At 39.2% G+C, this 72,089-nt stretch overlaps 1 protein-coding gene, 3 non-coding genes and 1 pseudogene across 4 annotated transcripts; 1 reads left to right on the top strand and 4 right to left on the bottom strand.

Annotated features, from left to right (window-relative positions):
• Positions 1-33,037: 33,037 nt before the first annotated feature.
• On the top strand, positions 33,038-33,141 carry LOC138381225 (small nucleolar RNA U13). Its single transcript, XR_011233135.1, has one exon. It is a non-coding gene; the product is annotated as a small nucleolar RNA U13 (small nucleolar RNA).
• Positions 33,142-35,032: 1,891 nt separating this feature from the next.
• On the bottom strand, positions 35,033-52,974 carry TMX1 (thioredoxin related transmembrane protein 1). Its single transcript, XM_069464883.1, has 8 exons — positions 52,796-52,974; positions 49,938-50,053; positions 48,562-48,607; positions 46,363-46,491; positions 44,381-44,426; positions 44,179-44,280; positions 43,991-44,057; positions 35,033-36,677 (listed from the first exon to the last, which is right to left on the bottom strand). Exons 1-8 carry the CDS (start codon positions 52,945-52,947, stop codon positions 36,499-36,501), a joined length of 837 nt encoding a protein of 278 aa, XP_069320984.1. The 5' UTR covers positions 52,948-52,974; the 3' UTR covers positions 35,033-36,498.
• LOC138381140 (small nucleolar RNA SNORA70) lies at positions 49,685-49,823 on the bottom strand. Its single transcript, XR_011233069.1, has one exon. It is a non-coding gene; the product is annotated as a small nucleolar RNA SNORA70 (small nucleolar RNA).
• A 2,252-nt stretch (positions 52,975-55,226) lies between the features above and the next one.
• On the bottom strand, positions 55,227-55,329 carry LOC138381043 (U6 spliceosomal RNA). Its single transcript, XR_011232994.1, has one exon. It is a non-coding gene; the product is annotated as a U6 spliceosomal RNA (small nuclear RNA).
• A 5,789-nt stretch (positions 55,330-61,118) lies between these two features.
• Positions 61,119-65,748, bottom strand: LOC138398413 (antizyme inhibitor 2-like; annotated as a pseudogene).
• Between the last annotated feature and the right edge of the window lie 6,341 nt (positions 65,749-72,089).

Below are 72,089 nucleotides of genomic sequence, written 5' to 3'. Positions count from 1 at the left end.
CCTACCCTGAAGCAGGAAGGAGCTGTGAGTATTCAAGGAAATCAAAGTCCAGCCCAGCTCATGTCAATCAAGCAGGGTAAATGAAAAGGAAAGTGACTTGAGATGACGGTGAGAGTTGGGTAATGGGCAGATCACATGAGCCTTGTAGCCCTTGTTAGTTTTTTTTTTTTTTTTCCATTTTACCCCAAATGCCCTCAGAGCTCTGAACAGGGGGTACAGCATGACATAATTTCCATTTTAAGAAAGCCATCCCGGCTACCATATGAAGAATGGATTGGTGGGGGTTAGCATAGAGATTAAGAGAAACTGTTGTAACAGCCCAGGCAAGAGGTAGCAGTGACCTAGACCAGGGTGGCTGCAGGAGTAAAGGCTTGAAGTAAATAGACTGAAACCCATATGGAAGTAAACTCCTAGTGGGGTGAACACAAGGAGTGATGTATGTGTCAGGGAGAACTCCCGGTTTCTGGCATGAGCAACTTCCCCATTTTGTGCACTGGGGAGGTGAGAGGAAGGGGCCAGACTGAGGAAGCAGAAGAAGGGTTCCCTGTGGAGACACGTGAGTGAAGCTGCCCAACAGCAACTGGAGATACGGGTCTGAAGCTCTGCAGAGTGGAGTAGGCAAGAGATGCGAATGTGAGGGTCATCTACTTACCACTGGCATTGGGCCATGCACACAGGACAAGGAGGAGAATGTGGGTTTGGAGAATGTGAGCAACAAAGGTTCTTGGGAGCCAAGAGGGAGCTGGTCAGAAGTCTAACGAGTTTAAGAAAAAATAATTATTGACATCCCTTGATCCGACCCCAGACCTACATGAGAATACACCTGCTCCCAGCATTCCCCCAAACCATAGTTCAAAACCATAGCATCACTGTGCCTAGCTCCACATCACAAGTTAACTTCATTTTCAACTTTTACTAAAAGTTTCAGCTCCCACTCGATTATTTTTCAAAAAAGAATGACATTTTTATCACTTCACAAATTTTACTATCCAAGCAATCCTGGGTAGAGGAATGCTTCCCAAATACCAAACTGTGACAAAGTACTCACTAGTCCATGGCAAAATAAGAAAACTGGAACCCTGGAAGATATATATGTGAACATCAGGTGGCCAACTGTCATTTCCCGGGAAAGAGGCTCCATTATTCTGAAATAATGTCAGTCTTTTAGTATTAAAATGTCCTCTCTTTTACGAAATAATGGTGATAGGAGATATTTTTTAAAGTTCTTACTTGGCAAAATAAAAGATCAATAATCTTATGTAAGACTCTTATTTTTTTCTTATTTTTTTTAATTGTACCAGTCTATGCAATCCAAAACCAGGGATGTACAAGAAGAGAGAACAATGAAGCATCACTGAGAAGCCAAGTGCCAGCTCTCAGCGAGGCTCACTCTCTAGCTAAACCACCCCCTCCCAGACAGATTCTCCGAAGTGCCCAGGATTCACACTGGTGCCTCTGCAGACATTGCTAAATGCCATGGACATTTGGAGTTGTTTCCAGACAGTCGAAACCACAAATGTCAGGGTGCACTTTATTGGCAAAACTGAGTCATTGTGCACAAGGCAAGGAAATTCCTAAAGTCTAAGAACTGTAAACAGGGCCCCATGTAGCTGTTTTCTCTCTTGTACTCCTCACCATATTTAGATCCTGATTCAAACAAATCAACTGCAAAAAGATTGTCCTGTCAATTGGAGACATTTGAATATGGTCTGTGTAATGCTTGCTATTAAGCAGTTATTGTTAATTTCTTTAGCTGTATTAATGGCATTGTATTAAGAAAATACTATTTTCTAAATATGTGTACTGGAGTATTTGATGTGAAATTTATGATATTTGAGATTGCTCTAAAATACTTAGCAAAGATAAAAATAGATAAACCAAATACAGCAAGCTATTGAGCATTGTTAATTCTTGATAATGATGATGAAAATACATTTTACTGTCTCTCTACTTTTATGCATGTCTAAAATTCCTCACAATAAGAAGCTGGAGGGGAGAGAGAGAGAGAGGGAGAGGGGAAGAGAGAAAGGCAGGCAGGCAACATCCTTATTATCATTTCATAATAACTTTAAACAGAAGGAAGGAAGGTGGATTAAGAGGTGGGAGCAATTTCCACTAATATTTTTGTGAACACCCACTTTGGGTTAATCCCGGGGATGTGAATGTACATGAAGGAACACAGCAAATGTCAGGCAGCTGCTACTACTACCACTGTATAGATGAGGAAAAGGAGACTCAGGTTAATCTACATTTCCATATGGAAGATAGAAAGAGAACAAATTGGGCAATTGGAGCTATTTGGCTGCTAAAGAAATTCACCTCTGAGCAATTAAAAACAAAAACACTTACATGAATCCCCCCAAGACTATGCAGACCAGGCAGACTGAGCAGGCTGTGTCCAGATTGGGACAGCTGCTTCTTCTAAGCCCTTTTCTTGACTGGACCTGGCAACAGGGGCAGCTCCCAGCCGCCCTGACTAGGTCCCCTTCATTTCCCTGCCATTGAGATAAAGGAATATGAATTCTAGCCTGGGGTATATGAACAGGAAAGGCAGACCTTCCATTGTCACACTCAAAAAAGGGCCAGATGAAAAGCACGTACTGTCCCATGGAAAGTGGTTGAGAGCCTCTTTCCTGGACACACGGAGCACATGAACCCTCTACTGTGCAGAGAGGGCAGCACTTTCCCATGGCTCTTCCCCGCATGTCTTCTATCCTACACATCCAGGCTTCCCTGTCTTAAACACCACTTTCTTCAGAGTTCATCCCTGCTCCAAAACAGTCAGTGGCTTCAGGAAGTCCACGCCTAAACACAGCATGGTGGGTCAAAGGGCAGGCTCAGAGCCAGACCACGAAGGGTCAAATCCCAGCCATTTTGGAGCTGGATGGCCTGGGACTAGTTCTTAACCCTTCTCTGCTTCAACTTCCTCCTTCTCTCTAAAAAATGAAGGCACTCATGGGGCTGTTGAGGATGGAATGAGTTAGTTCAAGCAAAGCACTCAATAATAGTGTTATTCTTCCTGTAACCCATCCTTATTTGGTTTCACTCCAGGTAACTTATTTTATTATTGATCCCAAAATGCAGGTAGAGGCCCACACCCCTTCAATTCTTGCCTTTGCCTGAAGCGCTTCAGCATGTTCTCTCTCCACTGTTTCTACAAATCCTCCCCATCTGTCAGGGCCTAGTTGAAGCCCTGACTTCTCTCCCCAGCTCAGACTGCTGAAATCTCCCAAACCTCCTTCTGACTTATGCAGAATTTAACAATATCTACACTACCTGAACATTTTTTAGAAATGAGTTAGTGAGTTATGGTCTAATTAGGAAATAGGCAGCACCCCCAAAAGGCGAAGAGACTATTTACAGAGGAGTGGGCAGGGCTAAGGGAACCCCAAAGGGATGGCCAGGCACTGGGGGACCAGCAACAGGGGAAGCAGTTATCTCCCAGGTCTGAAGGGACAAGGGAGGCAGCAGTTACTAGAAACCAGTAAGAGCTATAGGAGAGGCCAGCTGAGCTATGGCCTTAAAGTAGAGAAACACAGCTACTGCTAAACCATGGGGAAAGAAGGTGCATAAATATCCCAACCTCTATGTCTTCCATGCTCCACAGTCTCTTGCAGGTGATTCCCATTGGCTGAACCCACCTGGAGGCCAGAGCCCAGGGAGAGGTCAGTCCCCCTGGGAGACACAGAAAAGGGTGGGGAATGGATCTGGAGGGGCGATCGGAGATGAACTACTATGGACAAGTTTGTAACAAACTAATCTTGTATTCATTCTTGTGGGCCTCTGCAAGAGTCAGTATGATGAATGGAAGAAACATAGACTTAGAAATCAGAGACCCGAATCAAAACCCTGTCATCTACCAGCTATATGACCTTAAGAAAATAACTTAATTTCCCTGAGTCTCTGATTCTCAGATTCCTTTATTGTTGAGATGAGAGTAATCACACTAGCAAATTCCTTAGGTTGTTATGAGAATTAAATTAGAAAAGTTCTTCCTTATTACTCTCTTCCCAGCTACTTATAATTCCTTTAAGACTGAGGCTCTAGCTCAGATCATGAAAAAAATAGTAGGAATGTGCATGTTTGTTGATGGACGAAAAATTTCTGTGAATTCAAAGTTATTCCAGGAAACGTAAGGACTTCGTGGTCTTTGACTTAGCTGGCTTGTCTAATGAGAAAAGCAGAAAGATATCTAAGGACTTACAGACCTTTAGAGCCTTGCAAATCTAAGTGTGGTCCAGTAGGATCAATATCACCCAGAAGAAATGCAGAGTCCTGGACTCCATACCCGCCACCACCAGAGTCTGCATTTTAACAAGATCTCCAGGTGATATGCACACGCATTAAAGCTCAAAAATCCATGCATTAGAACTAAAGGGAACACCAGAGACCATCTAGATTCTGGTTAAGCCACCTCACTTTATAGCTGAGGAAACTGATGTCCAAAACTATGTAAATTGTCCAAAGACACTGTGGCAGATACTACCTACTGACTGATCCTGTAGGCATGTCCAACTCTTCCACCTTGCTACTTTCCACTGCACAAGGTGAAAAAACTAAGTATCTTCCCAGTCTCTCTTCAGCTAGGAGTGGCTAAAGGACAGTCCTGACCAGGCATCTGCTGGGAGGATTTCTTGAAAATCTTTCTTAGTAAAGTGGGGCAGACATGGAGGCACCAACCTTCCCTGTTTGTCTTGCCTGAAAGGAAACATGGAGTCTAGAGCTGGGATGGGCATCTTGTGGCAATAAAGCCATGAGCATGAGGATAAAATGGCCATACGATGAGGGCCATAGAAAGGAAAGACACAGGGAACCTGGTCCTGGATGACATCATTCAACTGAAACTGAATCAGGCCAGCAACTTCCTACTTTTCAGCCTTCTTGTTATAGAATATAAATAAATAGACACATATATCTCTTTGGGTAAGACACCACTGGTCAAATTTTCTGTTCCTTGAAGCCAAACCTATACCACATAACATCACACAGCTAGCAAGTGGCTAAGCCAACATTAGATATCAGGGCCCCAGAGATTTGTCCTATGCCTTCCTCATTCATTAAGAGAAATCTTCCAGACTAGATTTTTATAAGCACAGATGGAATCAAGGACAAGTGTTAAGGTGAGAATGCACCTGGGCATGGGAAGAGAGGTGTTATACAAACTCTATTATAAAGTTGAAAATGGTATCTTGAGAGCAGATAACCAGGGTCAGTCTGGAAGCTCTGCATGTGTATGTCTGTCCCACCAATCAAAAGGTTGAGACACTGAGGAGACGTGAGTGTAGAGAGAAGATTGATTTTCATTTCATCAGACAATCTCCACTGGCCATTTGTGAACCATGCAGAACTTGATATATAAAATTTAAATAAATAAATGTGAGGCACAATTCTTGTTCAGTGATGCTGCCACCAAGTGTCATGTTGATTCATCAATGCCTACAGATTCTATTATATTAATATGGATTTACTGAGTTATAAAAAATACATGTTTATCTAACCAAGGGTTGCTGTTCCCACACTTACTTTAAAAAGCGGTGGGGGGGGGGGGGGAGGCTAGAAATCATTAAGTCAGAGAAATTACAAGAGAAAATGAAAGTGATGGCACATACAGAAACTAGAAAAACTATCCCCTTCCAGAAGGTGACAGCCCACTGGAGGAAACGCCACCTGTGGCTGAGCCCAGGGAAGACTGTGAATAGGCATGGCTGTCAGGACCAGGCACAGGGTGGTCCTGGTGGAACAGGACAGACTCGTCTCCTCCCCCTGCACAGTAAGGCTTTTGAAGAACGGAGGAGCATCTCATCCAGGCTCCTGCCAAAACGATTCTATCATTTTTCAAGGGAGGAGAATATGAGTTATCAGACAGGGAGCACTCACAATAATTTCTTGTAAAACTATCTTTTACAAGGCAACTTTTAATCCTTCTTGCAGCCTTGTGAAGTTGGCTCTGCCCCCCATTTTGCAGATGGGGAAATTCGAAAACTTCCTCAAGATCACATAACAAGTAGGAAACAAAACAAATCTTTGTAACCTCATTGTGATACTCTCCCTTATGCTGCCCGACTTCAGCCACCCCAGCCGGGTCCCAACATGCCCTTATTCCACGACCATTCTTGACACTTATTTCTGGTCTCAGTTTAAAAGTTGCTTATTTAAGAAATCTCTGCCTCATGCCCTACCCCAGGCTGGGTGTCCTTTTATGAGCTCCCATAGTCCCGTAGCTCTTAGCACTTACATCTGTCATTAACTAATCAATTGATTGATTGATAGGTTAATTAAATGAGTTAGATAATGACTTGTTTACTCTCTGATATTGGCACCGAGGGGTGGCTTGGTGTTATGTTGTGTGGGCAGGAGCATCTTTGACCACTTTCCAATCTCTATCAGCTCTTTCTCACCGTCCACCCCAAATAAACAGTTAATGTGAGAGGAGACAAGTCATTTTGCAGTATCACCTTCAAGACAAGTCTCTATGCCACTCCCCTTCTCTCTTACAACCTGACTGAAATCCCAAGCCCTTCTCATGTAGAAACTTTAGAACAATTTTTTAACATTTTTCACTCTGACTAACACAGAAAGCTCCATGAAGGCATGGACCAAGTCTTGTTCACCCTTGAATCCCAGCACCAAACGCAGTACTCAGCACATGGTAAGCAACCAAGTATTTGAGTGAATGAATGAATGAATGTCTTAGGACTCCCAAGCTGGTGCTCTTCCACTAGACTTCTCTGTCTCCTCCAAGATGGAAGCCTACAGAAACTACCGCTTTGGACATTCTCTTCTTCAGATCTTCGATGCACACAGCCTCAGTGGGGTCAGGTGCTTGGAAAAGCACAGCCCCCGACAGACAAGTTTTGGTTATGGATTTAGCCTGGATGCTTAGTGCCACACTCTACCCTTTCAGGGGATGCCTTCCTTTGACTAGGGGGAAATGCTGAAGTGCTGGAGGTAGCAGGATTGAGCAGGAGCTTCCCAGCTGCTGAGACTGAGGGAGACTGGCTCTGGGACCCGGGTTATACTGGTCCCTGCATCACATCTCTAAGGAAACAAAAAGAGGCCCAGGGCTGTCCTCTAAGGCATTCTCAGAAAATAAGAAGGGGATGACCCAGATCCAACAGAATTAACACAGGAAGGACAGAATGTCCTTCTCTTCATCCAAGCTCTCAGTATTTGGAATACCAAAGCCCTTTGCGGGCCCTTTCTGAAAATCACTTGGAGATGTTGCTTTAAAAAAGCCAATTCAAGGACTGCACCCCAGACCTACTGAATCAGAACCTCTAGGGTGATCCAAGGAATCTGTGTTTTTAAAAAAATGCTAATGCTTGCTACTCTGAGACTTCTTAACTCTCAAGTCAAGTCACCTCTTCACCTAGGTTGTTCAGAGGCTGAGCATCAATTTGGGCCAGGCCAGGTCTGTGAAGTAGAGGAACCTCATGGAACCCAATAAGAATCCATCCAACCTGGCCGTTTTACATTTTCAAATGAAAGCACAACAATCACTACCAGTGGCCAGTGGCCTGGATAGCTGTCCCCACAGCCTCCCCCAATCTCATTCTTATCACAGTCAGGACATCTGTAACCCTGCCAGAAGGAGAAGGAAACGCAAGGGCTGGGACCTGGTTTTTGTCACTTAAAAACAAAGTTCAAAGTGCCAGATAAAACCTGGATGGCACAGGAATGCAGTGGTGTTTCTTTGTTTATTTTGAGGAAGAGCAGGGACATTTTAGCAGCCAAATACCCAAACCAAGAGGAAATCACAGAGCCATTTCCCAAGTGTCTTGTTGCTCACGAATCTCCCTCTCAAGTTGTCGCTGGGTGTAGCCACAGCCTTCTGCTGAGGGAAAATACTCTCCAGAGTGGCCACTGTCTGGGAGGGGCCGAAGGCCAGGTCACAATGGACCCAAAATGCTCACCAGGGTGCATGGACTCTTCCATTCTTTAAAATATGGACACTTTTAAGAAGTAGATGACAACCAGAATCCCTCTTCGCAATATCCCCAAAAAGCACATATTACTCAAGATTTTTCATATAATTTTTGGGGCACACAGCCTCCCTGGAGCCATTCATAGAACTCTGCCTATGAGTTCCAGATTGAGAACTACCATAAACATGAGGGAGAATTAAAAGTCTGAAATATCTAGAATTTTTCCCATGTCTGAGGAAAGTTAAGTTAGGGATGGATAAGAAAACAAATTTGTACATGTTCTTTTTACTCATGTCCCATTTGTTAATAGAAATTTGGCAGAAATGTACATATACGCAATATTTAAGTTTCTGGTACTTTTATTAATCTGAAGTAATTTTGTTATTTTAGGGACATTAATAATTGATTATATGCTGCTTTGGGTTGTGAGTAAAAATAAAGGAAAAAATAATAAGGATTATATAGAATTTAATATGCTTATAAAATAATCATGCTTGGTAAATTTAAAGATATAATCTTGGAGACAATTAAATATTTACTAGTCAATTTTACTTTCAAAAATCGTATATATGTTGTAGGGTGTTGAAACTGCTAGACTTTTTAAAAATCTAGGTTTAGTTTTTGCTGTTTTACAAGAAGCACCTCCAAATTGCAAACTCTTTAAATAAAGAACTATACCTTTATTTTCTCAAATCCTTTGTCCATCTTATGCTCCTATGTCGGAAAGGAGGACAGGTTCTCAAGACTTGTTCTACTCCTCCATTCTTCGGACACTTGTCCTATCTCCTGTTTGTTAGAGTCATTAGGACAAGTAGTATCACAGGCATACAAGACACTCCTTCTCTCATGGTGCCTGGTCAACTATGTGCCAACTCAGTACTGAATCTCAAAAGAACAGGCCCACCAGCAAAGGAGGCCTAGGGTCTGTGTTCCTTTTCCTGTAATAACGGTAGTGGCTCCCTAAATGTTGCAAGCTCACATCTGTAATTGATTCCCATTGATTCCAAGTCACATACTATGTGCCACCCCAAGAAAGGGCAAACATTGTCCTTCAAACTATATGACACAATGCCTTAACCGTAGTCCTCCACAGTCATGCAAGCCTCTGGTTGCTTTGATATTTCTTTCATCCATACAAGATGTGCCAGCAGTTTCTGGTTGTGATGGCCAACCCTTTTGTGGATCTTACTAACAGTTTATTCTACTTGAGGGATGGCTCTTCCTATCATAGGTTCCAGAAAGCACTTTGGTTGTTACTTTGTGAAAACTATGTGGTATTGTGTTCATTCCTCCAACCATACATACCTGCTTCACTAATATCAAATTAAAGTCCCACTGCTCTATTTCTGTGCCTTTCTGCTCACATGATAATTTTTCATTTCAATATCAAATCCATAGTGTAATCTTTTTCATGACCTTCTAAATGCAGTTAAATTCAACACCTACATTACCAACAATGCTCTTAATTCAATTGAAGTGATGACAGTATGAACTGCTATGACTAAGTTTTGACATTAACAACTACATCTCCACTGAGCCTGACCAACACCATCAAGTGATCCCCAGAGATGTTGGGATGTGGAAAATGTGCATTCTAAAATCAAATAAATATGGTTCCCACACAATAACTCTGTCCTCCTGTCTCAATGTTCTAGCAGACCAGCAGTCATGACTAAAATGAAGAGGAAAATAATTCCAAATAAGAATAGGATAATGGTAAAATTATAGTCCTCTCACTTACTATAATGTTCTGACTCATTTCCATTACTCTGTCTTAAAGTGAGGGACTCAAACCTATCTTTCTTCCCTGTTCACCTACAGTAGGTCATGTTATTTCACTATGATCTTAATGACAATATCACACTACATCTCTTTTTCCTCCTTCAATTTTCTCTTTTTCTCCTCTAATAACCTAGAAGTGAAAGCCAGTGACCAATTCTTATTTCATCTATCAATGCTAGTCCCATGACTTATGATAAAATTCCTTCCTTTTGTGTTTATCGTGATTCCCCACAACAACTTCATTGAATAGGAGAGAGGGCAAGAGACTATGAATTTGCAGATGATGAAACTGAGAAAAGAACATGTTGGTGGGGAAACCAATACCAGCATTCAGTCCCCCAAACCTGTGTTTAATCTTCTCTGATTTCAAGACCCCTGTGGGAAGAGCCATCCCACAAACAGAATAAACTGTTACTGAGGTTCCCCAAAAGAATCTCTCATCACAAGCCAACCTTCAGGGTGGAAAGGATTTATTGTGGATTCCTAAAAGTTGAAGGCTGCTTAGATACATTCAATCTAGTAAATACTCATATAAAGATTGTCCACAGCACACGCTGGGCAGGGTACTGCTGGAGATTCAAGGATGACAGTCCTGGCCCTGCCCTCCAGTGACTCATGATCTAGAACTGTTCTGAATCTGGGGCCGGGGAAAGAGGTGGGGAGAGGGCCCTTCATCTTGTGAATCAGATGACATTTATAGGCCCCAGAAAATTGTTCTAGAGCCCCATACCCACACAGGATTCTGAAAATCATTTCTTGGGGTTTGCACAGTTCCTGGACCATAGAAGAGTAGCTCATGTCTGAGTTCCATAACATCTAACCACAAAGCTCACACAGATGAGCTTTTTCTCAAGGTTAGTCCTACCCAAGTACAAAGAGACCAAGCAGGTCAAATAGTGTTAGGAGGAAGCAATAGCCTGCCCTTTGAGTTCAGGTTTTCTGGATTAACAGCTGCTAAAGAAATTCTTTAATCTTCTCCCTGAGACTTGTTTTGAGGCCTTCCTTCCTGGCCGGGGTTTATGGTGAGTATTCTCCAGAATGCACAGCCAGCCAGGGTACTACTGCAGTAATCCAAGGGCCTCCTCGCTGGGCTTGTTCACAGTATTCCCCGGCCCCCTTCACACCCCACCCTGTGCTCAACTTGTCTCTTTACGGCCCCTGGGCAAGACCTGCTGGAGCCTCATGTTACCATCTGACCCTTCAGCAAAGAGGGCTCCTCCTAAAGCAGTTAAGGGACCCTGCTCAGCCAGGAAACTCTGGCCCGGCTATGGCTGCAAGGAGTTTCTGGCATTTGTGAATGGGCTGGTGGGTGGGGATGTCCAGTCTTTTACTGCTCTGGAAAAGCAACCCAATTTTTCATTTTAAGTCAGGTTGTTGAAGTGTCACTGAATTGCTGGGGGCTGACATCTGGGATCAGAGTCTTGTCTTGGTGGAGCCAGAGTCTCTGTATCACTTAAGGACACAGACATCTGGCTTCTTTCCCACATTAACTTGCGAATATGAATATGGAGCTTTTTATTATATTCCCACATCCTCTTCTAGAAAAGCAGACAGAGTTGCAGTTATGTTCTTGTGTTTGTTGTCATTCTTTTCTGGATAGTAGCATTTCAAGGGACACTGCAGGGGAAGCTCAGATGTGGCCTCGTTTGGAATACTACTACTACAACTAATATATAGTGCTTTTTAGTTAAAATAGCTTTCACCTTTATTATTATTTTAACTTAATCTTCATCTGATCTAAAGAATTCTCATGGTACATATGGTGTTACCAGTTGGGGTCCCAGTGGGGATCAGATGGCACATGCAAAGAGTTTAATTGAAAATTATTTAAAGAAGGGACAATTTACCGAGACAGATCAGTCAGAGTCCAATCGAAAAAACAGAAACTATACCAATTATTTTAATAAAGCAAATTAAATACAAAGAATTAGTTTAAAAGGGTGGGAGATCTTTCTATGGTATCTAAAGTAGTCAAATTCATGGAGACAAAGTAGAATGGCAGTTACCAGGGGCTGGGGGATGGAAAATGAGGAGTTATTTAACGAGTATAAACTTTCAGTTTTACAAGATAAAAGAGTTCTGGAGATTAGTGGCACAACAATGTGAATATACTTAACACTACTAAACTGTGCACTTAAAAATGGTTAAGATGGTAAATTTTATGTTATGTGTTTTCCACCACAATAAAAAGAAAAAAGAAAAGGGCAGGAGATCTGAATATGTGAAAGGAACACTTAAAAGTAACCCAGAAAAATAACTGTGAAAAAACAGGATAGCACTACAGGCCAGAGAACAAAGAGAAGAGCTCTGGGTGTTATAACCCAAAGCTCAGAGCGGGGGCTGCAGATCTGGGACTCAGAGCTCGGAAAAAGAGGTGCTTTCACAGTGCTTGAGAGCAAGCATGATGAGAACCGTTGTGGGAGAGACAGAAAAACACACAAAAAACCGTGAGGCTGGACCCCACCGCTGCTGCAGGGGGAAGGGCTGCTGCTGAGGGACCCCAACAGGAACAGGTCCCCTTCTCCTCCAGCCTACAGCACCTTGCACTGGCACACCTGGCAGGAAGCTGCTGACCACGATGTCATTTGCAAAGTCCCAGCCCCAGTACCAAAGAGCAGGCTATTGAAGAGTGGTTAGGAGCTGAGCATACTGGCTTCCTAATAGGCACAAAAGGTGTGAGCAGGGTCAAGAGACTGGCAAAACAACCAGCAACCGGGAACAGCAGGAAGCAGTGACTACCCCAAGCCTAAGGGGCAAGAGGAAGGGATGATAGTACAGGAACCCTGTCATGGCCAGCAGGGCCGGGGCTGTGGGAAGCGGCTGCCTGGCAGAAGCTGTGGCCACTTGCCTAAACCCTGGCCAAGCAAGGAGGGAACAAGGCAGGGGTGGGGGAATAAGCCCCTGACCTCTCCCTCCTCCCACCGCCTGGTCTCCTGAAACTGCCACAGCTTGGCCAAAGAAAACAGGAAGTCAGAGGACATTATGTTTAACATTTATTTAATAAAAACAGAACCTACTATTAATATATACATTTATCTACATCTTCATCTCTCCTCCTAAGGATAGCAATGACAACAATAACAAAATTGAAATCCTTCTAAGTTAATATACATCATCTCATTCTTTCTCAAAGGCCTAGCAATAACTTGGCAAGAACAAAATCTGCTTTTATGTTAAGCATTAAAATTTGGTAATTTTTGTTGAATTTACTGAATGTTTAATATGCCATTAAAATACTTGTAATTGATTTCTACAAATACTGGAAATGTAAAAGGTCAATTAAATGTATATCACCTGCTTCTCTTGCCAATTGTTGAGAAATTGCTTTGGCTTCAGGTTCTCCTCTAAAATGGGAATGATAATAGCACACATCCTACAGCATTGTAGTGAGGATGAAATGAAAAAAAAAAATAGGTGAAAGCACCCTGGAAAAGATGGGTTTTATTTTCTGTTACCTTCAGCTCTCCCTAGATCTGAGGGTTCTTTAATGTACCACCATCATCATCGACACCATCATACCACTACCACCATCACCAACAATACCACAATCACCATCATAACCACCACTACCATTAACACAATCACTGTCATCATCGCCATCATTATTATCACCATCTTCCTCATCACTACCATCATCATGATCACCATCATCATGACCACCATCATTGTCACCACCTGTCATCATTAACATCGTTATCTTTTCTCCATGTCCTAAATTTTCTTTCCCTTGAGACCTTCAAAATTTTATGGAGCAAACAATCCTCTTGAGGGAAATGGGAGATGGTATTTAGAGTCAGGAGAGCTGTGTTGGAAGGTTGGCTTTACCATTGATTAACTGTAACCTGAGTTTCCTAGTTTTCTCACCTGTGAAACAGGAATACCTACCTACCTCTGTCGATTCTTCTCCCTTTGCCCCTCCAAATCCATTCTCTGCCCTTTACTATGCTATTCTGTGTCCTGTAAGGATGACCTTTACAGACTGAATCACCTGGGCTCCCTTGTATGTGCATATGTTTGTATGAATATTGATAGAGGGATGGAAATATACATACCAAGCTTAACACACTGACTGCCACACTAGAAAAAAAATTTTTTTTTCCTTAGGGCTACAGTGCTTTATTACAAAAATAGAATAAAAACTTCAAAAACAAAATGATCCTTTCTAGTTTAATGAAAAATTTGTTATTTTTGATTGTTTTCTGTGCATGAATTATATGCAACTTGAAAAATAGTTCACGCGGTTCCCAAGGTGAAGAGACGTGTGAGTTACATATGCTTCATGAGGCTCTGGGCTCAAAACCAGCAAGAGTTAAATATAACTCACGTGGTAGTTAATCTGATTTAAGAGAGCAGAGGTGATGACAGTAGAAATATTAGGTAAGAAAAAAAAGAATAGAGCAAAATGAGAACAATTTATATCTAAAAATATTATGCAGAGTAAAACAAATGATACAAAGTCATATCTATGTATGATATCGTTTGTGTGAAATTCTAGAAAATATAAACTAATCTATAGTGACAGAAAGCAGACCAGTGGCTGCCTGGCACCAAAATTGGAAGAAAAGATTGACCATAGTAGGGTATGTGGGAACTTTTTGGGGTGACAAAAATATCTTGATTATGGTAGTGGTTACAACATGGACATATTTGTAAAGACTCAACTACTTGTACAACTGTACCTAAGTGAGTGTAGTTCATTATATGTAAATTATACCTCAATAAAGTTGATTTTTTTTCTTTTTGCTTTCAAAATATTAAGAGAGTAGAAACGTTTTTGTTACATGAACAGCTTTTACAATACTTAAATCAGGGCTATTAGTGTGTCCATCCCCCAGGTAGTGTTCATTGTACCTGTTAGGTAGGTTTTTACCCCTCCCTCCTCCCCCCTGCCCCCTAAAGTTGATTTTTAAAGTATTCATGGCATAATATAAATGGAAGATATATATCATAGAATTCTAGCAGTGATATTACTGTGAATCTGTGAAACCTGAATGTGCACACAGGACTAGAAGGTGACATTGACCAATGAACACATCAGCTTGGTCCACAGATGCCTGCTATTTTAAAAGCAACAAACAAAGAAGAAGTGAGCTGAAGAAGGCTTCTGAGACAGGGCCTACCCAGCAATGCCAAGCTTGTTGATGAGGTTGCCCTTTATAGAAATAGGTATGGCAGTATTGAGAGGAACAAGAGGAAACAAAGAAAACTGTCTACTGGACCAGGGTGGGGGTCTTGTTTTTACAATAAAAAGAGCTTTATGCAATGGATCCAAGTTATAATGAGGCTTAAAGGGAGAAAGAGTGGTCTCAATGCCATTGTGGTCAAATAAGTTTGCTAATCTTCCCAAATTTCAATTTCTCACTTTATAAACTAAAAATAATAATATTAGCCTTCTAATGCCATTTCTTCAAGACCCCAGTTGCTACTGAGAAATACTTCCAAAGATGGAGAAGAAACATCTATTGATCCAAACATAAAATGTGTTTGGCTCATCAGTCCTGTGCTAATGGTTCGGGAAATTTAAAACAACACAATTAGCTCCCTGGATTTACGGATCTAAGCAGAGCCCATTCTCTTTATGCCCAGTGTCTCTCACACTGTGCCCCAGAAGCATCTTCAGAACTTTTTAAAAGTACAGGTTTCTGAACCCAACCCTTGGAGTTTACGACTCAGGGTCTGGAGAGCTGTGTAAGCTCTACAGGCGACTCATACAATCAGCTACTGTTGAGAACCATGCTGTTAGGCACTCACCTTGATATTCTCATGCAGTCAAGCATTCCAACACAGTCTTCCCAAAGCACACTTTCCATTTCTCACATCAAAGTTTTGTGATATTCTTCCTGCACTATCCCCAATGCCATGGCCTCAAGATTTTAAAGAATCGCAAAGCAACTTCCATTCCCAGCTGAGCTTGGACACACCTGAAATAGGTAAGGAGACAGAGCACTTGAATAGTATAGAACATCCTTCCGTGTTTCCACTAAAAGGGCTTAATTTGAAACACCATTATTTGGTATCTCCTTTTCTACTTCCTAAGCATTGGTGCTTGAGTTAGTTAACAAACAGTTCCTGAGAAGCAGTGTTAACACCTTGATGTAATAAAGCTACAAGGAACTGAAACAACTTCCTGACCTATTTTTGACAGCCCCAGATATACCTGCCTTGAGATCCAGGCTTCACAAGAACATAGAAGTTCAGCTTTTCATTCATTCCTTCAAAAAAAAAAATTTTATTATCTGCCTCCCATGTACAGCACCTCTATTCCAGGTGCTGGAGACACAGCAGCAAGTGAAACAGACAAGGCTTATGCTCTTGGCTTACAGTCCAGTTAGAAAAGACAAGTAAACAACAATACCACCACAAAGAGAGTGTCAGATTATCATAATTTTAATGCAAGAAATTAAAAATATGTTGTTAAAAAGAGTGAAGGGCAGAGTCACAGAAGGACAAACACTGCATGATTCTACTATTTGTATGAAGTCAAACACACAGACGCAGAGAGTAGAGTGGTGTTGGCCAGGCGTAAGGGCAGAGGGAAGTGGGGAGTTGCTGTTCAATAAGTATAAAGTTTCGGTTATGGAGGACGAATAAGTTCTGGAGGTCTGCAGTACAACATTGTGCCTACCGTAAACAATACTGTATGTAAACGATACTGTATGTAAACAATTTAAAGGGTAGATCTCATGTTAACTATTCTTACCACAATGAAAAAAATTTTTGAATAAAATAAATAAAAAGTGAAGTGCAGGATGGAGGACATGAGAGTAGGCCGTGAGATGATGGGTAGTCAGAGTCCTGCCTGAGGAGGTGACATCTGAGCTGAGACTCTAGGAGAAGAAAGAACCAGCATGCAGAGAGCCCAGGTCTGGCAGGAAGTAGAAGACACTCCGAAGGGATTATGTACAAAAGTGCAGAGAGAGCTTAATGTAACTAGCTACCCAGGGCTACCAAAGATGGGGGAGCCATGAGGACATCCAGTCTGCAGAGGCAAAGGGAGGAGTTGTCTGTCACCAAAGATGCAGAGGTGGTCACCAAAGATGCAGAGGGCCCCTGATAGGAGCTGTAGCCTTTGGTAAAGGGATGCAGCCAATCCCAAGGTGACTAGCCAGGAAAGAACAGGGGAGTAAATATGCTGAATAAATATCTCCTCCCTCTCTCTCTAATCTCCTGCTGGTGCTTCCCATTGGCGATTCCAACAGGAAGCCAGGAAGCAAGAGTGTCCACTGATGCAATTCATAGCATCAGCCTACTGGCACACAGAGCAAGGTGAGAAAGGGTGGAAACTGGGTCTGGAAGAGCAAGTGGAAGGCATCAGCATAAACAGCATGTGCCAAAGTTTCAGATGGGAAACAGCATAGCTTGTATAAGGAACAGATGGGTCATTGTGCTGGAGCTTCTTGGACAAGCTACAGGATGCAGGCAGAGATGAAGACAGGACCCAGATCATGTGAGGCCTTGTGCGCCACAGTGAGGTGCTGGTATTTCCTTCTGTGCCCAATGGGAAGCCTTTAGAAGGCTGGGATGGGAGATATGATCAGATTCTCACACTGTTAAAGACCATTCTGCCTGCTGTGCAAGTGTGCACTGCAGTAGCAGTGAGGGTGCAGGGAGGAAGCAAACAGTACAGCAGGAGTGCAATTAACTTACTCTGGAACTTCAATGTGCAGGAAAACTAGACTTCTACTTCATCTAGAGCTAATCTATTCTTGCTTGCTAACTTCTCCATACTACAGAGAAACAAAAGGGGCAAGGGATAACCTTTAGATCAATACAATAATGTAAATCTTTCTTTTAGGTAAAACACTCAGCCTCCTTGGTTAAACATGCTTTAGTCTTTAGATTTCAGCACCACCCTTGTGCTCAGGACACTGTGGGGGGAAGACAAGTGTACATGACCTTGTGAATTTGAGTCCTCAAAACAATGCAGGGTCCTCTAGTTCCTCTGGCTCTCCAGCAATGTCTCTTTTTCCCCTTGTCATTAGCCCTCAATAACTGAAGCCGCAGCCGGTGTGCATCTTGGTCTATCCCTCTTCTCAGCTCAATGGGACCCCAGTGACTTCTTTTTTTTACCTTTTTTTTTTATTATTATTTCAGCATATTGTGGGGGTACAAAAGTTTAGGTTACGTATATTGCCCTTTCCCCCCTCGCCTCCCCGAGTCAGAGCTTCAAACGTGTCCATACCCTAGACAGTGCACATCGCACTCATTATGTATGTATACACCCCTCCCCTTCCCCACCCACATCTGCCCAGCACCCAATCAATGTTATTACTAAATGTGCTCTTAGGTGATGATCAGTGAAACCAATTTGATGGTAAGCACACGTGGTGCTTATTTTTCCATTCTTGGGATACTTCACTTAGTAGAATGGGTTCTAACTCTATCCAGGAAAATATAAGAGGTGCTATATCATCATTGTCTTTCATAGCTGAGTAGTACTCCATGGTATACATATACCACATTTTATTAATCCACTCATGTATTGCTGGGCACTTGGGTTGTTTCCACATCTTTGCAACCGTGAATTGTGCTGCTATAAACATTCGGGTGCAGATGTCTTTTTTATAGAATGTCTTTTGTTCTTTTGGGTAGATGCCCAGTAATGCGATTGCTGGATCAAATGGTAGGTCTACTTGTATCTGTTTAAGGTATCTCCATATTGCTTTCCACAGAGGTTGCACTAGTTTGCAGTCCCACCAGCAGTGTATGTTTCTGTCTCTCCGCATCCATGCCAACATTTATTGTTATGGGACTTTTTGATAAAGGCCATTCTCACTGGAGTTAAGTGATATCTCATTGTGGTTTTGATTTGCATTTCCCTGATGATTAGAGATGTTGAGCATTTTTTCATATGTTTTTTGGCCATTCTTCTGTCTTCTTTTGAAATATTTCTGTTCACGTCCTTTGCCCACTTTTTGATAGGGTTGTTTGATTGTTTCTTGCTGATTTTCCTGAGTTCTAAATAGATTCTAGTTATCAGTCCTTTATCGGATGTGTAGCATGTGAAAATTTTTTCCCATTCTGTAGGTTGTCTATTTACCCTTGTGACAGTTTCTTTGGCTGTGCAGAGCCTTTTAATTTAATCAGATCCCATTTATTTATTTTTGTTGTTGCTGTGATTGCCTTTGGCGTCTTCCTCATAAATTCTTTGCCTAAGCCAATGTCTATAGGAGTCTTTCCCACATTTTCTTCTAGAATTCTAATAGTTTCACTCCTAAGATTTAAGTCTGTTATCCACTGTGATTTGATTTTTGTGAGAGGTGAAAGGTGTGGGTCCTGTTTCAGTCTTCTACATGTGGCTATCCAGTTTTCCCAGCACCATTTATTGAATAAGGATTCTTTTCCCCAGAATATGTTTTTGTCTGCTTTGTCAAAGATCAGATGGCTATATGAGGATGGTTTTATATCTGGATTCTTGATTCTGTTCCACTGGTCTGTGTCCCTGTTCTTGTGCCAATACCAAGCTGTTTTAATAACCACAGCCTTGTAGTATAGTCTAAAGTCTGGTAAATTAATACCTCCCATTTTGTTCTTATTGCTTAAAATTGCTTTTGCTAAACGGGGTCTTCTCTGGTTCCATATAAAGCATAAAATTATTTTTTCTATATCTGTGAAAAATGATGTTGGTAATTTAATAGGGATTACATTTTCAGTCTAAATGCATCTTTGCAGGTTAGATGAGTTTCCTGGAGACAGCAGATACTTGGCTTGTATTTTTTTATCCATTGGGCCAGCCTATGTCTCTTGAGTGGGGAGTTCAAGCCATTCACATTTATTGAGAGAACGGATAGGTGGGGCAGATTTGTGTTCATCATGTTGGGTAGAACTTCATTGCTATGTTTTCTCTCTTGAGCCATTGTGGCCTTTGAGCTTTAGCTTTTGAGTAGTTTTACATTCGTGAGTGTTTCTTGTGCTGGTCCATGTGCAACTCTGTTTTGAGTACTTCTTGGAGGGCTGGTTTTGTCTTGGTGAATTCCCTCAGTCTTTGTTTATCTGAGAATGTCTTAATTTCTCCTTCGTATACAAAACTTAGCTTTGCTGGGTACAGGATTCTAGGCTGGCCAGTATTCTGTTTCAGAAGAGTGAGGATGGGGCTCCAGTCTCTTCTTGCTTGTAAGGTTTCAGTCGAGATATCTGGCATTATTCGGATGGGCTTTCCTTTGTATGTTACTTGTTTATTTCGCCTTACAGCTCAAAGAAGGGCCTCATTAGTGGATATTTTGGTCAGTTTGATGACTGCATGATGTGGTATCTTCCTATTTGCAATGAATCTCCCAGGGGTCCTTTGGGCTTCTTGTACCTGTATATCTAGATTTTTAGCAAGGCCTGGGAAGTTTTCCTCAATTATATCTTCAAATAGCTTATCCAACCCTTGTGTATTTCCTTCTTCACCCTCAGGAATGCCCATAACGCTCACGTTAGGCTTCTTCACATAATCCCACATTTCTTGCAGACCCTGGTCTTTTCTCTTATTTCTTTGCTCTATCTCTGTGACTGACTTATTTAATTGGAAGGTGTTATCTTTGATCTCTGAGATTCTTTCTTCTGTTTGATCTACCCTGCTCTTGAGACTTTCCACTGTGTTTCGTAGTTCCCTGAATAAATTTTTCATTTCCAGGAGTTCGGTTTGATTTTTCTTTAATATTTCAATTTCTTTAGTGAATTTTTCTTCCAAGTCCTGTATTTTTTTTGTGTGTGTGTGTGGTTTCTTTGTGTTGGTTATCCATTTTTTCTTGAATATCGTTCAGTTTTCTGATGATCCATGTTTGAAATTCTTCTTCTGTCATTTTGGTGTTCTGAGTTTGGTTAATGTCCATTGCTAGAGAACTGGTGTTTCTCTTTGAGGGTGTGCTTTCCATTTGATTCTTCATACTTCCAAAGTTCTTTCACTGACTCCTTCCCATCTGGATCGGCTGCTGCTTCTTGCCTTTAGATTTTCATTTGGATGATGACACACCCTGTTTAGTCTCTGAGCCACTAGGTGGTGTTTGTGGGTGAAATTTGACCACACCCTATATGATGAGTGAGTAGATGCAGTAAAAGGGTGTGCAGAATGACCTCCCTGTCAGTAGGTGGCGCTTGCTGGGAAGGGCGTGCTGCAGTGTTATTTTTGGGTCCTGTAACCAGCTCTGGTTCCTCTGGAGAGACACTCTAGTGCCTCACTTGGTGGGTGGGGCCCTGAGACTTCCAGGTGTGTCCTTATTCTGCACCTCAGGGGGGGCAGGTCAGGGAGTGAGTCCGGCAGAGCTGGGTTGGTGAGCCTGCCCTCAAGCTCCACAAATGCTGTTAGCAGGGGTCAATGGTCTGTTCTTTGCCTCTCGGCAAAGCTGTTAGGGAGGGGCTGGAATGGTCCCTCTCAGCAGGAAAGTCTGCGTGTGGGATTGGGGCTGTCTGAGATCTGCGGTCTAGAGCAGGCCTTGCTCCTTTCCACCCTCCCCTATTCCGCAGTTTCATCAGGGCCTCTGTCAGCAGGCAGGACCTCAAGCCAGCAGATCTACCCTGGCTGTCATGCAGGCCAGGAGGCTCCTTGCCCAAGATCCCGAACGGCCTTCCTGTGAGAGGAGGGTTATCCGCAGGCACGCTGATCTGCCCCTGAAGGCACACACAATAGGGTCGTTCACAAATAACCCTTCTGTGCCCCAGGGCAGTGCTATTGAGGCCTGGGTGTACGGGATCTGGTCTGCAGGCCTGTCCCCGGGGCCGTGGAGATCATTCCCTGCCCCTTCCAGGGAGAGGAGTGCTGGTCTCAAGTCTGCCCCAGCTGGATCGGTGTCTCTCTGCCTCAGGATTTGCCCCGCTTTCCTGGAGTCACCAGGCAAGCAGCACCTGGGAGGGCAGGTGGGTAGGGAGCTCACAATCTGAGTACCCCTCAGTCTGCTGTAGGTCCCCCAAAGGAGAGGTCCCATTCCCTGCAGATGCCTCAGGGTGGTGGCTAAATTGTCTCTGGCAGTGGCCGGTAGGCAAAGGGGGAGGGGAGAATGAAGCAATATGGCGCCTGCCGATCCACTCGGTCTGCGGACCAGGAGGTGCCCCGTCTGCAAGAGGCTCATGGCTCACTGGTGGTGGCTGTCTCTGGGCTGGTGTGGGCAGGTCTCTCCACTCAGGAGCCCACCCACAGTCTAAAGCGCAAGGGAGGAGAAATGTAACTGCTCCACCTACCCTTATTGATGGTCTCCAAGCCTCCCGGGGGCCTTTCTCCTTCCAATTCTCCTCCGTAGCTTCTTCATGTGGAGTCTCCTGTAGTTTCAGGCACCGTCCTTTCCAACCCTCGTCTGATCTATGTTCATGTGCCTGACCATTTTTTTCACTTTCTTCTAAAATCTGTCTTTCTTTCAGAGACACTCTGGCTGGTGGTTTTTCTCGTCCACCATCTTGATTCCTCTCCCCTGGTGACTTCTTGTTTGATGCCTCATTCATCTCAGCTCTCCTGGCATCTCAAGCCCCTGAGTACAGGGGCTCAACAGGACCATGTTGGCCTGCTGGCTCTCAACTCTGCATTCATATCTTGGGAGAACAAAGGAAGGCTTGGGGAAACAAATTAGACCATCACTATCCCTGACCACATCTCTGGATTTATATCATGTGGTCACCCTCCAGGTTGGCCGAGAGGAGGCTGAGAGGTAGCCCTTATAGAGCTACCAAGTGACTTCTTCCCAGTGTCCCAGACTGGAAGCCAGGAAGAAGCCCCTCTGCCCTCTGTGTTCTTCTAGGTATTTAATAAACTTCCCTTTCTCTACTCTGCAGCCCAGAGGGAAGATCAGAATACCTTAGTGATCATCTACCTGCTCTGCCTGTCTCCCTCCCATCTTCCTCCTGCAAAAATCTTTCAGGCAGGAGAACAGCCTTTATTATCACAGTGCTCGTCTTCTAAACTCCAGCCTTATCACTGAGCATAATGGAGAACAAACATTCTATATATTATGGGAGAAATTTATAATCTAATCTTTCAGGCCTAGTCCTTGCTATGTAAATGGGAACTAAAAACATTTATAAAATCCTTTCTCTCCCTACCAAGACTAGCTTTCAAGCCTACTGTCTTTCTGCAGAACTCTATTTTTGAATGCCAGAAGCCAAATCTTAACTCTTCCTTTTGATTTGCATTCTTTTATCCTGCCTTGGGGGCAGATCTATTCAGAAAAAAGAGTGCACATTAAATTGTTCCAAACCATGGCCATCAATACCTGTTAGGAAGCTATCCTAACATTCTGGGTGACAGATAACCATAGCATGCTAACTGGTGAAAGAGGAGAACAGGAGAGAGAAGGAAAAGGAGGCAAGTTTAGGAAATATTTTGGAGGCAAAACTAATAGAATTGGCTGATGGATTACATGGTAGAAGTGAAGAAAGCAGAGAAACCAAAAATGACTCCTCAGTGAGTAACAGACAGATGGTGGGGTCCATTTTACTAGAATGGGGAATCCTGAGGAAGAAACGGGGTGGGGGAGGTGGGAGGAAATCAAGGATTGTGTTTTGAACTTTACAGATTTGAAATTCCAATGAGACATTGAGTGGTAATGTTAAATAGGCCAGTCAGAAGAGAGGTAAGAGATGAGGATAAAAATCTGGGAATGAGCAGCATAGAGATGGTGCCTAAAGCCCAACCTACAGTACATATGAAGAAAGGCTCAGCCCCAGCACAGAACATACCAGGTTGAAAGCCTCTACTGGCCAACCCATGTCAGGACAAAGGAGAAAAACTCCTAACCCAATCCCAAACCTATATCAAGGCAAGCTCTCGGATTTAGCATAACATTTAAGATCCGGAATCAGGCACCACAAACCCATCTTGAATTTAGCAAAGCCACAGAAGAGAGAGAAAATGTGCATGTTGAAACTAGGTCATCAATTATTGTATAGGCTTTTATTCCAGAGAAATGTTACAAGCACCTATTTGGGACCAGTCATTATGGAGAAAACTACTGGTGAAGCAGGAAACCAACAAGAAACAAAGCATTCGTTAACAGCTTTGACTTTTTCTATCAACACAGGATCTTGCCTGCAGTGGCTCACACCTGTAATCCTAGTACTCTAGGAGGCCAAGGTGGGCAGATTGCCTCAGGAGTTGGACACCAGGCTGAGCAAAAGCAAGACCCCATCTCTACTAAAAATAGAAAAAGTAGCAAGACACATGTGTGTGCCTGTAGTCCCAGCTACTGGGGAGGCTGAGGCAAGAGGATTGTTTGAGCCCAAGAGTTTGAGGTTGCAGTGAGTTATGATGACACCACTACACTCTACCCAGGGCAATCGAGCAAGACTCTGTCTCCCTCCTCCCCCCAAAAAAATAAAAAAATAAAAAACACAGGGTCTTGTGATACATCAGCTTTTCAGCTCAGAAAGAAGCCACCTGGTGGGTGGGCTCTCTATTCAAACTGACCCTCTCACATTCTTATTGGGTAGGAATAGGGAGAAAAGAACCCTCTCTACCTTTATTGTGGGAAAAGGTGGGGCGTGGGGGGACGGTGAGGATAATTGGAGAGTGAAAGGACTAATACCATTTCCAAGGAAATAGCCCCACCTGGTGAAACAAATTTACATCTGGGTTGGGAAAGGGAGGGAGGTAAGATTTGAGTTCTTTTTCAGAAATTATTACTACTTAACAACTATAACATTCTTGCGCCCTCTAGAGGTCAAAGGTATGAATAACATGCCTGTAAAAGAAAAAAATCATTATAATAGATACTACAGCTTCATTTTTTGGCACACCTTTTTTCTTCAACACTTTAAGTCAGTATTAAAATAGAGGGACAAAATAAAGGCAAGAAGTTAAAATTCCTCTGGCACTTTCCATATACTCTGAAATTCTAGCCCAAGAATTGGGGGTTAGCAAAAATTGCTCTGTTAGCAAAGCCAGATCGATAGCAGTAATCAAATACTTAAGACAAGCCTTATGAGATGGGAAAAGGGTATAATACTGTATTGGCCTTCACTAATCTATTTCTCTAAACATCTAGTTGCTCTTTAGGATGGTGTTTCTCCTAACATCGATGTAAATTCATTCTGGAAGAACAATGTCTGGACTTTGTCTCAGGTTTTCTGAATTTTAATGAGGACGTTACTGTTGCCAGGCAACTTTGCACTCTGGATGTAGGTGTACATGAAAATTAAATTACTTCATAATTCTAATGAATGTACTCTGGCAGTAATTATGGCATTACAATTTGTCTACCTAGATCCAGCAGCTGAATTAAGGAAACAAGTCCAGAAGCCAAAGACAATAAACTTTAATAAAGCCAGTGCTCATGAGGCCATTCTTCAAGGTTTCAATACAGTGGTTCCAAAGTAGCACTGAGACTAATTTTAAAAAGCTTCATTTCAGCCTAATGATTTTACAATAGAACAGACACTGATAACATCTAGACAGAAGGAGTAATGTCTCATAGCCATGGGTTCAACTTGGGTAACAGTGTTTTATAAATACATAGCCAGAAGGTAAATTTCTCTAGCTTTCAAGACTAGTGCTGCAATAATTACCTATTCTTTCAGAAGAACAAACGCCAACCCAGAACATTATATGTGGCCACAGGCAATAAACAGATATTATAAGACAAAGCACACCATAACAAAGTACAAAAGGAACATAAAGGAAACTTTAAAGGTGATTCCATGCAATTTAATATATGACAAAAGTGGCATCTCAAATCATTGGGGCAAAAATGTACTTTTTAATAAAGGGGACCAGGACAACTGGGCAGCCATTTGGAAGAAAAGATAAAATTAGATCTATATTCCATGCAATGTAAAAGAATAAACATTTTTTATGTATCAGAGATCTAAGTGCAAAAAAAAAAACTATATATACAAGTACTAGAAGAAAATATGAGTAAATTCATCTCCAGTCTCAGTATAGAGACTAAGGCTTACAAATACAGAGGCAATAAAAGATTGATAATTTGACCACACAAAAATAAAATATAATGCATGGCAAAAGGAAAAAGAAAACATACCATAAGCAAAGTCAAAAGACAACTGACAAACTGGGAGAAAATACTTGTAGCAGACATATCCCTAATATGTAAACAGCTTTTGAATATCAAAGGAGAAAGAACCAAAAACCCAGTATGAACAGACAACTCAACCAAAAATACATAAAATAGCCTTTAAATATATGAAAAAAGCTATAGTAAGGAAAATGCAAATTAGAACTCTTGAGATAGCATTTCTTATCTATCAGATCGGCCAAAACTGAAAAGTATGACAATACATTCTGTCGGCAAGATAGTGGGGAAATATAATATCCTTTTACATTGCTGGTAGGAATGAAGACTGGCACAACTCTTCTGAAAGGAAATTTGACAACATTTAATAAAACTATAGATGTACTTGGCTTTTCCCCGAGCAAAAGGAATCTAAAGATAAACCTCCAACAATACAAAATTAATATGCACAAGGTTATTCACTGCAACATTGCTTGTAATCACAAAATATTGGAAGCAAAGGAGATGCTCAATGCCCATACAAATGAGAGTGGTTGAATAAACTATGATGTATCCACACAATGGAATAGTATGCAGCTATAAAAAAGAATGAAGATCTCTATGAACTTATATAGAGTGATTTCCAGGACATATTAAAAAGTGAAATGCAAAAGTATCTATAGCAAGCATCTTTCATGTAAGATAGGTGATATTTTATATATTGTATATATGTGTACCCAGCCATTGTTAACAAGAAGTTACATGGCTGGATACTTTCTGGACAAGCTACACACACACACACACACACACACACACACATCCTCTTTTATATATATGTGTGTGTGTGTATGCATGTGTATTCATTTGTACAAAAAAATCCCAAAAGAATAAACCATAGATTAATGAGATTGGTTGCCTATAAAAGTGAGTGGGAAGAGAGCAGAAACAGGGTGGTAGTGAAGGGGGAACAAGACTTTTCTAAGTATACTTTTTAAAATAACTCTAACTCTGGAAATCATACAGTGTTTCACCAACCCCCCACATAAAGAAATGATTGATTTTTTTAAGGGAGATGTTTCCCGTGTGGAATGTTGGATAGAAAATATTTGGTTTATTTATGCAAAGAACAAAAAAGCAGAGGAGACTAAAATAAACACAATGAAAGGATCTGATTGTACATTTAATTTGTTAATTAAAATAAATTCAGCCCTATTGCTACTTAATTGTTTTTTTATTTTATTTTGTTTTGTTTTTTGAGACAGGGTCTTGCTCTGTCACCCAGGCTGGAGTGTTCATAGCTCACTGCAGCCTCAAACTCCTGGGCTCAAGTGATCCTCCTGCCTCAGTCACAGGAGTTGCTAGGACTACAGGCGTGAGACACTGCGACTGGCTCTGGTGATCACAAGTTTTAAATGCTGCTGTTCATCTATTGTCTTATCACATGATTGAACAAATGATCATGCAACAAGAACAGAAAAACCTAACAATTAAAGATGTTGAAACAATCATCTGGGAAACTTGACACATGATCATGAGACCATAGATAGCAGTGAAGATCTGGGTTGATCACATCCCCAGTAGCGCATACTCCAGCTCAGGCCAAAGAATGACAATAATGGGGTGAAAAGGGAAAACTGTTTCTTCTATTCTCACAACACTTCTGACACCAAATGTATGGGAGTTTTCCACACTGAGCAATTCTCCTGTTCTCTGTGGACACCAACTGGTGTCCTACAATGTCATTCAGACACTAACTCCCCAGATGTAGTGTGGACTCGCAGGTTAAGGGCTCAGTCCCACAGAGGTGCCTTCCCCAAGTCACTGTCCACTTCAGATGCCAATCACAAGTCAGGACATCCTACACTTCTGATAGCTATAAATCTGGGCTTCTCATGAACCCCTGCTCAGGCTCAATAATTTGCTAGACTGGTTTACAGAACACAGGAAAATGGTTTGTTTACTACTTCTGGTTTATCCTCAAGGTATTCAAACTGGGACTCAGGTACCGCCAAACAGAAAAGATGCAGAGTGCAAAGTATGTGGGAAAGGACGCAGTTTCCATGCACTTTCTGAGCATGCCACCCTCCCAGCACGTGTTCACCAACCCAGACGCTCTCCAAACTACTTTGCTTAGGGTTTTTGTGGACATTCCATTATATAGGCATGATTGATTAAATCATTGGCCATTGGTGCTTGAACTCAATCTCCAGCCCATCTCCCCTCCTGAGAGGACAGCCAGTTCCAGTTTTCTAATCACAAGGTTAATTCCTCTGTAACCAGCCCCTATCCTGAAGCTGTCTAGGGGCTTTTAGCCACTACTCATCTCATCAATATATAAAATGACACTCTTATTCCTCACTCCAGAGATCCCAAGTGTCTGAGAAGCTCTCGTATCAGGAACTGTGAATAAGATCATATATTAAAATGAGAGATGCTCCTATTACCACTATCATTAAGGAAATTACAAGGATATTAGGAACTCTGTGTCAAAAAGAATCAAAGGGCTGGGTGAAATGAGCTTACCGATTTTCCTTATATCTCTGCGTGGGAATCAACTTGTATAAAGCATTAAAAAATGGCAGGGGCCGGGCGCGGTGGCTCACGCCTGTAATCCTAGCATTCTGGGAGGCTGAGGCAGGAGGATCACTTGAGCTTAGGAGTTCAAGACCAGCCTGAGCAAGAGCAAGACCCCATCTCTACTAAAAATAGAAAAAAATTAGCCGGGGTGGTAGCACGAGCCTGTAAGCCCAGCTACTCAGGAGGCTGAGGCAGGAGGATTGCTTGAGCCCAGGAGTTTGAGATTGTGGTGAGCTAGGCTGGCGCCATGGCACTCTAGCCCAGGCAACAGAGTGAGACTCTGTCTCAAAAAAAAAAAAAAAAAATAGAAAAAAATAGAAAAATTAGCAGGGTGTGGTGGCGTGCACCTGTAGTCCCTGCTACTTGGAAGGCTGAGGCAGGAGGATCACTTGAACCCAGGATTTTGAGGTTGCAGTGAGCTATGATGACACCACTGTACTCTAGCCAGGGTAACAGAGTGAGACCCTATCTCAAAAAGAAAGAAAGAAAAAAAAAGAATACTGCAGGCATGAGGGGCACAGTAATACAAACTGTCACCTGATAGATCTCTTATCCAACAGCCCTTTTTAATCAAAGACTTAGGTTCTATTTAACTTTACAGTAGTATAACCAATAACTCCACTCAAAGAAAACTTTATTGATTGTGAAGAGATACAAATTCTTACTTTCTATCTGCCTTTCATGAGCTGCCTAGTGAGGAAACTTCAGTTTACTCATCTCTTATTAGATGAATGGTTTCCAGACTTCTAAATGTTATAGTCCAGTAAAATTCTCCAAATTTTAGATACTCACAAGAGTTGTCAACTTTTAAGTTTACTAAGGTCATTTTGTAAACTCTACTAGCATTTTTCATTTTAAAACATTAAGAAGTAGAAGGAGATAATCTCAGAATAAAGGACAGCCCTAAAGATTAATGAAATATGCACCACACTGTCCTGTTTTTGTGCACTATAATTTCTCTGAAATCTCATATCCAAGGATGAAGAAAAGTAACACATCATTTTATGCAGCTTGCATACCCTCAGATCAAAAATCAGCCTTAAAACTGAGGCCATTTAACAACTTCAACTCATATAAAAACATTGAACTAAAAATGCTTATATGCAATATATTACTAAAAGTTACCAAGTAATTTGGCTTCTCCAGCAATACGGTATCAAAGTATTGACAAAGACCTTGAAAATCATATTTTAAAAAGTAATCACATTCTTGACAGGTTTGCAAAATAACACTTTAAAAATGGTTCAAGTTATAATGCAAGTTACAGACTATTAAGCAGTAGGGTTATTCAACTGGAATCCACTGTCATAAACATTAGACTAAGAATCATTCCAGATGACACAAACATACCTCATCCTTTCCTTCCTCCTCCCCAAAGGGAACAAAATGGCAAAGTAATTCCTCTTACCACCTTCAAACTTATATTGCTACCATTCTCAGAAGACTCTAGTTACTGTCTAAAATGATACATAAGAACGTGCTCACTAAACATGAAATCCAAATATAAAAGGAGTAAAGCAGCCAAACTAGGCTCTTTTAGGCTCAAAGCCTGATTTCACACACTATTTTTTGTTTCTAGGATTTCATCTCTAATTCTTACAGAACGTAACATTAGTATAATAAATTATGCACAAGATCCCAACAAGGAAAATTATACTCATTTAACCTCTCATTACCCAATATGTTTGGAGTACATATTTGCCTTAGCCCACAAACTAGTTTTAACCACATATATAAATTCTTTTTTACCTGACCTTGGAATATCACAGAGAGAGAAGTAAACCATGGCTCGAAGTGAGAACTTTCAGATAATGAAATATACCTGGAACCAAGCTGGGTTAAGTTAAATCAAGACACCATTGTTCACAAACTCCAGAGAGGTGACAGCCATGCTCATATTTTAATTTCAACTGAAAAGCCTTACTCAAAATGGTTAGGGAATAAGAAAAATTATCTCAAATAAGATGTCCAGAGGGAAAGTGTTTTATGTCAGGGCTCTAGCTTTGCTTTTCTGAGATTCTCTTGGCTCTGCCCTCCTGTTTTTCATCATCTTCAGGCTGTGGGATGACTACAAAATTCTGTGCATCATATCCAGATAATACCAAACTCCAGAAGAAAGAACTGTCTCTTCTCTGAGTCTCATTTTTTAAGGGATGAGACACTCCCAGAAGCTCCCAACATCTCACTGGCTGACACTGGACCACATGTCCATTGACCATGTCAATTGCTGGACTGGATTAGCACGTGTCTAAATAATCAAAACCCAATCCTAGCAGGGAAGGGTGAGTCAGCTGCCTCTGTAGAGTATAAATGCAGAGAAAGATGGATGAAGGACTTAAAATCTGGCTTCTGCTGTGAAGGATGGGATGATGTTACTACAGTGACACAACACAACTGTATTAACTATGACACTCAAGGGCAGGACAGCCTTTCTTTTCCTGCTCTACCATCTCAGTAGAAAGAGGATGTGAGTTAGTGCCTAAGGACCTGCTTTGTTTTACACATGTGAAAATCAATGCCTAGAAGTCTCCCCCACAACACTACAGTTTGCCTCAAACTAACAAGTCTCAGGCCTCAAGGAGGTGACAATCAGGTTTTGGAAACAAGTATGAAAGTAGTGATTATCTTGTTAAAGGTAGAGAAGAAACCTCAGAAATCATTTTACACATAAATTGAGGACAAGAGATGTATGATCATTTGCTCAATGGCTTCCACCTAATTAGCATAATAAATGCAAGAGAAGAAATATTACAAGACAAAATGTGATTTAACTACCAGAGAATGATAAAATGCATACTATAGTTTGGAAAAAAAAAAATGACTGTGGGCCAGAAAGGACTTACAGAATTTGATCTAACTCTTGAACCAACAGACAGAGTGTGAGGAATGTTCAAGGAACAGCTGATTTGTTAAAGTGGTGTAGGGAATATTAATTGGGGCGGGAGGTAATATAGTTAAGGGCAATTAAAATTTCCATCCAAGAAATATATACTTGATTGTGTAGAAGAAGAGAGACATCTAAAGTTTGGAGAGTTTCTTAGAAATATGTCAAGTCATCCTAAGGACTTAAGCTAATATACTCCAATCTACTCATAACCGTATTTCTAACATGCTTTATTAAAAATACTAAAACTGGGAAGGTTTGAAAAAACACATTGTTTTTCTTCAAAGTATACTTTCACTAAACTTAAATCCATAACTCTCTTAATTAAATTTAAAAGAAGTTTTAGGTAAGTCAAACTTCTATTTGGTCAATTTACTTCTTGTATTTTCATTAGTCAGGTTTTCATTTTCAGGATACAACCAGTCTGAGCTGCGATACCACTATGAAAATAGGCTTATAAGTAATGTCACACACAGCCAAGTGAATACAAAGGAGATACAAGCTGATTTCTTTTTTAAAATTTTTTTTAGAGAGTCTTGCTCTGTCACCCAGGCTGGAGCACAGCGGTGTGATCACAGCTCACTGCCGCCTCAAACTGATGGGCTCAAGCGATCCTCCTGGCTCAGCCTCCCAAGTAGCTGGGACGACAGGCACACGCCACCATACTCAGCTAATTTTTTAAAGTTTTTGTAGAGAAGGGGTCTCACCACGTTGTCCAGGCTAGTCTCAAACTCCTGGGCTCAAGCAATCTTCTCACCTTAGCCTCCCAAATTGCTGGGATACAGGAGTAAGTCAGTCACTGCACCCCACCCAAGTTGACTTCATTAATAGCCAAAATATTATCATCATTTGTAATTAATGAATCAAAATAAGCAATTATTTCAAAAGAGTGACATAAGCAACATGACAAAATAGGAAGCTCCTGACTAACCTTCCTTCCACAGACACATGGAATAAACACCTACACCCAGATACATTCTAAGAGAAAGCCAGAATCTGGTTGAAATCCTACACACCGGACTACTGAGAAAATACCCACATCAAAATGGGTAGGAAGGCTGGGTGCCAACATTGATCTGGGCAATGATTTCTTCTACAGGACTCCAAAAGTAAACCACTCAATAGCAAGAAAATAAATAACCCTATTTAAAAATGGGCAAAGGATCTGAACAGACATTTCTCAGAAGAGATTTGAATGGCCAACAGACATGTGAAGAAATTTTTAACATCTCTAATCATCAGGGAAACGCAAGTTAAAACCACAATGAGATAACACCTCATACCTGCTATAATGGCCATTATAAAATAGATGAATGACAAGAAGTATTGGCGAGGATATGAAGGAAACCTTTGTAAGTAGTTAGTAGTTATGTAGATTAATACAGCATTTTGGAAGACTATGGAGTTTCCTCAAAAAATAAAAATAGAATTGCCATATGATCCAGCAATCCCACTTCCAATTATATATCCTAAGGCACTGAAACCAATCTGCACTCCAGTGTTCATCTCAGCATTACTCACAATAGCCAAGATAGGGAAACAACCTAAGTATCCTTCAGTGGATGAATAAAGAAAATGTTGTGTGTACACACAGTGGAATACCACACAGCCTTAAATGGGAAATTCTGTCACTTGCAAGAAAATAGATGGAATTGGAGGACATTATGCTAAGTGAAATAAGCCAGGCACAGAAAGATAAATACTGTATGACCTCACTTATGTGTAGTATCTAAAAAAGTCAATCTCATAGAAACAGAGAGTTAGAAAGGTGGTTACTAGTGGCTGGTAGGTAAGGAGAATGAGGAGGAAAGGGAAGATGTTGATCAAACAAAATTTCAGTTAGAGGAGTTTTAGTGGTCTATTGCACGGCATTGTGACCAAAGTTAGTAATGACATATTGTATATTTCAAAATTGCTAGATTATCAACATTTTCAGCACCAAAAAAAACCCCTACATCCTTTTGTAGTTCATAAGTATGATGATTGGGTTTTCACACACATGTGTGAGACATGCCTCTCACAAACCTTGTTACAAGGTCAGCACATTACTCATCTGACGGGAAGAAAAAAAAAGAAATGATAACCTAGTGAGATAAGGGATATGTTAATTAGATTGACTAAATCTTTTTGTAAATATAGATGAAAATATAACACTGCATTCCATAAATATACACAATTATCTGTCAGTTAAAAATAAATGAGGGAATAATTTAGACCTGTTCAAGTATATAATTTGACCTTGCTACTTACATATTATCAAGATTCCAGCGTAAATTTGTTTCAAATAAATACAAGTTGCAAGATACGCAATATCAACAGATTCAAATCTGCAAAGATGTTCAATTTAAAAAATACTTGTAGACTCACAATCACTAAGGCCACTAATTAAAATTCTAATTCAATTATCTTAATAAAAGACATCAAAAGTAATTTAAGAACTCTACCTTAAATTGACTCGGGATAAATTAGAATATCCTAGTTAACCCTAAAATTTGAGTAGAGATCTTATATTCAAAAATGTTGATCTTATCGTCATTAAGTCCAGAACTGTAAATTTGTACATAGGGTTGAATAAGGACACAACTGACTTGAGAGAAAATTGCTTTCAAAAGCATCATTTACTGCAATAACTTTCTTTCTGCAGTAAGCAACATCACAAGTCTGCAAATATTGAATAATTATAGTATTTCTGAATAGCATGGATTTCTATATTTTGATAGGAGTGACATTTTAAGACCAAATATGCTGAATTTTCAGCACTCATACTGAAAAACAGGACAAAAATGGGGCAGAAGTGGATTCAAATTCTACCATAGCTCTAAGCCTGTTCACCTGAAAGATGTATAATGCTTACCTGTCTTAAGTGATAGTTGTTAGGATTAAATGAACAAAGGAAAACAACTTAGTAAAGCTATAGTAGGTACCCAGTGAGTGGCAGCTATTAGATATACTCAGGAATCTTTATTTCAGTTTTTTTCAGTCTTGCTGATAGATCATTATGTATTTAGGCAATATGTGGTAGAACACTACATTTTCACTAGAGACCAGAATTTACAACTTTAGTGGTAGAGCTGAATGATTACGGACGGTGGGTGGGCTATAATTCTCCAGGATGTTACTGGTACTGCACTTTAATCCTTCCTAAACGGTTTGTGATTCCGTACCATTTCTGTAAGCCTGTCATCAACAGAAAATTATTCAGATACCTATAGTGACAATCTTTTTTTTTTTACTAGTGTCTTGCTCTGTTGCCCAAGCTAGAGTGCAGTAGCGTCATCATAGCTCATTGTAACCTCAAATTTCGGGGCTCAAGAGATCCCCCTGCGTCAGCCTTCTTGGTAGCTGGGACTACAGGTGCATACCACCATGCCCACCTAATTTTTCTATTTTTTGTAGAGATGAGGTCTTGCTGTGTTTGTCAAGCTGGTCTCCAACGCCTGGTCTCAAGCAATCGTCCCACCTCAGCCTCCCAAAGTGCTAAGATTACAGGCATGAGCCACTGCTCCCAGCCTACAGTGACAATCTTTAAGAAACCGTGAGATTGTATGTTTCCTGAAATATCAAAACCCTATCTGTGCAGCCTACTTTTAACTTTCCATAATACCTCTAATTACAGCCTACTTTTAACTTTCCATTATACATCTAATTAAAAACTTGACAATGTCACATATAACACTAAAAAATAGAATGCTTGATTAATGAGCATTATTTTCCTCCATCAACTCAAGTAACAGAAAGACTTTTGATTACATATATAGTGACAAACAACTATTCACCTGAACATTGCTAAATACAAAGCAATAAAGCATACTTTCAAATAAGCAACTAGAAATCATACCGGTCTCTAGCTTTAGTGAAGTACTTAGAAAAGTTTATTTTGTGCTTAGAATATTATTCTAAGGCATCACAAATTACACATCCAAACTCTTCAATGGCAGAATATTTAATATTCTAAAGGAGAGACCTTTAAAGAAAACTGTAATACACTATGATACCATAAGTCTAATAGATTTACATAGCAACAGAGCCTTGAAAAAGGGAGACATTACAGAAATCATCTATTACAAAATGGTCAGTGGATCATTGTGAGCATTTACAATTTTTCCTGTTCTTGTGCCTAATACAGTCCTCCACGGCACTCCTACCCTGGCTGTAAGGTGAAAACTATGTGTTCTAACTCTTAAAGTAGTGAAAATACACGAAATGTTCCATCCTGCTGATTTCCACCTGTGAATTACCACACAATATTAGCAGTCAAGAAAGAACAGTGAAATATGAAGTTTGTCTCTTTAAAAGATAAAAATGTTATGATTTTTAAATATCAAGCATACAGACAATATCAATTAAGAACTTTCTATATATGAGGACAAAGATACATTTAAACTTAGACGATGCTTTTTCCTGAGTAGAATGCAAACTTTATTTTGTATCAAATTAAGTTGCCGTGAATTTTCAAAATGTAAAATACCAAGGTTTTTCCACATCAAATAAAAATCAGAAATGTTCACTGCACATCCAAAAAAAAAAAAAAGAAAAGTTCAAGTAGAAGTTCAATAAGAATGATATAAAATCTGAAGTGAATGGCTACTTCCTAATTTCAAATTATCAATAGATAGCTCAGTTTGATGGATCTCTCTGTAAACTTCAGTTTGAAACAAGAAGTACTATTACCAAAACATGAAAACCATTTCCAGGAAATTATCATCCATTTTGAAAAATTAAAAATGTAACCCATGGCAAATAAGAAACATATAAACCATAAACCATACACTGAACAAAAAAAGCCAACCTTTACAGGAATCAAGAGGATACCATGAACTTATAAAAAGGTCCAAAATCAATAGCATATCCAATACTATCATGTGCAGAAAACTGTAATTAAAGTAGTTTTTATTAGTTGCATAATCTAAAAATGAGGAAATTTTGGATTGTATCTCTAAAAAGACCAGAGTTGTCAATGAAATACACATTTCTTGAGATAATGGGCAAAGTTCCCATTTATGGGAAATATGTTCTTTTTTTCACACAGTGAAACCAAGAAAAATTATATCAAATGAGAAATCTTTTTCTCTAAAGTAATCTTCTTAAATACCCCAATAATGCAGTACTTGGGAAATGTATATTTTTAAAATTCAGACTTGGAATAGGTTATTATTAAACAAATATACACAAATCTTATTGCTTGGCACCAGATTTTTCAAAAATTAAAAAACTGTTTAAACCACCATACCGTTCTTAAATCATATTTCAAATTATACCTAGTGCTTTCATTTTCTGAATATAGACTGTTCAATTTAATGACAATCTAGACAGAACCCTGCAACATACAAGCAAGTCACAGTTTACTTCAAACCAAAAGAAATGATCAATCTTGTTTTTGTCAAAATCATAATATTAAGATATCTATAAAAATTAACTAGGATTTATCTGTGGCCAAAGATTGACCCAGAGAGCGTTGTCTTATGGCATTCTGTGGCAAGTCTTTACTTGTTTCTTCTTTGCTTTCAGCTTCCTCTTCTGAAATATCTCCTTCATTGGCCTCTTGTTCCTCCTCCACTTTTTTCAAAGGTTGAGAAGATTCTGGTAATATTTTTTCTTAAAGACAAAGACCAAAAATATGTTTTTGCTGATGTATTAGATTTAGAGTAAAATTAAGATACAATAGTGACTCATATGCCTATAAACTGCTTTGGCATTTATTTATCATGTTTGGGTTTCCAAAAGGAAGATGTTATTAAAAACAAGACCAAAAAAAAAAACCCCAGTGGATATTATAAAAATAAAATTTGGTTTGGAAGAGCCATATTACTTACCAAATTCATTCAAATTACCTATTTATAAACCGAATTGAAATTAATGCTGTGAATATATAAGAAAATAGTGCATTGGAGAGAACTATCTTATATTAATTTGCTATTAATTTCTTGGTCAATAAGTACACTAAAACATCAATACTATCTTTGTTTCAGTTTCCAAGGGAACAAGAATCACAAATTTACAGTTTAAGATTATACTCCTGTCCACATTTTTTTCTGCTCTCATAAATGTGCTTTCCCTCCCCCTCCCCATCTATATGATTTTATTAAGGTCTAATTACAAACAATAAAATGTACAAATCTTAATGTACAGTTAAAGGAATATATAAGTATGTATACACATATACACTCTATTTTTTTATACAGCCAGTTGCTAGTTAACTTAAGCTTAGAGCACACCACAGTGAAAATTGGGCCAAAGAGCTTTACTCTATTTAGTGATCTCAGACTACCCCTAATTCTAGGCAATCCAGAATACAGGGGGGACAAGGGAACACAGGTTAGGATGGAGTTAATAAAGTAGAACAAACTATGGGGGAAAATTATCAGGAGTGGACAACTGGACAATCTGTTGTTCAGTCTGCCTGGTACCCCCTCTTTCTTTTGGATTAACAGCACCTTTCCTATGCCACATCTCCTGTGGTTCTAGTGAATACTACAGTTTACAGCAGTGGCTCTCTACCAAGATAAGTTTGACCCGCAAGGAACACTTAGCGATGAGTGGAGATATTTTTGGTTGTCATACCTGAGGCAGGCAATACCACCAGCAACTAGCAGAATGCTGCTGAATATCGAATAGTGTACAAAAGACAGTCCATCACCATTAAGAATTATCTGGCCAAAAACATCAATAGCGTCGAGGTTGAGAAACCCTGATTTACAGTGACTGTTCCAAGAAGTGAGCCCTTTACATAAATGGAGTACACCAGAATTTCTCCAAAATAGTGGGTACAGGAAGAAAATGGATTTCCTTCTTACACTACGATTGTGAGCTATGGCTTTCTATAATCATCTCACGCTGAATGGAAAGAGCCAAGCTGAGAATGGAAAAAATAAAGATATGGAGAACTGAGCAATTCAGAAACATAGAGCATCTTAATATCATTTGAGCCCCAAGATTACAGTCAGCTCTGCCCTCAGACTTACTTCCTACACGATCTATAAATTCCTATTTTGCTTAAAGGTAGACTGAGTTAGGTTTCTTTCCCTACCAACTCAAAATCTAAGCCAAACACATATCCAGGAAAACAACTCAAATCATGTGACCTGCTACAGAAGGGACAATATCACATTAAAGTCTGAATTAATATCTATCAGTTGTATCACTAAAGGAAAACAAATTATGTATTATATCCATAGTGAATATTTACTGAGTGTTTATTAGTAATATACGTTACCAGAATAATATGAGAATTATTATTACATACATTACAATTATTATTACATACATATTATTATTACATACATACATAAATACATATCTATCTTAAAAAAATCACAGTAATTCAATAAGGCAAGTATAATTATTTCCATTTCACAGAGAAGGAAACATGTTCAGGGGTTAGGAAATGTCTGTCATACTGCTTTATTAAGTGGTAGTACTAGGATCCCCAATCAGATCTCTCTAGACAAAGACCATGCTGCCTTCTGCTGAAATCATTTGGGAAGGCATTCAGAAAGCCCATTACTTTATGCCTTTCAATCAATCTCTTCAAATTAACAGATATTTAAAGGTACAGATTTCTCTAGGGATTTTATTGTGGATCATAACACAGGAGAGACAAACTTAAGTAGCTTGACATAAATTTGTCAGTTCATTTTTAAAAATTAATTTCCAAGAAATGAATTTCCTTGTACCTTGTTGAAAGAGGTAGAGTGTCACCTCTGCCATTTACTTAGGTTCTACTGTTAGGAAGTTTCTAAAATTGTGCCTATTCATTGTTTCTACCCTTTTCGTTTGAGAATACTTATCCCCTTATGCATACACCAGTTATACATTTCACAACATATTCCATAGAAGGAAGCTTGTCAGAGCCAGAGTCAGTATTCTTTTAAGAAATTTATATGGTCAACACCAAAAGACAGCTTCATGGTCCAGGGGCTATAGATTTTCCTATAGGTTGGTAACCACCTTCTCAAAGACAATGGTTCTCAGAAGAGTAAGAATGGGGTCCCAGTCTCTTCTAGCTTGTAAGGTTTCAGTTGAGAAATCAGACGTTATTCAGATGAGCTTTCCTTTGTATGTTACTTATTTCTTTCACCTTACAGCTCAAGGAAGGGCCTCGTTAGTGGATATTTTGGTCAGTCTGATGACTGCATGATGTGGTGTCTTCTTATTTGCAATGAGTCTCTCAGGGGTCCTTTGGGCTTCTTGTACCTGTATATCTAGATTTTTAGCAAGGCCTGGGAAGTTTTCCTCAATTATATCTTCAAATAGCTTATCCAACCCTTATGTATTATCTTCTTCACCCTCAGGAATGCCCATAACTCTCACGTTAGGCTTCTTCACATAATCCCACATTTCTTGCAGACTTTGGTCTTTTCTCTTATTTCTTTGCTCTATCTCTGTGACTGACTTATTTAATTGGAAGGTGTTATCTTCAATCTCTGAGATTCTTTCTTCTGTTTGATCTACCCTGCTCTTGAGGCTTTCCACTGTGTTTCATAGTTCCCTGAATAAATTTTTCATTTCCAGGAGTTCGGTTTGATTTTTCTTTAATATTTCGATGTCTTTAGTGAATTTTTCTTCGAAGTCCTGGATTTTTTTTTTTTGTGGTTTCTTTGTGTTGGTTATCCATTTTTTCTTGCATATCGTTGAGTTTTCTAACAATCCATGTTTGAAATTCTTCTGTCATTTTAGTGTTCTGAATTTGGTTAATGTCCATTGCTAGAGAGCTGGTGTTCCTCTTTGGGGGTGTGTTTTCCTTTCTATTCTTCATACTTCCAAAGTTCTTTCGCTGAGTCCTTCCCATCTGGATCAATGGCTGCTTTCCACCTTTCAGTTTTCATTTGGATAACACACCGTGTGCAGGCTCTGTTCCAGTAGATGCTGTAGGGGCAGGCAGTTCACAGCTGCTGCCTAACAGCCTGGATGTGTGTGCTTCTATGCTGGCTTCCTCTGTCACTAGGGGGAACCGCTTATGTGTTGTTCAGGGTTCTTCTACCACAGTTGGGGGACTGCTCCTGGTGGGAGGGGTTACTTGGGGAGTCTGTTTTGGCCTCTTGCCAGGGTTTTTGTTCCCTGGCTGCAGATCCCACTGTTGGCAGCCAACTAGAGGCAAGAGTCCAGCCCCAGGGTTTTGATCCAACAAGATGATCAGATCCAGACTGATGAGTAAAGTCACCAGGCTGTCAGCTTTTAATCTATGCCAGGGCCCTGTGGATTCACAGTAGTTGTAGAGAGAGAGTGGTTTTACTTGTCTCTCCCTACCTCTAGAGGTGGCACCTACCACTTTTGGTGCAAAAGATGCTGGTGAGGGGGAGGGGCTAGTGCCAAAGTCCACCCAGTGCCCCAGCGCCCCTGTTCCTGCAAGTCCTGCAGGTGATAGCCTCCCCCACCCCAGTGCCTGAAAGACCCGGGCACTAGTCTCTCACGACTGGGGAATCACTCAGAGTTCACACATCAAAATGGGTCTGGCTAGTTGACCGTAGGTCATGTAAGGATGGAACTCATCGTGAGAGTCCCCGGGCTGGGGGAAGGGAGCCGCCCGACACCGTATCACACCGCAGCAGCTGGGTTGTGGACCCTGAAAATGGCGACCACCAGCTGGCGGAGTGCTAGCACTGGGGGCGACTGTTCAGGGTTTCTCAGGTGCTGGGTCAGGGGGCTAAGTCGTCAGGATGCCCCCTTGTCTCTTTTATGTCGCTCTCCCACAATCTCAGGCCTGTCCAGCAGGAGCTCTTTGTGATCCACCCTGAGTGGGCCTATTAGCCCGCGGTGGTTTCTGGGTTAGAGTCCCCTATTTAGTGTTTGCCTCCTTCGATCTGTACCCGCTGAGTGGTAGAGGCAATTTACCTGTCTCCTAACTGCTTCTCGTGGCAGCCCAGACCAGTCCCTCCCCGACCCAGTGCAGTCCTGGCACGGAGCTCAGGGAGTTCAAGATGCTTCCCGCTAATGTCTCCTCTCCACAGAGCCCCACGTCTCCTGCGGTGATTTTGCACCGACTTCAGGCAGATCCCTGTCTGAGTGGGTGTGGAGGCCAGTGGGCGAGCAAGATGTTCTCCTGTGGGACTGATTCCACCTCACTTGCTGGTGAGGCGGGCGCAGCCATTCCATGCTCTACTCTCTATTGTTTGTCTCACACTCTCCAGATTTTTGCGATCTTATCTCCCGTGCACCTTTTCTTTTTCTTGCTTTTTGTGTCCCATGCTGAATTCTCCGTGGATTCACAATGCTGTTCTTGCAGGGGAGCAATCCACTCACGTGTGGCAGGTAGAGATCTATGCCTCCCTCTCTATGGGTCTGGGAGCAGGAATCCAGGAGGTTACCTCCACTCCGCCATCTTTTTGTCTCGACAATGGTTCTCAAAGAGTAGTCTTCATATCAGCAACAACAACTTCACCTGGGAATTTGTTATAAATGCCCCACCAGAGAACTTCTGCATCCAAAACCCAGGATGGGGATCAGCAATCTATTTCAACACAGTCTCTAGGTAAGTCCGATATACTCTCAAGTTTGCTTTAAGCAGTAAGACAACTCAGATTCTAACACCTACATCCTCACATAGAGAAATCACTCTACACAAACTCCCAAAGTAAACACTTGGCAGACAACTTTGACAGAGAAGAGAATCAGGCAGTAATGATTCAGTCTACACACTGCATGATTCAGTATGAATTTTGGTACATTTATGGGATCCAAGGCCAGTTGTACATTGATCACCCTAAAGAATTTCTGACAGCCACAGGATTTAGGTGAGAATGAACACAGACTAGGTAACCAAGAAAATCAAACATAATACAGATGCTCCTCAACTTACGATGGGATTACCTCCTGATAAATCCATCATAAAGTGAAAATATCCTAAGTCAAAAACACATGTAATACACCTAACCTATCCTAATACAACTCAAATGCATTTAAAACACCTAACCTAACCTAATCTGCCCAACATCATGAGAATATCGTATGGCATTATCAGTAGTCCCAGAAAAGATCAAAATTCAAACTTTGAAGTATGGTTTCTAATGAATGCACATTGCTTTTGAACCACTGTAAAGTCAAAAAATGTTAGGTTGGGCTGGGCATGGTGGCTCACACCTGTAATACAAGCACTTTGGGAGGCTGAGGCATGGGGATCGCTTGAGGCTAGGAGTTTGAGACCAGCCTGGGCAACATAGCAAGACCCCATCACTAAAAAAAAAAAAAAAAAAAAAAATTTAGCCAGACGTGGTAGTGCGCACCTGTAGTCCTAGCTACTCAGGAGGCTGAGGTGGGAAGATCATTTGAGCCCCGGAATTCAAGGCTTCAGTGAGCAATGATTATGCCACTGCACTACTGCTGGGGTGACAGCGAGACCCTACCTCTAAAAAATAAATATTTAAAAAAATTTTTAAAAATTGCAAGTTGAACCATTATAGGTAAGGGACCTTCTATGTAGGTATTTTTATATACCTATCTGTTGTATTTACTAAATCAAATATTACATTGTATATTTGATTTAAAAGTTGGTGAATGAACATTTTATAGTTATTTCACCTCTAAAACCTTAAACCGAGACCATTCTTCTAAATGAAGTATTACAAGAATGGAAAAACAAACATCACATGTACTCACTATTAAACTGGAACTAATCAATCAACACTCATATGCACATATGGAAGTAAAACTCAACGGAAATCAAGCAGGTGGGAGGGGGCAGAGGGGTTGGGTAAATTCACAGCTAACAGGTACAATGCACAGTATGTGGGTGATGGGCCTACTTATAACATTGATTCAAACTGTACAAAAGCAATACTTGTAACCAAAATGTTTGCACCCTGTAATATTCTGAAATAAAATAATTAAAATAAAAATAAAAAAACCCAAAAAAACCTTAAACCCAACAATAAATTTGTCTTTTAAGTAATCTGTCCTTACATTTTCTTCCTATAGGTCAGTAGCCCTTGGTGGATAAAATGATTCCCTCCCTCATGCATGTCCTTTTTGGTATCAATACAACTGTACAGAAAATGAAAAGATGACCTATCTGTCATGCAGGGGACAATGTACAATATAAATGCAATCTCCACTGATTTCATTTAAAAATTTTGATCTCAATAAACCCAAAATCAAAAAAGGCAGCATAACAGAATAAATATCAAGCCACCAGTCTAATTTAGTTCTACCCTCAGCTCTGTCACCTCTGTGTGACTGTGGGGAAATACTTCATTTCTCTGAACCTTACTTTCCTGAACTACAAAATCAGAGCAACTATCACTCATGGAGACTACTACAGAGTTGCCTGCTGAAAAACAAACAGGATAACAGAAAGGTAAGTAAAAGTTCTTTAATAACTAGAAATATGCACAATTATCAAGATTAAAAATAAATGATCGGTAGATAATTATATGATTACAACAAAGAGCAGGAAATGCTTCTAATTATATAAACTCACTTTGTAGTACAGTTCAGTGTCAATGCCAACCCTAAGTCAGCTACGGGAATTGCTTTTTCCAATATGCTACCACAGGACACTAAGAACTGGCCAGCAATCAAAGAATAATCTTCAAATGCGGTCACTATAATGAATGATTTCTAGAGTGGAATAGATTCAATTTATTAAAATTTTGACTCACATGGTTAAATGGCTCCATAAATAACATGAAATTTTCAAATGAACCGATTATCAGGTCAATATTAAATACCTACATGCTATATGCAATGTTAAAATTCTCCATGTTATAAGAATCAAGAAGATAACAATGTTCCAAATTCCACTGGGCTACCATCCTCCCATAAAATATATCTCCTCCCCTTTCCCTTATGCCATTGCTGATATAGACCACCACCCAACATTTACTAACCTGAGCTGGAAGGGCAACCTGTTAAATGTGTGATTGTGTTTAGAAATGAATGGGATTATGAAAATTAACATTTTAAAATAAACTTACTTGAAGGATATGGCTGTGGTCTGCGCCTTTTTGAAGGACAAAGGCAATCTGCCACAAATATCATACACTGCAAAAGTAAACATTGTAAGAAATATTAACATAGAATATGATACAGCTAGTGCAACTATATTAAATTATCACATTTAAAAATATTTTTCTTGCTAGTACTCTGAAAATGTAGTACTTACGAGTCCTAATAACAGTCCTGAGAGGAGAGTTACTAAAGCAAAAACTGCATATGATCCCCAAACTGGTAATCCAAGGTCTTCAATAAAATAGTTATGGCAAGTCTAAAATCAAAAGAAAAAAAAACTGCTCATTTGAAAAAAAAAAAAAAAAAAGCAACAGCGTTAAAAATGATTAAGATAGAAATAATTTTTTAGTCCATACCCTGATCAACATAGATAGCTGGAAAAGTGCTGACATACTACTCATCCTAAAATAAAAAAGAGATCATTGAAAAACTGAGTAACATACACAGCTTTGTCTATATCTATATATTCTATTTTCTACTCTATAATTTCCCTAACATGACAGATTTTATTGCTGGTGTTAATCAAGACTAATGATATATCATAGATTTCATGACTGTAATAAGGCTTGTTCACAAAAAGTAACTGCTTCTTGAATTGTTACTACCATGTGACATCTTTATAAATACTTGACAGTTTTTCTCCTATTGCTCTGACATTAACATTTCATTTTTCATCTGATGATTTCTCCAATGTACTGAGTAGAAGGTTACAAGCTCTATGAAGCCAGTTAGAAACAACAAATTTTATTCACCCTTAAAATCCTCCAAAGAATTACTAAAGGGATCCTGAAGGAAGAACTGGGAACACTTGTTTAGCTGATTCTTCCCACTTAAGAATTACCCCTCTTTTTTATTAATAGTTTGATATCTTTTAAAGCTATATAAAATAAATACATAGGAAATAAGTGCTAAGTTATCAAATAAGTAAAATAAGTTACCAAATAAGTAAAAATAATTATTATTTTACACAATTAAATCCAGGTAGTTTAGATGGGCAGTTTGGAAAAAAAAAACATGCTTCAGAAATAAGAAGGGTTTGTGAGTTCTCAACCATTTCCTCTCTAGCAAGAAGTGTTGCTGGCGTTCTCAAGGGACAAAGCCAAAGCTACTGCAGGATGTCCTGATCCAATTCCCATCACCGGGGTGATGAACCTGCTGAGCTGACGGTGGGAATGACCCCTATTCAGTCTACCAATAAAAATGGTACAGACTGTTGCCTGAGGATTCAACACAGACTTATGAGCAACCACCTTCTGCTAGAGAAGGATAAGATTCATTTATGAGACAAGATTCAAAGAACAAAAATGAGTTACATTTTCAGTTCAGCACAGAAAGATACTTTAATCATGGTGCTTCTGTCTTTAAAAAGTCAAGTGAGAACAGGAATAAAGAACCGAAATATAAAGAAATGCATAGCCTCACTGTAATCTGCATTAATTTAACTATTTCAGGAACATTGGGTTGGGCATGGTGGTGGTATGGGGTGAGTTCTGACAGCTAAAAGATAATTCAGAGGTTTTCTAGGAGAGGCTTGGAAGGGAAAGACATTAAAGATAAATTTCTACTTCAAAATGCTGCTTAAAGCTGATCTTTCCTCCACTCCCAGAATCCCAACTCTCCACCCTCCAAGGGCAAGTGTGATGGTGGACAGGAGGAGACAGCTTAGCCACACCAAGATGAGTCCATAGTGACCTCAGCAAAACTATTTCCAGAGTTCTCTCAAATGACCAGTGAGGCAATGCACCCCAACAGTGTCACAGGAAACTGTTTTTTTCTAATCCTTAACATTCCATAGCTAATTGCTATGGAGAAATGTATCCACCCTCTAGCTGTCTATAAAGCTCCATGGTTAATCATGCTATTAGGGTCACTGTTCATCTACACTGTTCACATAAGAAGTTATTGGACAGGTGGACTAGCCAACCAAACATAATTCAATCATCTTACAACAAGAATTAAGATCTAAAAGTGGCATGAGTAAATGTTTGAGCCTTCTCATTCAAATTATTACACTCAAGTGATAGCTTTACCTATACCTTGGTCATACTCTTAGGGGGATTTAGTTTTTGATAATATATATGACCAAATCCACAAAGCTAAAATATTCCTTAAAACGGCATTCAACTTAATTCTACAGAATGCTTCCTTCTAGCTTAACAAGCATGAAAACATCTATTTGTCTTAGAAGATAAGGTCAAACTAAAAATATCAAACACATAATAAATCAGAATACACCTTAAGAGCCCAAGAAACAATTCAGTATGAATGCTTTATTTACATGAAATTATCTGTTCCAATTAATTCTGAAATAGGTAAGACAAAAATCCCTCATACTTACAGAACAGAACCTGGACCAAACCATGATGAAACAGGTTCAATACTCTTCCACTCTTTATCACTGATAAAGTTTATGAAGTCCTTCTTAGTCCTTGGACCCTGATAGCGCCTAAATTCACCATCTTTACAACTAAAGAGGATCAGAATTAAATATTAACCAGCACTGGGAAATAATTTCATGTTTATTCTGCTATTTCTTCATCTCATTTTACAGCCAACCCTAACAACATTCAAAAGCATTAGCAATGCACAAGTAGCAAATTATAATTACCTACTCATGAAATTTTAGCACAAAATTTCAATAAACAATGAGGTTGCATTAAAAAAAAAAAAAAAAAAAAAAAGGTGGGCATGGTGGCTCATGCCTGTAATCCCAAGGCAGGGGAGGCCAAGGCAGGGCGGTGCTTAAGGCCAGGAGTTCAAGACCAGGCTGGGCAACATAGCCAGATCCATCCCTCCAACTCCACCAAAAGAAAAAAAAAATTAGCCAGGTGTGCTAAGGTGCACCTGTAGTCCCAGCTACTTGGGAGGCTTGAGGTAGGAGGATCGTTTAAGCTCAGGAGTTGGAGGCTGCAGTGAGCTATGATCACACCACAGCACTCCAGCCTGGATGACAGAGCAAGACCCTGTCTCTTAAAAGACTTAAAAGAAAATAAATAATAAGCTTAAGAGATTTTTATTATTACTCTTCTAAATAATAAAACTATGAAACACAGTAAGTAGATAAATCTCAGAAAAGCGCTTTTAAACTTTATATGAAATACACATATTAAAGGAATTACTATATGAAAAGTTGTCAGAATAGTGTTTGACACATTAATTATTAGCTATTGTGAAACCTCAAATTAAAAATTTAAGGTATTTTTCTGGTACTTTCAGTCATAATCACGTGACCTCAGCCATCCTGCTTTAAATTGCTGGAAGCATCTGGTACAGTGCTTCCCTTCCTCCCATTCCAGTGATTCTATTCAGTCAGCTTTGCAGTCTTCCTTACATCCACCTCCTCCTTCCCATTCCTGTGCAATCCCCGCTCTCACATCACTATGTGCAAAAACTCAGTAGTTCCCTACTACCTACAGTAGGGTTAGGGGAGCCTTCATCTAAACAGAAGTAGAGACCACAAGAAAGCCCCCACTCAAAAACAAAGTTTTGCTGAGGAGGTAGCATGTGAGTATTCTTTGAAGGAGGGGTAGGATTTCAACAGACAGAAAATAGGGAAAAGGGTATGGTAAACAATTTGACTAAAAGAAAATGGGCAGGAAATTCCAGGTAAGTTCAGGGGGTACTGAAAAGTGAAAAGAAAAGGGAGAGATTGCTTATGGCTAGTTAAGGACATATGTGGAAAAGGACTGAGTGAAGAGGGAGGGAAATAAGCACTTATGAGACAGGGAATAGAAATTTAAATAGATATAAAGGAAGTGGGGGGTGAATTAAAAAACATGAAAAAAAAAAAAGAACAAGAAAAGGTATAGACACAAAGAATTGCTAACTTTTTTTTATAACTTAAAACCAGGAGAAAAGTACCTCCTGGTATTTAACTCACCAGCTAGATGATGTTACGGTACAGAGCAGGTGCACAGATTTCAGAGTTCTTACCCACAATTTAGAAGATGAAGTCAAACTAAAATACCTGATACCAAGGACCACATCATCTCGTTCATTCTGATTTAACATCCAACCATATCACCCACTGCTCTTCCCAAGTCTGTGCAACAGCATTTTCTTGGCTACTTGTTGAAGATACCATGTTCCTATTAATGGCTATGTATGAGTCTGTCCTCAGAACAGAATGCTGACCTTGCACTCTTAAAAATTCTACTTCCAAGGTTTCATTTAAACCCCACATTCTCTAGGAACCACTCCAACTAACAGTGATTTCTCCTTTACCTAACTACCTATAGGACTCACCACTACTATGGGCTCATAATCATTTACCACGCTGAACAGATATTCAACATTTCATATGAACATCACCTTCCAAAACAACTATCAATCTGTGAAAACAGAGGCTGTTTCACACATCACTCATCTATCTAAAGGCACCTTGGGTAACACTAAGAACCAAATAAGCCCTCTAAAATACTTGCTGAATATAATGAGATTACCTCAGCCCTTCAAACATGATCTATGTCAGAGGCCTACCATTATGATTACACTATGACATATTCTTCTCCATAACTGAGAATCTTCAAATACTTACTGATAAATAGTAGGAAGAGCAGTTATGATAAACCGTCCACTCAGTCCTACAAATGATAAAGAACACACAGCAGGTTTTATATGGGCCAATCACTGACTACTTAAAAGTTGATACAATTACTTAAATATGTACTAATAGGAAAGAATATGAAATTAAACTTAATGGATGAGTTTTGTAATTAAATAATAAAAAAATTATATACTCAAAGCAACTTTAAAAAACATTACTGCATATTATCTCAATTAGATTGTAAAGCTTGAACATTAAACACGTTTGTGAATATACATAAATACCTGATTATGCCACCGTCTAAAAATCAAGACTACTAGTCATGAGTCATGTTACATTCTAATATAATAGGGTCTCAGAAAAATCTAAAACAAAATGAAATTGCACTTGATATTCAAGTAACAAAGACAGTGTATGATGATGATAATAAATGGAAAATACTATGAATCTTTCATAAGACAGGCAATAACACTAACAGTTAACATTATTTTTAGCCACATGTCAACTGCTAATATAACTGAGGATTAACCTTGCTGTGCCTCAGTTTTCTTATCTGTAATGAGAATATTACATTATTTCACAAGATTGTGTTAAGTAATAAACGTAAAACACTTGGAAGACTGCTGCAATAGGTAAGTGCTCAATAAATAATACCTATTACCACCATTTGGGGTGGGGCAGCCAGGAACCCAGATTTACTGTGACCACCAAGTACAGGTAAGATGAAGCTGTTATCAGAAAGGAGCATCCTAAGGGCAGGGCCTGCCTCTTGTCCAGGGTACCAACTCCAAAGTGTACCTGACCCCCCAACCACGATGGCTTTGTAAATAAAAGCCTAGATTCTCAAATCATAGGTACTAAATGTAGAACTTAATTTCAGAGATTCAGATCTTTTCATATCAGGCAATGTGACCATGACTCTACAATGAAACTCAACAACATGCACCTCATTCTCAAGTTTGGTGTGGATGCAAATGATGGCTTGGCCAATGTCCACCTGGACTACAGTGTTCTAGGACTTTTAGGCATCTCACATGCTAGTCTGGGGACTCGGATGCAAAAAAAAAAAAAAAAAAAACTAGAGAGAGTTCTGTGGGCAAGAATGGGGAGAGGGTGATGTCTTCAAGGTCCCTTAGAGCAACACAAACAAGAAATGAGCTGCATACACAGCTGGGGAATTGGCTTTTTGCAGCTGCTGCAAAGTGAGACTTCATCAGGGAGGAAAGCTAGGTGAATGGCTTAACTACTTGCAGACCAAGTGTTTTCAAATCCTAGTGAAAGGTAGAGTTAAGATCATGTCATGTGAAAAACAGGATAGACATATCAACCAAATCAGCAAAGAAACAAACCTAACAGACTTACAGTACCTGGTTGCTCTGTGACATCTACTTTTGCAACATTAACCTCAAGATCTTCTCCCCATTCAGCAAAACTTTCCCATTCTGGTTGAAGATTTTGACAAGCAGGGCACCACGGGGCATAACTAAGAAATATAGTTTAAAAAAATGTTAAGCACTTTAGTATGACCATTCATCTTGGATAAAAATTTTAAAATGCATAATTTGTGAGGAATATTTTATACTAAAAATACTGAAGATGACAAAGTGATTAATTTTATGCAGATAAAAAAGTTTTAAGTGTAAGTCTAACAATCCCGAAATCAAGAACTACAAATTGATACTAATCACATAAAATTCTGGGAATAAGTTCTTAAGACACAAGGACTTTTTCACATGTGAAACAGCTCTTTAGAAACCTTTGGATTTTCTATTAAAATGTGGCCACAGACGCTCAAAACCAAGTTTGGAGTTCACCAATTTTAATAATTTTACACTGCAGAGTCACAAATGCAAGGTGTTGGAAAAACAGCAAGTGCCCTGGGCTGTTATGAATAAGGAAGGGCACGCAGGCTCCATTTTAAGGTGGCAACCACTACTCAGGATTGCCAAAAGGGAAGGTGGTCCTGAGGCTAGCTATTCATATTTAAAAGCTGGAGACCTGCATTTTTACCTAAGAAAATTAACCTCAAAACTTAACCCACACACCAATACTAAGTAGGCCAAACAAAACTCTTGCAGAGAGGTCAGGCAGTTTCCAAGATCTAGGGCTAACAAATTCTATGGCCAAGCATATTAGCATTTTAATTACTCCTCTGGTATTCATTATCTCCCCAGGCCCTGATCTTTCCCCACGATTTTTTCACTTTATTATTGTATATTATATAATAATATACCTCAGTTTTTGTTTTTCTTTGGAACCAGGAAGAATAAAGCCTATCTATAGCTGTTAACATAAAAGTACAGTTTCTGTACTCTACATTTTCTTGACTTGTTTTAGGAAAATCAAATCCCTAAAATAGGCATTGTAGAACAAGACAAACTGGTATTATATATAAAAGCCGAATTGCTTGACAATAAATAGTATCACAATGAAAACATCTCTGTAACAAAACTTCCAATCAGAAATGGATTTACTAAAGATAATTCACTTGTAAAAGCAGACTATTATTAGGACTATTAGATCCCTTCTTTTTCAAGTTCATTTTGTTTCTCAGTTCCTTTCTAAAGATTAACTTAACCTTATCTTAGCTTAGGAAAAACACTACCATATACTATAATCTCAGATAGATACTCTAATTTGGATTTACCTCATATTCAATGTTTTGTTAGTTTTGTTCCCCTTGAGTTAAAAAAAATTACCTTGAGTAATACTTGCCTATATTTTGCATATAAATTCACAATCACTATTGCTTACTATATTGCTTATAACACTGAATATTTTGTGGGCACAGTCTAAAACTAGTTACTCATGACAATGACTGAAAAGCAAACACCATCACTGGTTGTATTTCCTCTCCTCTGAAGTGTCAAAGGTGCCTGAAAATTCATTTCACTGAGTTGCAAATTATATGCATACTACAAACATTTTCCCCTATCCTACCCTTCATATAAATGTTCTAAGCTTTTTTTTTTTTTTTTTTTAAATAACTCAAAAGTTACTGATTTGGCCCCTGAGTTCCCCCTTGGCGATGTCCATTTCCACCTGTTTCCTTAACTGACAACCCTAGTTGCATCCACGATACAGAAACACACTCACCTGAACTTTGTTAAAGAACGGGGTGTCCTAACAATTATTGCATGCCTACTCTAGAGATCCAAAGAAAGCCAGCATAGTAACATCTGGACAGGTTGAGGTATTTAGGCATCTTTTTCTCATCTGTAAGATGGGGAAATACCTATCATAGAGAATTTGTAGGGAATGAAATACGATAACATATGTAAAGGTGCTTATCAGTGTCCAGGACACAGGTAACACTCCATGGTGCTTTTATAAATATCAGTAATACCACCAGTATTGATAAAACCACCACCAACTTAGCATCTAAAGCAAAGGCAGATAGTTTATTTCCTACTGCTGTAGAACCGACATTATTAAATTGGAATCACTACACAAGACACGATTTTCTTCGAATGATAAATGACCTCTTGAGGGTTTATAACAATCACATCTAATTTGTAAATTTGTTAATTTTATCTTTTAATGCAATACCACTTACAAAGGCCTAGAAGTCACAACGCAAGGCATTCTCCACACTGCAAAAATACACATCCAAAGGAAAAACGAGATGTGGAGTGAAAAAGAGAAAGATAACAGAGGAGGGAAAAATAGGAAACTGAGATTTTAAAGTAATCCAACTTGAATTTACTCAGTATTTACAAAAAATGTACCTACTCCATAAAAAATAAACAATAAAGAGTCCCAAATTCCAACAGTATAAGTGGACTATCTTTTAAGGGTAGACAAAAGGCGAGGAGAGATTCTGCTCATTATCCTCTTCTGTAAAGCTTGATGAAAATAAGTCTGTAACTCTGTTTATGAAAGAACATTCTAAAATAACTGTATGGGAACTAGTCACACCCCCTTCCCCACCCCAATCCCATCCACAAAGTCAAGAAGAAAAGTTACAGAGAATTCCAAGTGGCACGTAATCTTTTAAGCGCACCACAGACCTAGAAATGAAACTAGGGTGCACACACTAGGAGGAACTTAATATTCCCGGGTAAGGAACGAGAATAGGGCAAGTCTTGGGATCCGGAGTAGGGGATGCCCGCTCCACGATTCCGAGGGGCAGTCCCGGGGAACTTGGGACCAGCATTAGGAACGCGGGGGTGAAGTCGTGTGTCCAGGATCACATATAGGACCGGGACAACCGCCCAGCACTCACAACTCTATCATCCAGTCTCCTTTCAGCAACTCTCTCCAGTTCTCGTCCGTAATGACGCGCACGTTGCTCCGCCGCCCGTGGGTCCAGGGAGCACTCCAAAGCAACAGCACCAGGACCGCCAGGGAAACCACTAGACACGCAGAGCGCGCCATGTCGGCCGCTTGCCCACCTCACAGCGAGCTCGGTGGCCCCACCTCCTAGCAGCAGCTCCTACTTCCGCCCTGAGTGCCGCTTTGCGCATGCGCACCAGGCGCGGCGAGCCGCGCTTGCCTAAAGGACTCCCAATGCGCATGACAGAGCCTGGTCCCAGAGCTTGGTGACTAGAGAAAGAGGGAAGCGTTTCTCTCCGTAGTGCGCATGACAGAAGAGCGGCCTCTTCCCCCGCCTGGAATGCCGTAGAGTCGTGCGGCAGGAAGAGAGTTCAAGCAGGCGTGGTGTAGAAAGCGGGGCGGTGCTTTGCAGAAGATGGTTTAAAAGTCGCCGCCAGAATTTTGGCGCCAGATGGTTGACATTGATATTTACTGGAGCCAATTGATAAGCTTATACTGTACTAAAAAGTTTCCAATTAAATGCCCTTCAGAGTTTTGTTTCCTTTGAAAAATTTTGTAGTAAAGGTAATGGATTTTTACTGGAGTCAGAATATTGTTTTACTTCTGAGGTATTACAGACTGGGAAAGTGCAGAGGGAACCTCTTGGGGCACCCTTTATAGTCTACACCTTTAAGTGAACAGTGGTCACACGGGTGTACAAATATGTAAAAAACAATGGAGCTGTACAATTTATGGTTAGGACACTTTGCACTTTCAGGCGTATGTTATCCCTCAATTTAAAAAAAATGCGGTAGGTACAGAGATCCTAGATCAAAACTTCGATATGGAACTAGACAAAAAGGCTTGTAACATATATTTGAGATTTTTTTCCTCAAATATTTGTAAATACAAATGCAACCCAAAATGTGCACCGCCTCATCTATCAAATGAAAATTATTGCCACTGCACTTCCTCACGTCACCTTCTCTCCTGAACTCACTCCAACTGGTCTACTTCCCCACTCCTTCACTGAGAGGACCTTTCAAGGACACAGGTGATCTGCGTGATAACAAAGCCAATTGTTTCTTCTTGGTGTTCATCTAGCTTGACTCCCAGCAGCATCGTACAGTCACCATAGCTCCTTGAAACCTTTACTTCCTTTCGTGCTGGGTGCCTCACTTGTTTTTCTCCTTCCTCACTCACTAGCTGATCCTTCTCAAACGTCTTATCTGGTCCTCCTCTACTTGACATCAGCATGCACCAGGTTGCTTTACTGGTCCCCTCTTTCTCTTCATATCAATACATTCCTCAAAATAACCTCATTGTGGCTTTAAAAGCCTTCAATATGCCTGTCATTCCATCTCTGACCCTTCTGGGAACCACAGATATGTATGTTCAACTCCTTGCTAGACATCTCTCGAATATCTAATAGGCAGCACAAACATCACATGGCCAAAAATGTAATTCTTGATTCTCCCTCTGCAACTGATTGCTCTAGCCAAAAATTTGCATGTTAATTCCTTATTGTTCTCTCTCTTCACCTGCTCCTTCTGTACTCGGTTAGTAAGTTGTATAAACTCTACCTCCAAAACATTTCCTAAATGTGACTACCAATTTCCATCTATTACCTCTTGCCTTGAGTACAGTAAGAGCTTCCTATGTTTGTGAGAAAATAAATTTCTGTTGTTTAAGCCACCCCAGTTTATAATATTTTATTATGGTATCTCACGCCTACTAAGACGTTAGACCTCAAGTACAATGTTGAATAAAAGTGGCAAGAGTGGCCACAGGAACAGAGCTCCTTGTCTTGTTCCTGTTCTTATGGGAAAAGCATTTAGTCTCTCACCACTAAGTAAAATGTTAGTGTGGGTTTTTCATAGTCAACCTTAATATAGGTGAGAAAGTTTCCTTCTATTCTTGGAAGGTTGTCTGTTTTTATCATGAAGAAGTGTTGAATTTTGACAAATGCTTTTTTGTGTTTATTGAGATGATCATGTGGTTTTTGTTCTTTGCCCTATTGATATGGTATATTACATTAATTGATCTTTGGTTATTTTCCCATAATATATATTTTTTATTTCAATAGATTTAGGGGGTACAAATACAGTTTTATTACATGGATATATTGTATGGTGATGAGGTCTGGGCTTTTAGGGTACCTATCACCTAAATAGTGTACATTGTACCAAACAGGTAATTTTTCATCCCTTCCCACCTTTGGAATCTTCAATGTCTATTATTCCACTCCTGATGACCATGTGTACTCATAGTTTAGCTCCCACTTTGAGTGAGAACATGCAGCATTTGGTTTTCCGTTCTTGAGTTACTTCACTTAGGATAATGGCCTCCAGTTCATCCAAGTTGCTGCAAAAGACATTATTTCATTCTTTTTTATGGCTGATAAAAATAGGGAATTCTTCAGAAATTTATATGTCATCCTTGCACAGGGACAATGCTAATCTTCTCTGTATAGTTCCAATTAATTGATTTTTGATATTAAACTAACCTTGTGTTCTTGGTATAAATCCCACTTGGTCATGGTGTATAATTTTTTTATGTATTGCTGGATTCAATTTGCTAGTATTTTGTTGAGGATTGTTACATCTGTATTCATAAGAGATATTAGTCTGTAGTTTTCTTGTGGTGTCTTTGTCTGGTTTTGGTATCATGACATTACTGGCCCAATAGAAATGTTCCCTCCTCTTCTGTGTTTTGGAACATAGTGTTTTGTGAAGAATTTGTATTAATTCTTCTTTAAATGCTAGCTAGAATTCAGCACTAAAGTCATCTTGGCCTGGGCTTTTCTTTGTCAAAAGGTTTTAAATTACTAATTCAATCTCTTTACTTGTTATAGGTCTATTCAGATTTTCTATTTCTTTTTCAGTCAGTTTTGGTAGTTTGTGTCTTTCTAGGAGCATGTCCATTTCATCTAAATTATCTAATTTGTTAACCTAAAGTTGTTCATAATATTCTCTTATAATCTCTTTTTTATCTGTAAAGTTTATATTAACATCCCTTTTTTTTCACTGATGGTTTTAGTAATTTGAGTCTTCTTTTATTTCTTGGCTAGTGTTATGGTTTGGATATGGTTTGAGTTTGTCCCCACCAAAACTCATGTTGAAATTTGGTCCCCAATGTGGTGGTATTGGGAAGTGGGACCTGGTGAGAAGTGTTTGAATCATGGGGGCAGATCCCTCATAAATGGCTTGGTGCTGTTCTTGCAGTAGTGAGTGAGTTCTGACTATGGTGAGACTGGATTAGTTCTCTTGGAAATAGATTAGTTCCTCAAGAGTAGGTTGTTATGAAGCCAGTATGCCCCTTGTGTTTTCTCTCTTTGCATGTTTCTGTTTCCCTTTGACCTTTAACGCACAGAAGCCCTACCCAGAAGCCAGGACCATGCCCTTGAACTTCCCAGCCTGCAGAACTATGAGCTAAATAAGCCTATTTTCTTTGTGAATTGCCTAGCCTCAGATATTCTGTTATAGCAAGGTAAAACAGACTAAGACAGTCTACCTAAAGGTTTGTCAATTTTGTTGATCTTTTCAAAGAACCAACTTCTAGATTTGTTTATTCTCTCTATTGTTTTTGTATTCTCTCTTTGATTACTTTTCTTCTTTATGCTTTGGGTTTAGTTTGCCCCTTTTTGTCCCTAGTGTTTTAAGGTGAAAGACTATAGGTTATTGATTTGAAATCTTTCTTCTTTTTTTAATGTAGGCATTTAAGCTCTAAAATTTCGGCAATACTGCTTTAGCTATATCCTGTAGCTTTTATTATGTTTTGCCATCATTTTGTTCATCTCAAAGTATTTGCTAATCTCCCTTCAGATGTTTTTCTTGTCCATTGGTTATTTAGGAGTATGTTTGTGAATTTCTCTAATTTCTTTCTGTTATTAATTTCTAATTTCATTCTGTGGTCTGAGTCCCCAGCCACTATGAAACAAAACAGAAAGAAAATAGGAAAAATTTCTATAGAAACTGTGTACCAGGAACTAAGGTTGTAAAACTTGCTTTATGACTTCTGCAACTTGCTTGCTTCCAAAAACAAGCAAGTTGTTGTTGGACAACAACAAGCCTCAGAGAGATAAGAATTCAAGGCCGACATGCATGCCTTACCACTGCCTGCTCAAGATCCTGCCCTCAGTAAGAATAGAGATAGATAATCATATTGTAACTGTGCCCCTCACCCTTCCTAAAAAATGTATAAAAGACTGCTACACTCTTTATTCAGGGCTCAGAATGTGGACCCTGTCCTCTGAGCCTCACCAGAGAATAAAATGCTCGTCTTGTTCCTTACCTGGTCTCTGCGTCAATCATTAGGAGAATGATCCTCCTTCTCCTCCTACAACAATTCTATTGTGATCACAGAGCATATTTTGTATCCTTTTTAACTTATTGAGATTTATTTTATGGGCCAGTATATGTTCTATCCCAGAGAATATTCCAGCCCTTGAGGGGAATTTTCATTCTTCTTTTGTTGGGTGAAGTGTTCTGTAGATGTCTATTAGGTCTAGTTGGTATATAGTGTTGTTCAAGTCTTCTATTTCCTTGTTGATCTGCCTGCTTGTTCTATCCATTATTGAAAGTGGGGTACTGAAGTCTCCAAATATTGGTTGGTCCGAGTGCAGTGGTGTTTACAACTAATTGATCACAACCAGTTACAGATTCCTTTGCTCCTTCTCCACTCCCACTGCTTCACTTGACCAGCCGGAAGGAAGGAAAGGAAAGAAGAAAGGAGAAAGGAAAGAAGAAAGGAGAAAGGAAAGGAAAGGAAAAAAATAAACTAAAAAATAATGAAGTCTCCAAATATTGTTGAATTGTCTATTTCTCTCTCTGCAGATCTGACAGTTTGTGCTTCGTATATTTTGGGGCTCTGAAATATATATCTTTACACAGATGGGCCTAGGGAAACCAAACCAAAAAAAAAATGAAATATATATCTTTATAATTGTTATATATTCCTGATGGATTGACCATTTTATCATTTTTCCTTCTTTATATCTAGTAAAATTTTTTTATAATATATTTTGTCTGATATTAGTATAGCAACTTCAGTTTTCTTATTGTTGTTTGCATGATTTTTCCCCATCCTTTTACTTTCAACCTATTTGTATCTTTGAATCTGAAGTGTGTCCCATGTAGACATCATATTGATAGATCTTGTGATTTTTATCCAGTCTGGTAATGTTTGCTTTTTGATTGTATAGTTTAATCCATTTACTTTTAATGTTATTACTAATATGGTTGGATTTATGTCTGTCATTTTATTTTTTGTTTTCTATAAGTCTCATGAATACTTTGTTCCTCTGTTCCTCCATTACTTCTATCTTTTACAATAAGTTAATATTTTGTAGTGTAACATTTTAAACCTATAAGGATTTTTGGCATCATATATTTTGAGGATTTTTCTTAACATTTTCTCTAGAGTTTACTACATATACATTAATTTATCAAAATCTGGTTCAGATTTATACTAACTTAATTCTAGTGGGATGTAGAAACTTTACTCCTATATAAGTCTATTTAATCTTCCCAATTTTTGTGCTATTATTCTTATATATATTGTATCTGTATATGTTACAAATTCATAATACATTGTTATAATTATTAATTTATGTAATTTTATGTCGAATAAGGAAGCTGAGAAAAGAAAGAGCAAGTATATATTTAGAGTGTTTGTTATGTTAATATATTGTCATTTCTGGTTATCTTCATTTGTTCCTGTGGATTTAAGTGACCATCTGGTGTGATTTCCTTACGCTGATACAACTTTGTTCCCACTCACCACCTTTGTGCTGTTATTGTTAATTATATTCCATTTCTATATGTCATAGGCCCAAGCACACAATTATAAACAATTGTCTTATGCAATTGCTTTTTAAATCAGTTAAGAGAAGAAAGGAACATAAATATACAATTATACTGTTTTTTATAATTATATAGTTATCTTTATAAAGTCTCTTTTTTTATGGTTTTAAATTACCATCTGGGGTCACTTGCTTTTAAACTGAAAAACTTCCTTTAATATTTCTTATAAGGAGGGTTGATTTACAACACATTTTTCTCAGTTTATGTTTGTCTGGGAATGTCTTTTATTTTAACTTCAGTTTTGAAAGATGTTTTTGCCATACATAAGATTCTTGGTTCACAGGTTTTTTTTGCAGTTTGTATATGTTTTCCACTGCTTTTTGACATCCATTATTTCTGATGAGAACTATCTATTAATTCTATTGAGGTTCCCGTGTTCATGACAAGTTGTTTTTCTCTGGCAGCATTCAAGGTTTTCTTTTTGTCTTTGGCTGTTAGCATTTTTACTATGATGTGTCTGGGTGTGGATCTCTTTGGATTTTGCCCTACTTGAGTTTATTGAGCTTCTTGTACATTTAGATTAGTGTTTTCTGACAAATTGGAAGGTTTCAGCCATTATTTCCTCAAATATATTTATTTCTCCCTCCTTTCCTTCTATTACAATAATCCCATTAAGCATATGTTGATGCAGTTAATGGTGTCCCATATTTCTCTAAAGCTCTGTTCATTTTTCTTCATTCTTTTTTCTGCATTCTTCTGGGTTGCTAATCTCTATGGATCTATCTCAAATTCACAGATTTGTTTTCTTCTGCCAGTTCAAATCTGCCAGTAAGCCTCTGTAGTGAATTTTTAATTTCAGTTATTGTACTTCTTAATTCTAGACTTTCCATTTGGTACTTCTTAAAAATAATTTTTATCTCTTTATTGATATTCTCTATTTGATGCAACATTGTCATCATACCTTCCGTTAAGCTCTTTAAACATAATTTCTTTACGTTCTTTGAAAATATTTATAATTGACGCTTTGAAGTCTTTGTTAGATGTGACATTTTGGTCCTCTCACGGGCAGTTTCTGTTGCCTGCTTTGGTATCTCTTGATTGGGAGCTGAGGAGGAAGGAAGCCCTGTGTTCTTAGTCCTAGCCACCCAGAGTAGCGATTCCACCAAGATAAGCTGAGGGGGCAGCGGAGATGGGTCAGAATGAGTTTGTGGTGGCTCAGATGCCATAGACACTCACTGTTCTTACTGAGTTTTCATAGATTTTCTTTAAAAAAAAATTCTTCTTCATTTGCTGTATGCAATGAAGGACAATTTCCAGAGATTTTTAGATGGTTGTTTTTGTATTGATAGTTTTCAACAGTGTTATGGGATGAGTTGTGTGCCCTTCCAAATTTATATGTTGAAGTCCTAACTCCCAGTAACTCAGAATGTGACTGTATTTGGAGATAGGGTCTTTAAAGAGACAATTAAGTTAAAATGAGGTAATTAGAGTGGACCCTAATCTAATATGACTGGTAGGCTTATAAAAGGAAGAAATTACAGCACAGATATGTACAGGTACAGAGGGAAGACCATGTGAAGATGGAGGGAGAATATGGCCATCTACAAGCCAGGAGAAAGACCACAGAAGAAACCAACCCTGCCAGCACCTTGATCTAAGATTTCTAGCCTCTACAACTATGACAAAATAAGTTTCTGCTGTTTAAGCCTCTTGGATTTTGGTACTTTTTTTATGGCAGCCCTAGTAAACTAATCCAACCAGTTTGCTTGTTTTGCTAGGAAGTGGGTCCACAGAACAATTCACGCTGCCATCTGGAAGTGCAAAGCCAAGCCATCATCTTGTCTCGTGTGGATTGTTACAATATGTAAGATTCTTAACTAGTCTCAATGCCTTTATATAATACTTGCATCCCCCACTGTTCCTTTTCCTATCTAAAATCAAAGTGGTCTTCCCAAAACACAAGGCTAGTCATGTCATTCCCTACTTAAAACTGTTTAATGAATGAGTTACATGCCCTATATTATCCTTAGCATAAAGTTCAAATTTCTTAATGTAGTGTCCAAGGCCCTGCTATATCGAGGCTTTTCTAATGACCCAAACTTAACTTTTGCCCTTCTCTTTCATACTGTCTAATAGAGCCAGTATTTTTTGTTTGTTTGCTTGAGTATTTAAAAAGTTGAATATTTGTTGCTTCATATTTAGAAAGGTGGGGAAGAAACAGGGGGAGACCCCAAGAACATCCCCACACCTGGCTGACCAGGCCCCTTGTGCTATAGAGGAGGCAGAGATGGCTGGAAGGGACAGGGTTTGTGTTGCATATTTGAACTACAGTGAGTGTAAGACTGGGTCTGTTTACAGGGCAGAAACACTATAGGTGGAGCATGGGGGCAGCAGAGTGGGCACTAGAGTCCTGGCCAGACAGTGCCCTTGTTTGCTGTCTTCCTTACCTCTCCCAGAGGCATCTCTGTGGCCCTGCTGGGGTTCTTTCACTCACATGATACTTACCAACGTGAAGACAGGGCCCACACACAGAGTGTCTGTGATCTCCCAGTCGCAGGATAGAGGCTTACAAATGCCCTCAGTGTCCTTATCCTGTTCTACAGGCAGCAGCTGCCCTTGCAGTATTTCTGAGGCCACCTGGACATAACACAGGTGACACAGCAGGCCTCTGTTCCCCTGAAGAGGAATCCCTGCCCACAGTGTAGGTGCCCCTGTTGTCAAACACCAGCCAGTCCTCTATGTGTAGTTGCCATAGCCATAGACCCTCAGGTACACAGTCACAGCCATCAACTGCCAGACCCCTTGGGCTGCTGCTGTACAGGGGATACTCCATGGATGATTTCAAAACAGAGCTATTCAGCAGTAAATCGAATGGATTCTAGAGACATACAAAAGTATTGATGAATCTTAGACTTCTGCAGGATGGGGGTAGGGCAGATCTTGTCAAATGGGACTCAGTCAAAGGTCCCATAATGCCTTCATCAAGGTGGTACACAATGGTCTTGGAGGCTGAACTATTTTCCTTCTCCCCACCAGGCTGGTTCAGTGGCTCTTGTGTGACTGGCAAGTCAGTACAAGCGGTTGGTGGGCAGCTTCAGCACCTTTCCACATAGGCCTGTCCCAGGCTCCTTAAGGTCTTCCTGACTAGCTTCCTCCAGAGCAAGCCATCCAAGAGAGCAAGGCAGAAGCAGCAATGTCTTTTATGACCTGGTCTCAGAATCCATTCACCATCCGTCCCTCCCACAATGTCCTATTGGTCTTAAAGGTTAGACCTTTTCACTATGGGAGAGGACCACCAGGAGTATGCTACAAGAATGCAAAAATTGCTGGGGGCCATCTTGGAAGCTGGCTACCACACCTAACAGCTCCATTTTCCTGGTGGTTTTAGCTTATTAGGTCTGGTAGCCAAGAACCCGGTTCTGGAGTCAAACAGACCAGCCTTGCAATTTTGATTGCACTACCTACTGGGTTTCTTACAATACCTTGACCAAGCCATATTCTCTCTTCTGGGGTTTTATAGAAGGTATATTGCCCCCCTCATTTCCTGACTGCCCTGCTCTATCTCCACATAACTAGCTATTCAATCCTCAGATTTTACCTATGTATCGCTTTCTTTAGAAAGTCTTTCCTTAGCTCATTGGTCTGGGTAAGGTGTCTTCCCTGGTATACCCACTGAACCCTGAACTTCTGACTTTACAATTATCATACAGTATTGTATTTGCCCACTTACTGGTGTCTCCCCTACAGGATTGTGGGTCCAGGTTATGAACTGTGTCTACATTGTTTCTTCAGTACCTATAGGTCATTGATGTTATCAGATTCTGCAAGCCAGTTAAATCCACAGCCCAAAGAGTTAGAGGTATCAAGATTACTGAAAGACATAGAGGTTCTAGGTGCTTAACTCAACAGACATCAGTGTGTGTGTATACATGTATGTATATGTATATATATACACACAAACTTATATGTGTATGTGCATATATATACACACATATATAGTCAACCAATATAATGAAATTTTTTGTATCTTTATAATGTATACATAAATGAAAAGTATGGATTTCTTTTGCCTATTACATTTTTAAAACTTAAAAATAATCAATACTTGCAACACTGTAGTGATCAAACATGGCTGGTAGCCTGATAAATCAGAACAGCACTTTTGGAAAAAATTTGAAAATATGTTTTAAGAATCAGAAATATGGTCATATACTCTGTAACCTCATTCTGGGTACTTCATCACAAGGAATGAACTGGAAAGTTAAATTTTTTCCAACATGTATGTGAAAAGATCCTCATATATATATATTCACAATTACAGATGAATAAGAGGAAAATTATTATCTCACAAATAATGTAGTAAACAGCATCACTGACATAGTCAAAGGGGAAAGGTCTTTGTATATCAGAGTTTGCAAGAGAAATTCTTTCACATTGCTATAGTTACTGGCAGCAGAAGACTATCACAAAAACTAGAAACAAAACACAGCTGAAGCAGCATGGGGCCATGCTTCACTATGAAAGGACATAGCTCCTCAGATGAGCTCTCAGCTCTTTTGGCCAAGATTAGGAAGATTAATTATTCTCCTGTACTATCTATATACAGAAAGACAAAAGTTAGGGTCATTCTAAATTTATGAGATTGGCTTTAAAATTTAACTCTAAAGAAGCTTATTAAATATTTTATAATGTCTTGTTCATGCATAAAATGTTTAAATATAGCTAGAGAAAGGTCTAGCTGTTCAAAAGGACCCTATCATGTGAAACCCTAAATTAGAGTTAATAAAGATTTAGCCATCTGAAAGGTTACTAATTACTGCTGTAACTACTTAGCAAGTTACAGGGGATTTGTAGCTCAGGGTTAATTTAATATATGCTTTTGTAATTGTCCAAAAGGCATGAAGAAAGCTAAAGCTGTAGACACTAGACTTAAATTCTGAAGTATGGTCAATTTCAGAAGGAGAAAAGAAAAGTGTGTGTTACTGAACCCAAAAGGGGTCTAGCCTAGATCTCATTGCTAGCAGCACAGAGAGCCAATTATTGAGACAGTGAGCATTGCCAAGGAAGAAAGGAATTTTTTAATATGAAAGAAGTCTCTCAGGAGAATGGGAGAAACAGCCTCAAATCTGTCTCTTGGACTAACGAGGACATGGCCTTTTTAACTAGGGGCTATGTGCATTAAAATCCCTGAAACTAGTAGCAGCTCTTCCCACACAGATGGCCCAAGGCATAGAAGGGGATCATAAATGATACAGAGTAAGGACAACAATAAATGTTTGAACTGAACCAACATAGAGATGGTTATCTGAGCATAGCTGGCCATGGATAGTGCTGCTTCCCTGCCCATGAATATTGACAGTTAATGTTACAGCTCAACCAGGTTCCTTGCCCACTGCTCAAGAGGAAGCCCATACACCAAGATAGCAAGCATTACAGTGGAGAAAAAGTTTAATATCACAGGCATCATGTGAGGAGATAAGAGGAAGTTCTCAAATCCATCTCCTTGAGAATGTGGGAGAAATGGCAGGCAAAGATAGTTTGGCAGGCAAGGGGCTAGGCAGTTGTGTCTGCTGATTGGCTGGGTTTAGGATGGAATCATAGGGATGTAGAATTTGTATTCTTGCACTGAGTTGATTCCTGGGTGGGGTTCACAAAATCAAATGAGTCAGTTCCTTGGAATGGGCCACTAGGCTGGGTGGGTCAACCAGTCCACCGAAATGCAGGACCTGAAAGATAATCTCAAAAACTAGGCTTAGGTTTCGCAAGGATGATGTTGTCTATGGGAGCAATGAAGAAAGGCTAAAAATCTTTATGACCATCAGCTATATGACTCCTGAGTAGTAAGTAATTATAGAAAAGCAAGCTGGGGAACAATGGCTGATTTTATTTTTTTATATATATATATATATATATATATATATTTTTTTTTTTTTAACTATGCCTACACCTTTGCAGAGTTCAGGCCCCTACCACAGTTCCCACCTTGTGGCCATTTATTAATTATATAAAGAGCAGTTTCATTAGTGAGGAACAACATTGTATGTTAATTTATATTTACATATTATATTAATTATAGTAGATAAATACCAAATTTTATATAAGTACACTGATCTACCACACTTACACATAATTATCTCTTGGAAATTCCATAATTATAAACAATGACCACTTAATCATTTTTAAAAATTAAAGGCAAGTCAATATGTTTTTTAATAGGTTTGTCAAGAGAAAAATCCAAACTCTAAAATAATTTAAAGAGGTTTATTCTGAGCCAAATGTGTGCAAACCATGGCCCATGGGACAAGTTCTCAAGAGCTCTTGAGAAAAATGTGCCCAAAGTGGCCAGATTACAGTTTGGTTTTATACTTTCATGGGGACAGGAATTACAGGTAAAATCATAAATCAATACATAGAAGGTATACATTGGTTCGGCCTGAAAAGGCAGGACATCGCAAAGCGGGAGCTTACAAGTCATAGATGAATTTTAGGGATTCTTTAATTGACGATTGGTTAAAAGAGTTAAGCTTTGTCTAAAGACCCAGAGTCAGTGGAAAGGAATGCTTGAGTTAAGATAGGGGTCTGCTAGGATGCTTGAGTTGAGGTAAGGGGATCTTTTATCTCTTACGTGATGATATACTGGAATCAGGTTGGGAAATAAACCACATTATATTGGGTTAATAAAACCCATTTGGTGAGATTTTATCATTTGTAGGTGTAACTCACCAGGCCTCTTAGAAAGGAATTTGGGCAAAATAAAAAGGTCAGGTTTTTAATATTTCCATTCTTCTTAATGTTTGGACCCAATTGTATAAGGGGCATTTGTTTTTACTAAAGCCTAATATATTAGTCATCTATTGCTGCCTCAAATTACCTAAAGATTTAGTAACTTAAAACAATAATAAACATTGTCTTTCACAGTTTCTGTGTGCTAATAAGTCAGGAATGGCTTAATTCCTGGTGGTTCTGGCTCAGCGTGTTTCATGAAGTGGTCAAGATGTTGATCAGGATGCAGTTATCTGAAGACTTTACTGGTGCTGGAGGATCTCCTTCCAAAGTGGCCTTCATGTGACTGGCCAGTCGGCATGAGCTGTTTGTTGAAGGCTTCAGCACCTTTCCACATAGGCCTATCCCATGGAGGCTGCTTGAGGTCTTCCTGACTAGCTTCCTCCAGAGCAAGCCATCCAAAAGAGCAAGGCAGAAGCAGCAATGTCTTTTATGACCTGGTCTCAGAATCCATTCACCATCAGTCTCTCCTACAACATCCTTTTGGTCTTAAAGGTTAGACTTTTTTTATTGTGGGAAAGAATCACACAAGAGTATGCTACAAGCAGATAGAAATCTAGGGGCTATCTTGAAAGCTGGCTACCACACCTAACAGCTCCATTTTCCTGGTGGTTGTAGCTTCTTAGGCCTGATGGCCAAGAACCTGGTTCTGGAGTCCGACAGACCAGCCTTGCAATTCCGATTGCACTACCTACTTACTCTTTCTAATCCTCAGTTTCCTCATTTGTTACATGGAAATGAAGAATCCACTTCATAATTTTACTATAAGAAGGAAATTGGTTAATACATACAAAATGATCCTTTCTGCAACATCATGTTATTTCACAGCTCAAATTCTTTGGTGGCTTCCTGTCAGATTTGGAAATTTAATGCCTTACCAGAAGCTGATGTAGCAACTGTCTACTGCTCTGACCTTGTTCCTTCTCACTGTCTCCCTTCCTCACTCCACTCTATCCGTGGACCCCTTGTCATTCTAAGCTCTCTCTCACCACAGGGGCTTGACTCTTGCTTTACCTCTCCATGTTTCCATGGATCATTTGTCCACTTCATTTAGGTCTCTGCCTAAATTTTACCTCCTCAGAGATCTTCTCTGACTATTCCTTTCGTTTCTTTATCCTTCTTTTTAAAAAAATTCATAACACTTACTACTCTCTGATATTTTGTCATATACAGTTGACCCTTGAACAACACAGGTTTGAACTACATGGGTCCATGGATATGCAGCTTTTTTAAAACCAAACATAGTATTCACAAGGTGTGAAACCCATGTATACAGAGGGCCAACTTCTGCACGGCCGACTGCAGGACTTGAGTATGCCAGGATTTTGGTATAGTTATATATCTATATATAGTGATGAGTGATACTTTCTGAAGAGTTATCTACTGAGTTAGAACACACTCACCTCTGAGAGAGCATAATGTAAATCACATGCTAGCAGCACATGGCAAAAAGGGAGATATAAAAAATATCAACTGCCATGCGTGTATGTGTGTGTGTATGTGTGTGTCAGTTAAATTAAAGCTTTAATGGACTTTAAGAAGTTCTCATTCCATAGTGAGGGTTTGATCATTTTCAATTAGCCATTCTATTTTATTCATAAAATATCTATCTAGTCAAAGAACCGTTTAGAGATAGATTCTGTAATGGTGCCCACCTGAAATGAAAATCGTAGTCCGGAATCGGTGTCTGATGGATAGGACAGGGATTGGGGGAGAGTGGACACCAGCCCTTAAAGAACAGTACCCTAGCTAGAAACGATTCTGGGTGAGTTACATGTTCCTACCTATTTCTTTGATTCCATTCTGCAATCTTCATTAGTTTGTTTTTTGAATTTCTGCTGTTTTTTAAAATCAAGATCATGACCACAAGCTGATCACATATTTGACTTTCTGATTACATTAACATTTAATATCTAACAGATATATATACCTCTAATGTTCAATGTTCAAGGAATGTACCAGTGCAGAAAATTTGCAACAGTTAATAATGGTGGTCTTAATAAATAATCATGGTTTGCTATAGTTTTTTTTAAAAGTCAGACTTGCCCATATAATCCAATGCAGTATTACTAGAAAAAGTCTTCTAAATTAACTCCTACCTCTCTGCTAGCTAAGATTATTTCTATTTTCAGACAAGTTCAGTATTTATTAATATAACCTTTCCTTTCCAACTTTTTTCAACCTTGCCAACAAGCAGTCCTCAGGGAAAGGCATGTATTATAAACTGGTCATTTTAAATTCATTTAAGACTTGACTCTTAGATGAGGCTTTAGTGGTTGAACAGTGCCCTGGATCTTTCTAGGACAAATTCTGAAGCAGAGGATCGTGTTGACTCTCCAACTTTTGGATTTCTCTTGTAAGGTTAGTCATTTCTTTCACATGCTCACTGTCCCCTCTGTCTGTCCTCCACTGTCCCTGCCAAATCAGATACCCATGCAGGGCTGCTTGCTTATATGGTACCTTCATGGAAATCAGGAAAAGGCATTCTTTCCTCCTGGCAGAGGCAGCCCTGCCAGAGACCTGATTCGGTAGGGGCAGTGGCCAGGGCGTATCACTTTACTAGCAGAGCAGAGGCTGAATTTGAGTCCCCCCTCACCCCTTGGCTGGAGGCCCTAGAGCACAGTAGCAGGATTGGAAGTCATTGTTCCCTTCGTGCTGCTCCTAGTCTTCCCATATCTCCACTATCATCCTAGCAGCTGACCACCCTGCTAAATCATATTAAGTAGAACAAATCTTCACTAAGAGGCAGTCTAGCTCAGTGTGACTGCATAGCAAAGTGCTTAGGAGTGGAAGTTCTAAAGCCAGATGTCTTGGCTTTGAATCCTGACTCTACCAGTTAATAGACTGAGACCTTAGACTTGTTATGCAATCCCTCTGTGCCTCACAGTTGCTATATGTAACACATCCTCAATTCATGATATTAATATGGGGTATCCCAGAAAGCCTAGAAGAGTTGTTCAAATATTGCCTCCTGGTGTAAGTATGACCTGGATGAAAGTGCAATTCTGTCTGAGAATGCTTCTCCTTAATACCTTCTACCCACCTTTTCTGGAGTCTGGCAGACAGCATCGAATCATTCAGCAAACATTTGAACACTTACTTTGCACAATGGTAGACAAAAATATTTTAAGAGACAACCACTACTCCTCAAAATAAGTTCCCTAATTCTCAAAAAGTCAATCAAAATAAAGGAACATTATTTATTGTACTAAAACAAATGTGACCATATTAAGAAGCATGGCATAGGCCTTCTGGCTCACTAAAATGGACACATGCTCTAGAGATAGATCATCTTTGAATCCAGGCTCCTCACTTACTGGATATGTGACCTCATGTAAGTTACTTAACTTCTCTGAGCCTCAGTTTCCTAATAGGTAAAATAAGGTAAAACAAAACCAAGAAAAAGTTTCAAGGGTTATTGTAAGGATTGAGATAATATTTGGAAACAAAGATATTTGTGGCACATAGGAACTACTTAATGTAGCTTTTGTTCCAATCAGTATTTTCTGTTATCATCATCTAACTGATTTCCTTTGCAGAGAACTATGGTGACTCCCAATATTCCACAGGTTAAAGTCCAGATGCATCATTTATTCAAGGCCTTTGGGAATTTGACCCCCACCCACCTTTCTGTCCATTCCCCTGATGAAACTTAGAACCCAAACAACATGGAACTTCTTGCAGGTTCCAGAACCTGCTATTAGAGATCCTCTGTTGCAATGGTCATTTTATGTGTCAGTTTGACTAGGCCATAGGGTGCCCAGATATTTGTTCAAACATTATGCTGGGTGTTTTTGTGAGGACATTTTTGGATGAAATTAGCATTTAAATCAGTAGACTGAGTAAATGAAATTGCCCTTCCTAATCTGAGTAGGCTTCATCCAATCAGCTGAAGGCCTGAATGAAATGAAAAGGCTGACCCTCCCTTGAGGAAGAGAGAATTCTTTCTGTCTGATGGCCTTCCAACTAAAACATAGGCTTTTTTCCTGCCTTTGGACTTGAACTGAAACATCTGCTCTTCTTGAGTCTCGAGCCTGCTGGTCTTTTGCCCAGTGAACTTCTATCATTCTTATGTAAATATATATGTTTAGTTTAAAGAATAATAATAAGAGGCCCCTGAGCATTCTATATTTTTTAAAAAATCAGTATTTGTTGAATTTGTTTTTAAAAAACATAGAGGATAAAATCCTTATGTTGGTACATCACCTCTGCCTTGAAGAAACCAGGGAACATAGCTGTGGCCTAAAAGCTATAAAGGTTCCTAGTCACTCTGAAGAGATTCTATTAATTATTCAAAAGCAATTTGAACAATATAGTACTATGGAGAAAATAATAGTATTTCTATTTTAAATTTAATTTTCTTTCTTCTATATATTGCTTCTTTTGAAAATCTACAGCATAAGTCCTTTGTTTAAAATAAATATGGGTTTTATTTTTTGTGTTTTGTTTTTGGTTTGTCATGTTTTTTTTGACTGGTCATAAGGAGCCACTAGGTGGCAGAGGATGCTTCTTTTGATTACAATGAGAAAATATTTTAAAAATTCAATAGGAAACAGGTTTTAGAAAACATCTTAAAAAATCACATTATGGACTTCATAGATACATTTTTACTGGTATCCCATGGCCCTGACATCAGCAAATTTGGCCTCAGAAATTAGCTGTATTGTAGTAATAATGATGGCAATGACAGCAACAATAATAATAGACAAACCACAAGCATTTATTAAATGCTGATTATATACAAGGCAACAATCTAAGACGTATCAACACATTATGCTGTTTGATCCTCACAGTAGCCTGATAAGGCAAACACTGTTAATATCTATTGTGGGGAGGAAGAAGCTGAGTCTTAAAGAGATCAGACGAAGCCCAGGTCATTGATAAGTAGCAGAGGCTGGATTCAAACCAGGTGTGTGGGACTTCATAGCCTGGGTGACTAACAACTCCACAGACTCAGGACTGGGAGAATTTTTATTTTTTATTTTGAGAAGGCTGACTCACCTTATGATGGAATTAGTTTTAGGCATGCATTGCTTTCAGATATATTGTCATATTAATTTTTTAAAACCTGAATAGGGAAGATATATTGTCATATTTTTATGTCATGCTAATATCAGTGAGCTTAATCCTTAAGGTCATTGTGAAATAAAGAGTTTATTAAGGTCTTTACAGGTGTATAGGCCAACCTGTCATCTCTTTTTCTAATCATCCTGTTTAATCCATTCCCTCAGAACCTCTTTTTCATTATGCCTGTACGCCTGTAAGACCTTTCTCTAGCAGAAAAATTTAAGTCCCCTGCAACAGTGTAATTGGCAAGAGTAATATTATAATGGTGTCACTGTATACATGTGAAAATAAAATAAAATGATGGAGCTGTTAAAGAATTAGTTTTTCCAAGTCCAGTGTGCTCATCTTCAGAAAATTACACCATATTCTAAAGCCTCAAGCTGACAGAGACATCCACAATAACAAAAAGGCATTTTTCTTTATTTCCTAAATAACACTTAATAACTGTCTTAAAGATATAATGGGAAAAGGAGAGATTGTGGAGACAATATCTGTTAATGTTAAGCTTTGTGCCAATATGTGATTGTTTTATAAATGTGAAACAGGGCCGTGGTCGTGGAGAAATTCCATAGGATCATTTCCCTGAGGAAATCTCACAGGGCTGGTCTTCCTTTTGTTAATTGATAAAATTTTACTTGGCATCTTTATCCTTGTGGTCCCTTTCTATTTCTCTTCTTTGGGAAAAAAAAAAAAAAGGACAGGAGAGCATGTCAAAGTGATATTCCATACCTACACAGATGTTACTTGAATAAACAAAAGAGTATATCTAAGTCTTCATGTTCCCAGATGTGATGGTGGGAGTGTGGGGTGAAAGTAGGAAGTTTAAGTCTCATATATCTTTATTACATGTTAAGATATGCAGTTTTCCTCTAATCAGCTAGATTGAATGATTATATCTTACGCTCCATGCACATACTGCTTTAGAGTTTAGAAGACACTTTCAAAAAACACCAGCTCTTTAAATCTTTAAAACCATATTTTGAAATAGAGAAGGGAGACAAGTAGACAGATTTGAATGTCAATTGGTAGTTCATTGGATGTTGGTAGTTTGTTGGATGTTAAATGTGATACTTATTTGTATTATTATTTAAGCTACATTTTAGTGTTTTTTATTTTTCATTAACATCTTCAAATTATAATAGGCAAAATGAAAATTAAGAAATAATTGTCCTCATTTGGTTTCCTTTTAAATATTCAAACTTTATATTGGTCAAACTTCAATGTCTAGTATGGCTGCCCATTTTGGGTGTGCCAGTAGATTGTGGATTTATATAACTAAGAACTTTTCTAAATAACAGAACAAAAATAATAAAAAAATTCAAGAACCCAGTGTCTTGGGAATTTGGGATAAAAAAATTTCTATCACACTAATTGTAAATTTTACTGACAAATAACTTTTTAATATTATTATTTCCTTTAGTTACTGAAGCATGTCAGAAATTAAGAATTAAAGGCTATTTAGTGTCACTTTATTGATTAATTGATTTTTCATATATTGTTTACTAATTTCTTTCCCCCTTTTTTAAAAAGAAGTCATATTTACCTATAATGATTTTGAGAGTCTTCTTAGAAGAATTGTTAAAAGAGAATTTTCTTCTAATATTATAATTT

This window comes from Eulemur rufifrons, chromosome 2 (genome assembly GCF_041146395.1).
Source record: "Eulemur rufifrons isolate Redbay chromosome 2, OSU_ERuf_1, whole genome shotgun sequence".
Taxonomy (NCBI): Eukaryota; Metazoa; Chordata; class Mammalia; order Primates; family Lemuridae; genus Eulemur; species Eulemur rufifrons.
This window is presented reverse-complemented; position numbering and strand designations above follow the sequence as displayed.

Excerpts from the sequence above, each read along its gene's own strand:
- TMX1 (XM_069464883.1), bottom strand. The coding sequence starts at position 52,947 with ATGGCGCGCTCTGCGTGTCTAGTGGTTTCCCTGGCGGTCCTGGTGCTG. Across the intron at positions 44,281-44,380 it reads AGCTATCTATGTTGATCAGG|ACTTGCCATAACTATTTTAT; the intron begins GTATGGACTAAA and ends TTTTGATTTTAG. Across the intron at positions 36,678-43,990 it reads ACCACAGCCATATCCTTCAA|AAAAAATATTACCAGAATCT; the intron begins GTAAGTTTATTT and ends TTTGTCTTTAAG.